General features: G+C 32.6%; 3 protein-coding genes and 2 non-coding genes across 5 annotated transcripts in view; 2 read left to right on the top strand and 3 right to left on the bottom strand.

Annotated features, from left to right (window-relative positions):
* Smp_131270 (hypothetical protein) overlaps positions 1 to 643 on the top strand; it is a gene marked incomplete at both ends in the record, with an annotated part of 1061 nt that extends 418 nt beyond the window's left edge. Inside the window, 2 exon segments of the mRNA XM_018798427.1 lie at positions 411 to 423; positions 428 to 643. Coding sequence (XP_018653370.1) covers positions 411 to 423; positions 428 to 643 — 229 coding nt within the window.
* Positions 644 to 763: 120 nt separating this feature from the next.
* Positions 764 to 13134, bottom strand: Smp_131260 (putative pangolin; the record flags this gene model as incomplete). Its single annotated transcript, XM_018798426.1, has 9 exons — positions 764 to 809; positions 842 to 899; positions 1521 to 1858; positions 2989 to 3091; positions 4889 to 5343; positions 9590 to 9832; positions 9971 to 10163; positions 11404 to 11670; positions 12786 to 13134. 9 exons carry the CDS (start codon positions 13132 to 13134, stop codon positions 764 to 766), a joined length of 2052 nt encoding a protein of 683 aa, XP_018653369.1.
* Positions 13135 to 28499: 15365 nt separating this feature from the next.
* Positions 28500 to 28573, bottom strand: Smp_tRNA_02241_Leu_CAA.1.1. Its single transcript has one exon. It is a non-coding gene (tRNA).
* Positions 28574 to 38605: 10032 nt separating this feature from the next.
* Smp_tRNA_02321_Pseudo_TTG.1.1 lies at positions 38606 to 38679 on the top strand. Its single transcript has one exon. It is a non-coding gene (tRNA).
* Positions 38680 to 69016: 30337 nt separating this feature from the next.
* Smp_161620 (hypothetical protein) overlaps positions 69017 to 72089 on the bottom strand; it is a gene marked incomplete at both ends in the record, with an annotated part of 4188 nt that continues 1115 nt past the window's right edge. The window contains one exon of the mRNA XM_018798425.1: positions 69017 to 69130. Coding sequence (XP_018653368.1) covers positions 69017 to 69130 — 114 coding nt within the window. The remainder of the gene's footprint in view (positions 69131 to 72089) is intronic.

The following is a 72089-nucleotide window of genomic DNA, read 5'->3' as shown; positions in this document are numbered from 1 at the left end:
AAAATACAATCAACATGGCTATCATCATCATAATCCATGTGGAATTCGTCCATGTGTGTGTGTGTATGTTGGTGTTGGTGTTGTTGTTGTTAATCGAACTGTTTTATTCATAGCCTAAGTTTACTTATTAACATATAATTACAAGGTAAAGGATAACTAAAGGCAATCATGACTGATGTTATCCACAACTGAAATAATATCAACATTATCATTATTATTGTCATTTAATCCCATAAAATCAGCTACACCGAATCGAACCGATTCTGTATATTTACAACTTGTTGTTGTGATAGTTTTAATAGTGGCAACGGAAGTAGTAGTCGTATTAGTCGTAGTAGTAGTAGTAGAATCGGATACAGAACTGTCTAAAGTATTTATATTAGTACAATTGATGATATCGTTATTCATAGAAACAAGTGGACTTGATACACAACACACTACAGATTCAACATTAGATGACTTCATTAAAGATACTGGTGAATTACAACAAATTCGTTTAGATGGCGGTGGTTCATTAAGATTCTTTTCTGAATATTCATCGGATATAGTTTTTATTGGTGATGATAAAGATAATACTGTAGATGGTAACGTTTTGGACAACGATGACGACGATGAGGAAGAAGAAGAAGATTCTAGTGAATGAGTACCAATAAACGAATTTATATTAATTGGCTTTGTATTGGATATTTCTAGATTTGAAGGGGTTACAGAGGAGGAGAGGGCAAATGACACTACATTAGAACAAGGCATTGAACAATTTGAATCATTTTGTAAATTGATCGGGTTTACTTTTGAAGAAATTGAATTGTCTGTTAGTGATGACAATGATTGATTAACAGACCGATTAGCTTCATTGGATGACAATTTAGATTGGTTTGAATTAAAATGATTTCTATTACCTGTGATACTAGTAGTAGTGGTAGTGGTATTAGTAGTATTAGTATTGATATTATATTTATCAGATTGATTTGATTCACGTAACTCATTATGATTATTTGATCGACTAGCGGAATCAATTAGATTGTGTGTATTCAACTGGGAACAAAGTGATGATGATGATGTTGTTATATTGATTGTTGAAACATTAACACATGATGATGTTGTAGATAACTTGAAAGCTGATGAATCTTGAGACCAATTAGGATAAAATGTATTCATACTATTAACATTATTATTATTCCACAAGTCCATTGAATTCAGTTTATTAAAAGTATATTCAGTATTGTTGTTATTGTTAGAGGTGGTCGGTATTCTAGATTCATTACAATTGGATAAACACTGACTAATGTTATATGAATTTAATCGAGAAGATGGTGAAAACAACATTGATGATGACGATGATAACGATGATGGTGTCCGTGGTGATGATGAAGATGTCAGCTTAAAATTTAACTCTTCAGTTATTGAATTATTCAAATGATGATATGAGTTTTTCAATGGAAACGATGATGTTGATAAATCTAACATTGGATGATTTGAACGAGATGAAAGTGAAGGACTGATAAATGCGGAAGATTTACCTGTATAACAGCCAGGGATTGCGTGATGTGGTTGGTTTAAGCGTAAACTGAAATCAGATAATGATGATGATGTTAATGTACGTTCATTTGTTACATTATTATTAGGATTTATTGATGGACATAAGAAGCTTGAAGGAAATGTATGAAATTTCGATGATTGGCCAGAAGTATTTGACTGAGATGAATGTCCAGGACGTATAAATGGATCTATAAAATTAGCTAATCTTTGCCTAGCAAGATGATGAGTTCCTGTTTGTGGTTGTTGTGATGCTGCTATTCCATTAGAAAATTCTTCTGGATCCGCTTCCGAAATAAAACGTATACACTTTTTCTTACGACTAAAAATAAACATACGGTAAAATGCTTAATACAGTACAATCAATTTTGATTGAATGAATGAAATACTTAGTGAATACAACTCGAATGCTTAAGCCAAAGTACCTAGAGCAAGATTTGAATCAATGACTTAGGATTTGAAAGTTAAATGTTCCAATCACTTAGTACTAATCGTTGGTGTATAATTCATTTAATAGTTTGTGTCAAAGTATGACAAACATGTGCAGCTTTGGGTTCATCGACAGTTCTTAAAAGAATATTATTAAGTTAATACGTCAAACCTGATAATATTTTTCAAAGGATGGCAAATCGATTGATGAAGTAGTGAAACTTCATCAGTTGAGATGGCTGGGACACGTGTTACGTATGCCCAACCACCGACTGCCTCGACGTGCAATGCTTTATGGTGTAGGAGTAGGTTGGAAGAAGACCAGGGGCGGCCAGACAAAAACGTAGCACAAATCCATGAAGTCACTGACAATTGGACTGAGCCATGTTGGTAGGTGTAGACTACCTGGTTGGAATTCGCGAGATGATAGCAATCGATGGTTAGAGACCTTGAATGATATGGCTCAAAATCGTTTGCAATGGCGAAGGTACATCCACTCTTTGTGTTCTACCAAATTCTAATCTTCTGAATCCTCCATGTCCCTTTCGTTTTTCTCTTTCTAAATTAACTTCACTGGATTATACTCCTTGAATAACATCTTCAAACCCTAATCTTTTCAATTACTGCTTATAATCTTACTAATTCTACCACTATGGGATGTACCTAGATCCGTGTTAATGTTTACCGTTTGCTTCAGATACCAGTACATTATCCACTTAGCTACTGAGTCCAGATAGTCTCTCGTTTGTGCAACGAGTATAAGTTTTATTTTAATTTGTAATGGTTTGGATTATCCCGTTATTGATATTTTGTGACTGAATTTCAATCCATCTTAATTACAGATACATCTAGCTGAGGAGTCCCAAATAGGATGGAACGTGAGTCTTAGATTCAACTGCTAGCCACATTTTATCCGTTTCATATAAATATATGTGGTGTTGAAAATTATTTGATTACCGAATGTATATGTTGAGCTTTACGAACAGAACAAAAATAGAACTGGATATAAAACAAAAAACCTACCGACATGGTTTACACCACATATTCTGATGTTCCAAACCAAATCTAGCACGACATTTTTTCAAATTCCCTCCGGACAGTTCACTTGCAGTCATAGCTACCGCTGCTGCAGCTGCAGCTACCGCCGCCACAGTAGTTGACACATTCGAATGAGATGAATGATTATTTTTTGTAACTGTTTTCACATGACTACCTGATGTCGATGATGATGGTAATAGATCAGTCATACATCTTGATGAATTATGATGTTTATTACCACCACCACCACCACCACCTCCATTAAAACTGAAAGTAGACATCAACTGTGAAGGTAATGAACCGGGAAAAGTTGGAAATTGATTAGAAGACATTGATGAATAAGGTAAATGATCTAAATGAGAAGAATATCTATAACCAGACTGATAACCAGTCGGCATTATTGAATGTGATGGATGTCTATTTTCATTGTCTACTGATGCCGATGATGATGATGATGATGATAAATTAATCATTCCAGTGAATCTAGGAGATAAAAATGAATGATTTTTAGAATGTATTGATTTGTTATCATGATGTATTGATGACAGTGAAGAAGGATAGAATACAGATGATGTGTCACGTTTAACATTTAGATCAGAATGTAAAAATGGATAACCTGTGGAATGTTGAAATAAATTTGATACATCATGATGATGATTACTATTATTATTAGTAGTAGTAGTATGATAAGTATATTCATTTGGGATTAAGTTCATAGATTCATTATATAATTTATTTAATTCATGATTTCGAGTATAGAATGTAGTTGTTGATGAAATAGACGATGTAGTATTGATGTTAGATGTGGTTACAACACTGGCAGTTAAAGATGTAATCATATTATTTGAATTGAAGTTAAGTTTAGATTTTTTATTCAAATCACGTATAGTTCGAAATTTATCTAATTCATCATTAGCACCACTAGTATTATTATTAGTAACTATGGGGACATGAGGGGATAGACGATAACCTATGTCAATATTGGAACGATCTTGATGATCATTATTATTGATTGTTGTCTTGGATTCATTGAAATCATCTTTTACACAATACTCAGTAACATATCGATTATTCTTAACATTATTATTATTATTATTATTATTATTATTATTTTCATCATTAACAACAGTATTCATAAATGTTTTATAATCGATAGAATTTACATTCATTGATTTTACATGTTGTCTTACTTCACCTAAGAAATTACAACCATCTTCTTCTTTTAAAGTTGCAATAGGATCTAGTTTAGTAAGATTAGAAGTAATTCGTTTAGGTAGTGTTAATGATGATGATGATGATGACAATGAAGACGATGAGGATGTCGTGGATGTCAATGATGATGATGTCGGTGATGAGATAGATGGTGCTGTTATAGTAAATGACTGATTTTGTTTTCTACATAATGATGAATTCGATGTCATAGGATTTTGCTGATGATTAGAAGAGAATTCTGAAATAGTAGTAACAGGAAATATAGATGGAGGATGTGGAGAAGAACATTTACTACCACTACTACTACTATGATGATGATGGCGATGATGATGATGATTAACAACATCATCTGATAAATGATCCATTTGTATTTTTGAACTATTTATTATCATTGAAGATAATGAATCATTTGAATGAGTCTTATTATTTAAAGAATGATCAGAAATACATGAATTATGTTTCTGTTGATTATTATCAATGTCTAATGGAAACGATTTATAACCATTCCATTTATCTAATGAAGTGTTTACTTTAGTTTTATCCATCATAACAGTTGAATCATTCAATAATAATAATGATGATTTGTCATATGAATGTGTATTAATTATTGACTTATTTATATGACGTGTTCCACGTATATGTAAACCATGTTTATGAAATAATTGTCGTCGACGTTTACGACGTCTAGCATGATATGCATAATTATCACGTGCTGACCAATTTGGATATAACTGTTGATGTAATTCTTTTTCATGTCTAGCCAATTCATAATATTTTGTTTGTTCTTCTCTAGTTAATTCATGCCATTTTTTACCTAATACTTGATTAATTGCAGCAGATTCTTTCAAAGTACATTCTTCTTGTACACGTGAACGCATTTCTTTCATAAATAGCATAAATGCATTTAATGGTTTCTTAATATGTATACCTTTTGATAAACATGTCGTTGATGTCGTTGATGATGATGAAATAAGATTGGTAGTCATTTTTTTCTTCAGGCTTTCTTTACAATTATCTAGAGATGATTCTTCATTAATCACTACATCACCATTATTATTGTTATTAATGCTATTAATCCCTGATTTTGTTAAGGCTTTTGCAAAATCAAAACTTCGACGATCACGAGATCTAAATAAATGGTAAAGTATTCGAAAGAAAAAAAGTAATACTACTATATTAGCTACCTTTCACATATTGTATACGCTTAAAATGAACAAACACGCTTGGTAAATTTACTTGTAATTTTTGAACTACTTACAAGTTATTAAAGTAGTAAACGTCTCAAACAGTTGATTTTTAGACTCACAAAATTTCGGAATAGTTACAGTTGGTAGGAAAGAGCAAAGGACTCTTTATTATGATGTTTGATATACGAATGAATATAAATGGAATACTGTATGATTTGAAATAAACAAACAACTGTTATATTAAGACGGTTTACGTTAAGGAGAGACTTCAACTAGATAAGCATGCAACAAAACAGTAGGATAACCGATGACTCCTTCCACTACGGCCGATTCCAGGACATCCAGGCCTCACAGAGAATATATTAGCTCGCACTTATTGAACTGAAAGAAAACATTCCGCATCTCGAACTTCAATTAATTCGCAACCTTCCCGTAATTAGAAGATATTAGGGGAATGAACTTAACATTTCATTTCTTCAATACTAAGTATAATATGATGTTGTAATAAGTCAGGTTGATTTTGATGTTTCAAACCAAAATTTTGACGGAATTGTCAAGGTTATCAGAGAATTAAATTTGACTAAAATTAACGATACAATATTGTCGAGCATAAAAGTGATTGAAAAATTTTATTCTGATACAGAGAGCAGTTGTTTAACAGTGACCATATTAAATAGTTAGGCAAATTTTGTCCTACAATAAATGTGATCATTCCAATGAATAGCCAGTATTTAAGTATCCAGTATAAGCATTTTAATAAAAAATGTTGATTGATCAAATTGTTGTCGACCATCGTTGAGCAATTGACTACTGAGATGACTCATATTGGTTCTTATCACATCACTGTCTAATGTTATCTCTTCGTATTTAAAGTATACAGCCCATACGAATTGTCTATACGAAAATTCCAAACAAAATACGATTTTGTGAGCTCAATTCTAAAATGAATTGGGGTTAGATAGTTGTTGATATGGATTAGATCAAATACTTTGTAAAACGATCAGGCAGCATTATTGTTATTATAGAGAAACTCTATGATATAACTTGAAGTCTTGACATATTGTCTTAGGAAGGTATCTCGTTTAAAACGAAAAACATTACATTCTGACGATAACACTGTAGCCTGAATATACACATTCATCGATGGAAATCCATTCACTTACATAAAGTAAACGAGTTACGGGTAAGAAACTACGGGTTCAAATCCAATCAATCAACTTTAATTTAAGTAACCAGGTATTTGTTAGCATTAGCCTCTTTCCAACACACAGACGCGCACACATAATTAGAGTAGTTCAGAGTGGACTACATAAACATGCCCTTAGCAGTGAACCAGTTTACTTCTATATGGTGACAGATATAATTTATGGACTGAAGTAATGGTACTATTAAGATCACGAACCAATCTACGTTAGACAACCATTTAAAACTTAGAAGCAGTGGAAGATCGTTTCGTTCTAGTATTGCGGGAAGCCTCAACAGTGCACATGAACGACCGAACGACTGAAAATCAAACCCGAAACTTTCAATGTTGCTTGAAAGCGAGCGTCCAGTGCTTTCAGGTTTTCAATGGTTGCTTAACTTAGGTTGGTTCGCGATCTTAATTAAATTCAACAATCTGCACAACTCTATACTGACAATTATAATAATAATAGAATAACTAATACTATCTCTCAGCCTAAGGTGTACATCTCTGTTAATGACATTTATAGTTAGGAGATAAATAAAGTCAAAACCGTTTGATTGTAATTCCTATAGCTGTCAACCAAACAACAACAACAATCAACACGCGTCACTTTCTACAGAGATGGTATTCAATCATTCCACATACACACACACAGATACAATAGACATAAATTATATTTATTATTTTAACACTGATAAATCAAGTTTTAGAAAATGAGAGGGATTTTATTTATTGACAGGCTATCAACCAAGCTGCTTTCAAACTTTCTATAATCATTATCATTTTGAAAACAAAACAATAACAATTACAATAAAAGATAACTGATCTTTCACTTTTTCGCCAGTTTCTTTTCACACACACACACACTTCCCCATTCTCTCTTTATCCCCCACCTCTCAATTGTTAAACTGAATGCTATCCATCAAATAATAAATTTGCCACCTGTCTCATCTCAATAATCTATTAATTCACTATTTACCAATCAGTTATGGTAATATATCACTCATGAGCCCCCTCACAAGCACACACAAACACACATTAGTCAGTTTCACAAATGAATGGATAAAACAAATGAATAAATTATAAAAAAAGAAATAATAAATTGGTAGAAAACGACAACGGTGACGGTAGGAACAGAATAACTTCTGTAAGATGACTGTCTTTAATGTCAAGCCTCATTAAATAGATTAGTCTATATGGTAGTATATAATTCTTGTATGTATATATACATATGGTAAGGAATAAACTATATGGCTCTCACAATGTACTTGTGTGTTTATGCGTGCAATAAATGAAGAAGGGGGAACAGTGAAAAGATTAAAAACAAAGAAAGTCTATGGAAATATTCCAAAGAGAAAAGAATGCATTGAAACAATAATGATAAATACATTTCAAATCTATGCTTAATTGAATGAACAAAAAAAAAAGAAATCGACTACGACAAACACAAACACATGTAGATATGTACATACACATACACAAACACACACACACACGCGCAAGTACGTGCATAGATATAAATAACGGAAATGAATAAGACATCTTGTCTAATTTAGATTATTAATTCATCAATTTCATAGTCACCATTATTTATTTTATTATGAAAATAATCTATTCGAAATTTGTCATGGAAACTTAAATCTATGAGCTAACCAATTCATCAGTAAAGTACACACACGCACACACACAAATATATGTGTATATATATATGTAAGATTTTTTCCGACTCGAAAACAAAAACATTCACTGTTTTCCTCTCCCTCGCCCCCCCTCTCTCTCTCCCTCGTGTACACACGAATTCCAAATTGAACATAATCAAGAGAAAAGACAGGGGGGAGATATTTGAAGAAAATAAAAATGATATAGAAAATTGAAATTAGAAATTTCAGAATTGGAATCAGTTCTCAATGAGAGTTAACATCATAGTGTAGTCAGTTTAGATGAATTGCCTTTTTGATCAAGTAAACATTTTTTTTAACAATATCATATTACTGAATAAGAAAGAAAGTAGTATGATATGGAAATTATTCCAGAGTATATCAATATATTTTATATAGTTAAGATCATGAGTCAATTGAAGCTAGACAACCATGGAAAACCCGGAAGCACTGGACGGCCGTCTCGTTCTATTGTGGGACTCCTCAGTAGTGCTCATCCATGAGGTACTTCCTGGAGTTCTAGTAAGAAGCAGTGACCAGTGGAGTTCAACTAGGTCTGTTGGGAGATATCAACTCACTGAAGATATTGGTGAATGGTTGCTCAATTTCGTGGATCGGTTGAAGTTAGACATTAACAGCGTTGGATGCCGGCCGGCTAAGTGGTCTATCGGTTAAGTGCTCTGGCGTGAGACTGGTAGGTCCTAGGTTCAAATCACGAGAGGCGGGATGGTGGATGAGCACTGCTGAGGAGTCCCAAAATAGGACGAAACGGCCGTCCAGTGCTTCCAGGTTTTCGATGGCGATCTAGCTTCAATTGACTCATGATCTCAGCTATATAAAATTACTGAAATCTCCACAAAACCCCTTCTGTAATATCAATATACGTTTAGATCGTAATTGACAGTGGAATGTAAGTCGTGTGTTTCACCCTAGTTTGGAATTGTCAGCTGAATGTGCTTGAAATTAGCTTTGTCTATGTTCATGTTAAGACTCAAGATCAGTGAGCATTGTTTCAAAAGTCAACATGTTATCCACAGTGGTTGATCAAAAAGAATTTAGTTCTGAATATCAGTTATAAGAAAACACAAATGTTCCCAAACACTAAAAAAGAGACCGTTCGCCCAAGTTTCTCACATCGAAACCATCTCATTAAATAAAAGTCTATCGTTCTTGACTTGTCAACTTTAATCAAAACTCCAAGTTAAACATCATCACCATACACTTGATAGCTCCATCATACATGATAAATGCTTCATTAAACAATGTTTTGTTACAGTGAATCAATAAATATTCATAATCAAACTGTAGAAGAATATAAAGATAACAATATAAGAACCTCTTACCTTGAACTAAACAGATGATTTCGACTGGACCATAGTCCGGGAGAATTAGTTCGATCTAATGTATTAAGTATATTAGTGTTTCTTCTTCTTCTTCCTACTCCCCCACGACCACTAACACCATCATTATCACCTCTGACAACAGCAGAAACAGATGATAATGTTGAAGATGTTGAATTACCAATCATAGCACTTGCAGCTACAGCGGCTACTACCGCTGCTGCAGTTTGTTGACGTCTCCAAAGACTGTTTGGTGTTGAATTATTATTATCATTACCATTATTATTACTGTTATTATCTCTATTTTGAATTGATGATAACGAAGATGTCGACAAAGAACCAAATTGTACAGTTGGTGATAAATCTGATAAAGAAATTACTGACGACGATGATGATGTTGATATTGATTTCATTTCTCTGATAGAATCTTCAAATGTGAACTCATTACTCAATGAAGTTGTTATACATGGTGTCGATGGAGCTGTATGTACTGAAGACGATGACGATGATGATGACAAATTTGAATTGAACGTAGCGGCAGCTGCTGCTGCAGATAATAACTGCATGTGTGCAGCGGCTGCGGCGGCAGCAAACATACTAAATTAATAAATAAATCAATGAATGAATAAAAAATGGGTATAAGTACTACAACCAATGACTTTTATATAATCTGTTATAATAAGAATAGAATAATAGTGGAAACCAATTCATTCTTTATTACAGAATTATCAAGACAAGTGTATCACTTATACTTTGAGAAAAGACAAGTTATTCCTAGTGGAATGAAAATAACCGATTATCAGCTAGATTGTATCATTTAACATGAGGTATTGATTACCCTAGGAGGATAACTGATAACAAGCTAATAGTTACCAAACCACGCAGTTATCTATTAGTACTTTCAACAAGTGGAATTGTTGTCAAGGTAATCTTTTGATGCTACAGATTTGAATATATATATTCAACCAGTATATTTTATGAAAGCTGATACAGATCATTTTGAATATGGTTTGAAATAAATGTTAATAATATAATTCTATTAGTATTAACTATCCTCGACTGTAGATGCTTCCTTTATAAAGTGGTTAGTCTATTGTGGTATTGTGGTGACCGCACAGAGCTATATTGGTTGGAATACTCGTTCTGTTCGTTCCTATTATCTCAAGAGAGTTGGTTAAAGAGGGTTAAGATCTGAAGAGTAATTAGCTAACACACCAAGAACTTATCACACAAAAGGAGTGTATGTGACCTGTCTCAAATAGTTTTTCCTTCGGATTTATAGTAACACTCATAGGTTATCAAGATCATCAGCTTTCTTTCCAAGTTCCTCAAGAAGAATAGTTTTTTTCCCACTATATCGGTAACCTAAAAGTGACAACCGCACTCATGCCTCTAACAGTATCCGACTGACTGAGCCTTAACTACCAATTGCAGACAGAGTCAACATCAATGAATAATTCATAGTTGCTTTTTTGTGATGCAGTCAGATATTCATTTCATACAACAAACACCAGTTATATTTAATGTTATTACTAACAAAATATAACTAACAGTTAAGACAGCATAAACATTAAATATGAAAAAACCTCACTTTAGCAAGAAAAGTAGGCTAAAACTTAGCTTTTCTCTGTTTCTCTTTTTCAACCTCATTATGAATACAACTTACCTAGGAGAATAAGGACTAGCAGCGGTAGAATTAGTTGAAGTAGACGCTCGACTACTACTGTGGTTATTATTATTACTCGTATTATTATTGTTATTTTCACATCTATGATATAATCCAGCTGGAGATAATGATGAAGTAGTTAGATTGCTACTATTTGCTTTCGGTGATGGTACCATGCCGCCAATACTATTTGGTGATTTCACCGATTGTAAATGATTGAAAAGAGCTGATCTATTAATTGATCCGGATGGACTTAATGGAAACAATGTATTATTATTATTACCAAGAGAAGGACATGGTGAACTTTGATGACTATTAGAGGATGTGAAATATTGCTGAGATTTATTGGATGTTTTTGGTGAACCTGTACCACTCCAAGATGCTACTGCTGCGGCTACAACTGCCGCCGCTGCACAGGCTGCAACAGCATAGAAATTAGACGATGTTGAAGGAGATGAATCATGTTGAATAGATCCATTAGGTAGTGATAATGATGGTGGTGGTGATGATGAAGATATTTGTCCAGATCCTTCTAATAAGCGACTAGCATGTAATGTATTTAAGAGTTTAGGTGGATCGATTGGATTGTCAAACGAATGATAACCTTTAATAATGTAAGGATAAAGTAAATAGATTGTAAGATTTGGATTTGAGAAAAAAAGGATCATATCAATTTATTTTCATTGAAATACCATTAGTTCATACCTGTTATCTACTAGAACGCTGGGATTCAGTAATATATACATAAAATTTCGAAATTACTTAATTGTTTAAATATATCATTGAGATAAAAGTCGTTATTATTATAAATAATAATAATAATAATTATTATTATTATTATCTGATCACATAAATATTGGTACAAAGGGGCACCGAATACATGTGCGTCACACAAGTCACTTGATTTATGTGTGAGCTATGATACTGCCCGGATTCACAGACCGAAGCAGGTGGTTTTCTTAGGAGGCCACACCCGGAGCCTTTGACCTAAAGATCTAATCCACAAGACAGTGGAGCAACGTAATGAGATGCAGTCCCATGGTAGTCGGTCACCAATCATTGGTTCGTACACCAAAATCAGTGGTTGGAAATGTTAACTGACATGGTTAAGAATTAATTACAATGGCTCAGATGTATTTACTTTCTATCTTCCTCTAGGTATTGAATTCCAAAATTTCTTCATAAGTGCCGTATCATTTCGTCTTTTCGAACCATATTCTCAATGTCGAATCCCTCTCTTTATCATTACCACCAAATTATTTCAGTCAAATTCCTTATTTATCTTCTGATTTACATCTCACCCTGCTAATATAATATGGCAACTTGGATCAATTCACATATGCGCGATGCTCTATGTTGATTGTGATAGACCGATGAAGCGAACATTTGACAGCTTACGACTTGGTAGTTGAAATTCAAGTAGATTAACTATTAGAGCCTAACTCGCCCACGCAACACTATCATGTTAAGAATATCAATACTGAATTACTTGAAAATGACCATAATGATAATAATAGTAATAAACACACTTACGAGATGTTGGCAATGGTGATCGACTATGTTCTCGTACTGAAAGTCCAACTGTTGATTCTATGTCACGTGGATAATTTAACATATTCATATTATTAGAGGTTAAATCTTTTGACTGACGAAGACATTGCTGATTATATGATAATGAAGGATGTGTCTGATAAGTATTTGTGTATAGTGATGATGATGATAATGATAGTTTATTGAATTTATTCTCATTTATACAAGTAGCGGTATTAACAGAAGTAGTAGAAACACCAGGTATATTAGTAGTACAGACATTATCATTCCTAGTTTCAATTGAGTTCATATAGTTTTTACAATTTTCTAAACTTAAATCAAAATTACCCATCGTAGTATAATTTCGACTGTTTGTTGGATATTTTGAACCAAACTTTAAAATGTCATCATCATGTTGAACTGTTGTTTCATGTGGAGATTTTTGAGAAAAAGCTGCTGCTGCGGCAGCGGCGGCGGCTGCCGCAGCAGCAGCCGCTGCACCACATCTGAATGAATCATAAAATGGTATAAATCCGAACGGATTAGGAACACATGATGGGAACTGAGTAGTCTGTAATCAATTAAAATAATAACAACAAATGATAAAATAAATAAAAAGGAAAAGAAAGAAAATGAGGAATTGAAATTTTAAATAACACAGGAGTTTTAAATCGTGGTAATTTCTGTTTACTTGTTAGTATAAATTATTCGTCACGTATTGGGTGACGGTTATATAACCTGGTCTCAAGTCACACTGTTTGTGTTAAAGTGAGTATCGCTACTATTACTATTATTATTATTACTAGTACTATATGCACTACTACTACTACTACTACTACTACTACTACTAATAATAATAATAATAATAATAATAATAATAATAGTAATATCAAGCTGTTAAAATTGAACTATGCACGGTTCAGCTTGAATACGAAATCTATTGGTTGGAAACCAAATAAGTAGCAGTTCTACTTCAGTTAAATGAGGTAAACAAACACATTCATGATTAACCACCATACTGATCTAATGGTTAGGTGCTGGTCGAGAAACTTGCAAGCTCTAGGCTCAATACACTGTGAACTGATGGGAGTGCACTGCTGAGAAGTTCCACCCTTGGAGGACACAACTGTCCAGTGTTTCGTGATTTCGAATGTCTATGATGTAAACTGCAAAAGTCAGAAATTTCTACAAAACCTCTATACTAAAAATACATAATTATTCTATAAGTAGGATTTAAATATGCACTGCAAAGGAAACAAACTTTCAAATCTGGTCGGTGGATGACACAAATATGATGAAGTCAAAAACATTACTGAATGGATAGAGTTAAATAAAAAAAAAAGCAAACTCATGGCAATAATATTGATAATAGCCACTTCATGTCATAAAATATATTTCCAGAAAACACAAAATTACAACATGTAAGAACCAAGAGTTGATTGAAACAGAGGTTGGGCGAATAAGAAGTGCTTGAAAGGATGATTTGTAAAAAAAAAAAAAAAGAAGACCAGGATATTAAGGAAATACAGATAACAATTATTAAGAAAATGAAACCAGTTGTAGTACGATTAAAAATATAAAGAATTACCAGATGGTTACTCTGCTAAGTTGAAACTTCAAATTATTTCAAGAAGTTTGTAGCCTTTGTTACATTTTATGATTTACAGTATGAACTCATCTTATTCAAGCAATTACTGAAAACTACGAAACACTGAAAAGCTGTTTCGTTCCAGTATAATATTCCTCGGAAACGTGTATAAACAACCCCAGGATTATAGAATCCATGTTTCATATCGAATGAGTAACCATTTGATCACTGAGTCATAATCCTGTGTTTTACATTTCTGACTTAGATTGATTAGTGATATCTTTCAATCCTATTGGGGTCCGCGTGACTGCCGTAACCAATGGTTGGAGACTTTAGGTGACATGGCTCAGAATCGATCACAATGGCGTAGGTGTATACACTCTCTGTCTTTCTTCCTGTACTGTATCCTTATATACAATCTTTCTTTTATATATTACCACCACTAAATCAACTACTTCAATTCAATGTTCATCTTATTGCGCTAATGAGGTATGGCAACTTGGACCGATGCATATATGCGCCTGGTCCTACGTTGTAGCTGACTGACTGACTCAATCCTATTGGTGAGTAACTACCACTCATACACGTTATGATTGAAACCAAATGATCAAGACTTTCCACTAGAACTTTGGGAGTTGTTCAACAGTCCAATGTTTCCTAATTTTCAATCACTATTTACGTAAGATCAGTTCATCATATAAGGTTTGCAGTCACAAAAACGGACACAATTCCTATTTTTAATCTCATATTATTTTATATAGAGTAAAAGTAATCAACAAATGAATTCTATGTATCCTATTTAACCTGTAGGTAATTAATTATATTAACCTGATGTATGATACCAAAAAGAGACAAGAGAATTTAGTTATCCATAAATTATGCCTCCTATATATATGATGAATATATAAAACCGAAAACAAGAAGCCAGTATTATCTCCGTGTGTGTGTGTCAGAGATTTATCATGTACAATTAACTGTAAATAACAATTACTATCATTTAGAAATAATTATCAAAAAATGATCAATTACTAATAAGATAAATATGCATTATCTACTTATCTATCTATCTATACTACTATTATTACTACTAGTAGTAGTAGTAGTACTAGTAGTACTGAACATCGACATCCATATCACCGTCAGAAGAGTTTCATAAAATGAAGAAAAAAAAAATAAACTGATTAAAATGTATCATATTCTGATTGTTAATTTCCCTTTTTTGCGGGAGGGGGGAGGGGTGGCGCGGGGTTGTATGTATAGAATTATGGTCAACAGAAAATAAGATAGAAACAACAAAATATCCTAATGTAATATAATTTTATCCTGAATGTATATCCATCAGGGTATTCACTAGATAACTGTATATATGTATATAAACATGCATTAAATAACATTGTAAAATGTTCATTGAGCATATACACATGTGTAATACCATTAGTAGTAATGCTACATGATTAACGATAGTAACGATAGAGTATAGGGGGGGAAATGAGATTGTATCTGATAAAAATTATAATTATGCACTTGATAAAACAAACTGACTCATATCTGTTTATATTTTTATTTACTAAATTATTTGTTTATTTATTTTTTGTTCTGTCTCTTCCTCCCTCCCTCTCTCTCTCTCTCGTGAGCGCGCACGAGCTTGCTCACTTGCTCATTCACTCATGTACTTGATCGCTTGCTTATTTTTTTTCTCCTTCTTTTCTCTCGGTAGGTTCATTAGTTCTATTTGCCTTATTCCTATTAATGTCATTTGTACATGTTGAATTTAACGTTGTTGTTGTTTTGTTTTTTTTACTGAATAATAGTAATCTTGACGATGGTATAACGATAGGATAACCGTTAGGATAGAAATGTTAATACACGGAGAGTAACCAAACAAAAAGAAACATAGAGTAGTTTTCTCCCTTTATAAAATCAAAGTAGAGATATGAGAAAAAACCAAGAGAGTAGAGGCAACAATGAAAGTTTGAAGAGGGATGAACAAAGGGAGTTGTAGAATTAAAAAATAAATAAACAAACCATCAACATTAATGAGAAAAAAAGAGGAACAATATCAAATAACAAACCAAATGAGCGCATAAGTCAATATAAAGAGGGCATTAAATGATAGGTATTCATTAATTAGGAAACATGATAACTGTACTATGATTATGATGACAATGATACAAAGTTAGATGATATCTGTTCTATCTGTTTGCTTGGTTGATTTTCTGTCTGTTATCTAAGCAAATGATTCCCATTGGCATTATCATACGTAAATGATATTCATTAATAACCTTAGTTGTAGTACAATTAGTAATAATAATAACATGCATAGTACTCATTCATCACAATGACATTAGCACGCCCTAGATATACATATACATGAGAAGGAATATCAGATCAACAGTAATTATCCTTTCTAAGTTGCATTATAATTCAAACTACACTATCAAAATAGACATTAAGCCATAATTCAAATAGAAGAATAAAAAAATGAATTAAAAAGCTATCTATCTATTCTTCTCTATCTCTATCTCTATACATATGTATACATGACTACATCATTGTGTAATGGAGTCATTTTAGACATGTGCAAATAAATAAAAAAACACATAGAAGAACACAATATAGGCTGCCATACATCTCTTTTCCTCTCTCTCTCTGTATCCAACTCCTATGTAAACAGATAAAAATAGACCCATAAACTAAAGATAGATATAGATAGATAAATAGATAAATGAACGAAGAGAGAGAGAGGGCGAGAAAGAGAAGAAAGAAAGAGGAAACAGATCGTAAAAGATTAATAATAAGAGGCAAAGTTAAATGGCAATGTTTTCATGTAAGTCTTAATGTGTGTGTATGTATGTATTTGACTGCTGTTAATTATCTATATATCCATATGCGTCTCATCTAGCATATTTAATGCTGATTAATGATGATAATGTTAATGACAGTATTGGCCACATTTATCAACTAGAAAAAAAATGTCGAAATTATGATTGTGTTAGAAGTTAGTAACCTCGGAATCACTATATCTTTTTTCAATGTGGGATTGTAGAGACTAGTAAATTTCATTGAAATCATGAACTGATTAGTGTTAGATAACCACTTAATGGTTGGTTCGTCCTAGTATGGGACGCCTCAGCATTGTGCTAATTGACTGAAGTCAAACTATTACACCACTGGATAGTGGTTCAGTTGTCTGTAAACTAAGTATTCGCGCGCGAGACCAAAAGTTCTTAGGTTCTATTCCTGCGTGAGCAGTCATAGATGTGCACTGCTGAAGAGTTCCATACTAGAACGAAACAGTCGTCCGATCCATCTAGGTTGTCAACGGTGGTCTGACATATACAGATTCATGGTGTCAATATAAATCATTTTTTGATAGAGTTTTGTTCTCTGAGCTGGATGGTTTTGTTGTGCAGCTTCCATCGTCCTTCTGAACGACATCATCAGCACAAACTTCGGGTAGAAGTGAAGTGTTCGAATTTATCCACATGTAGTTCACATCTTGTCCTGTATACCCCCTAGACCACTGATCCGGCCGACATCCAACGGTGTTAATGCCTAACTTCAACTAAAACACGAAGTTGAGCAACCGTTCACCATTGTCTTCAGTGAGTTACTATCTCACAACAGACGCGGTTGAACTCCTTTGGTTACTGCTTCTTACTAGAACTCCAATGAATACCTCTTGAAGCCAGTTACTATTGAGCATATGATTATCATCATAAAAGGGTTTTGTGGAGATTTTAGTAATTTTATGGTTGAATTCATGAGTTAATTGAAGCTAGACTATCACCGTGGATGAGTACTGCTGAGGAGTCCCACAATAGAACGAAACGGCCGTTTAGTGCTTCCAGGTTTTCCATGGTGATCTAGCTTCAATTGACTCATGAATTCAACTATGAAAATAACTAATATCTCCACAAAACCCCTTCTGATTATTGAGAATTCCAGAAAACTAACTAACTACAAAATCAACAGGATGATGATCCTTATGAACTGTATTCACCGATTACATGTGAACTAATAAATAATACTAACAGGGTATGTTTAAATTGAATAGGCTATTTACTCAATATTTAAACAGAGTTCGATAGTGATTAACAGTGGGGTCCAGGACGTGAGTTTTATTCTATTCAAAACTCATCAGTTGAATGTGGCTGGGACTCAGTGTTGATATTCATACAGCGACATGAACTTAGTATCTTTCGCTTTAAACATCTAAATTCCTATGCACTTAGCTACTGCGTTCAGATAGCTTCGAACTGATCGATTGCAGTCCTTTCACTTTAATAAAGAAAGATTGGAACAACCATTATATGAGTGAATTAATTAATTTAATAGTCGAGAATTAACAAAATTGATCTGAACTATCTATATTCAATGAATTCTTATCGTAATAGAATGAAATTTAACTTAATTTATAACAAGAATATTTACTTATTTACCATTGCTTAACATAAGTAAATCAAACACACACACACACAAAAAATCCGTTCACCATAAGAACAAACAAACTTTACATGTCGGAAATTAAGAAAAGAAAATCAACAGATTAAGACGTATTTACATTACTGTCACCAATTAATTTGAATGAATGTAGACAAATCGGGGAAAAAAAAGAGAAAACAATGAACATACCGTTATTTACAGGAACATACAAAAATGACTGAGTAGAAAACAATAAAGAACAAAACATGAAAAAGCAAAGATAGATCGTGGCTAGCAATGGAATCCAAGATGCGTGTTTCATCCTATTCAGGACTCGTCAGCTGGATTCAGCCGGGACTCAAACAAAGTAACGTTCTCTTTAAACGTTATTTCATCATCTACTGAGTTCAGATATCCCCTAGCTGGTGAAATGAGAAGTATCAAATAAACAATACAAAAATGAAACAAAACATGAATACAAACATACACACATACACATTCACAAAGGGAGAGATGAACATGTATAATAACAGGAAATAACCACAGAAAAAAGAAAAAGAAAAAGTAAATTATCATTTTGTTGAAAAACCCAAATAAATCAGTTAAAATACACTTGTTTCCCTAAGAAACAACAAATGAAAAAAATTTTAAAAAAAGAGAGTATAATAACTGCCAGTTGAATCAATCAAATCAGACTTAGTTTCTGGAATATTCTAGTCATTTCTATCTTAAACTTAAATAATTTCCTAAAAAAATTTCATGTTTCCCTTCAATTGTTCCTTGTTGTCATATAAAAAAATAAAAAAATTCTAAAAATGTCTACTGAATTTCAGTCTAAAACAACAAAAAAAGAGATTTTTTTACAATTTCCTACATGTATTGTATATATTTATTTAACTAAGAAAACAATATCAGAAGGGGGGGTTGGTGGAGATTTTAGTAATTTTATATAGTTGAAATCATGAATCAATTGACCGCAGCGATTAAGCTGAGGCACGTCTGTTCATCTTCCCGTTATATGAAGAATATGCCTATTAATAATTGGAAAAAGCCGAAAAAGAAAAATAAAAAAAAAAAAGAAAAAAAAATAATAAAAACAAAAAAAAACAAAAACAAAAAAGAACGAAAAAAGATAAAAAAAAAAAGTAAAAAAAAAACAAAAAAACAAAAAAAAAAAAAAAAAAAAAAAAAAAAAAAAAAAAAATCAAAAAAAAAATAAAAAAAAGAAAAAAACAAAATACCAAAAAAAAAAAGAGTGAAAAAGAAAAGGATAAAAAAAAAAAAATAAATAAAAAAAAAAGTAAAAAAAAAAAAAATTAAAAGCAAAAAAAAAAAAAAAAAAAAAAAAAAAAAGGAAAAAAAAACTCCTCTAGGTGAACATACCGTGTCCACCGACCCGGTTAGAGCGTCGGACATTCGCTTTTCGTTCTCTCAATTAGGTAAACAACAGTAGTGCCACGAGAAGGCAGTGAGTAGGACTTCTGTGGCAGAGGCTATATACGCGTGGCCATATGAGAGCATTTGGAGAGGGAGAGCGGACTCTCCCCACCCTCGGCCGTACCAGGGCATTTTGGATAACAAAAAAACGGAGTATCGTGTGCATTAACCCATTTTTGCTTACCCTTGGATTCATATATAGTAATAATAACGTATTGTGTCATTTATCCAAGTTAATACTAATCATTTATCAATATTTGTCTTATAAAAAGTTATTTTAACACTTGACTAAGTAATAACAACTAGTAGTTTGTCTTAAAACAAGTTAAGAAGTAGGCGGATAAGAAATGAATTTTCTCGTTTACGGTATTAATATTTATTTTAAAACCGGTTATATATACATAATCTCTTTTTTTCATCCCCCCCCCCTCTCTATAGATATACGGTTCTGCTCAACAGAACAAAAAGGGATTATTGAATACCTTTTTTTGCATATCAAAATGACAATATTATTGAACAGTAGTTATCTATAATGACAAATAATAAATACTATACCATTTCATTGCTTATTCCCATCAACATATCAACATCAAACAACAGTCATTTATTCAACAAGTATAAATAATAATGAAAGAAGGTGGAGCATAAAGAAGAACAAGAAAGTGTGTGACTAAAAAAGAAAAAGAACACAGATCAATACCGAAAGAAAGAAAAAAAACTACTACATAGAGATGAAAAGATGAAGAAAATGAAAGAAGCGAATAAAAACGTGTCAATGTCTTTAATAATTACTACTAGTAGTAATACATATATAATATGGCTATATATATATATATATATATGGGCAGGTAGAAGGAAGACATTACCAGAGAGAAAAAAAAACAGAAACAGAGAATAGGGAAGATAGACAGAAATCAATCCTGCCGAAGGTAGTGTTTATTTTGTCTTTATTGCATTAACTTGTTTTGCATTATAAACTAAACTAATTGCATAGTAAAGAAGATAAAAACGTGAAGTCATAGCAACAATATATATATACATATATGCATATTTGTTGACTGATTTTCACTTTATATGAAAATGTAATAACAGTATAACGTCGGAAAAGACGGAAAATAGATAGATAGATGGATGAATGAATGAAGAGTAGAACAGAAAGAAACGAAGTGAACAAATAGTGGAAAATAATAAAACAGCAAAGAAAGGAAAGAGATAGAATGAGTAAAATTCAATTGTATACACAATGATAACTTTGTAATATATAAAAATATGTGTATATAAGTTTTAAGATTTGCTTAAACTCCTTTATTTATCATGAAGCATGAGTATCAAAAAAAGGAAGGGTAACTATTTTATTGTATGAGAACATTGAGAGAGAAAGAGAAGGTGAGGGAAGGAGGGAGGGGGAGGGAGGTGGAATAAAGATAACAAAATAATCAACTAGAAACAAATAGACATTCATAAACGACGTAGAATCCTGTACAGTAATAAGTTAGTTGAAAGTGTCATTATGGGATAACGATATCCATATGTACAACAAGAATAAAGATAGTAAAATGAGCTATGAATGTAAAGTAAATATACAGGAAACCAAGAACAACAACAAAGAATAATCCACTTTCTTGGAATCATTGCACTTAAGATCTAGTATTTCCAATAATCAGTTTTCATTCTGATCACAAATGATACATTTTTTTTTGTAATTTTTCAAAATAAATGAGATCTATAATTTGATTTTCAAGATTTTTGTCGATAGTTTCCATCATTGATTGATAAGATTTATAGTACTATTAAAAACGATATGGTATGGGTCGGTTATTTTGTTACAGTATAAAAATCTTAAGTAAACTGTAGTGCCGTGTTTCGCTAATCGTTCACCTCGATTAACCGTTATAATACAAATCTTAACGGTGCATTAAAATCAGAAGGCAAAGAGAAGCGGCAACTACAGTTTTATTGACAAATGACGAAGGCCAGAAAGTTATAAGCACATGAGTAAATATCAGCGAGCGAAACATAGATGACATGCATTGGAGATGGTGGGTAAGTTAACTCACTGTAATCAAGCGTTAATCAATATTTATAGTCAGACAAGAATAAATGACAGACATGTGATGAATAGGATAAGAAGTGTACACACAACTACGCTCATATGAAAATGGCCAGGGTTAATAAGTGAATAATTAACGAAGTGAAAACACGGCTCATGATGGACAGGTGAATTGACTTGTCCAGAAGTCAGAATAAGGCACATGAGCTTAACATATCAACCAATACTACAAAACAAGCATTAATAACACTGAATGGTTGTTATACCGTCAACTAATCATTAATTGAATTTCCATTCAGTAATGTAAAAAAATAATACACTAGTTTAGAAAATCACTGATTCCAAGTTCTATACTTGGAAGAGATGTGGGAGTGCACATTGTTGAGCAATTCCGTAATGCTATGACGAAATAGTTTCCCATCGAGTTCAGATTTTCACTACTACTTGAAATGATATCAATCCGAAAATAAAACTATTTACAATATGCACATTTCTACACATTAATGAGTCCTACATTATGGACGTCATTTTACAACATAACATATGTAAACTGTTGTTATATGGATGAATAATGGTTACCATGAGAAATACATATAAAAGAAAACATACCTTTTCAACATGAAAACAGAACAATCATAATAATACCATTACTATTTCAGACAATGTAGCACAGATTAGGACAAATAAAAAGATTTCTAAAGAAAAATAGACAGAGATAAAGAAGAAGGAGGAAGAAGAGAGAGATGGTAGGTAGGTAGGTAAGTAAGTAAGTAAGAGACATACAGAAATCGGAAGGAATAGTGGACTAAGATAAAGAAGAAAAAAATAACTAAATACACAAATATGTAACATCAAAACTTACAATTAATTTCAAAACCTTAATGGAAACAATCAATGTATACCAACACATATGCATATATACATATATATGCCCACCATATGTATGACTTGTATACGTACAAATCAGTGTATGATGCATAGATAACCCAGTAAGTCAGTACTCATAAATCAATTCAACGATGGAATCAATAATGTGAAGTTTTCTCAGTAAATGGAACACTAAAGAGTACAATTATGGTATGGATGAAAAATGTGCAGATTGTAATTGTATCAGTTAACTATAGGTACTATATTAACAACATTAGCAGATGCAGACTACCTGGTTGGGGTCCGCGTGAATATCGTAACCAATGGTTGGAGACTGTAGGTGACATGGCTCAGAATTGATCACAATGACGTAGGTGTATACACTCTTTATCTTCCCTTAAACCTTAAGATTAAAATTGCTTCATAACGTTCTTCCTTCCTATACTATATCCTTATATACAAACTATCTTTTATATATTACCACCACTAAATCAACTACTTCTATGAATCCGGTGTTCATCTTGTTGTGCTAACAAGGTATGGCAACTTCCACCGATGCATATGTGTGCCTGGTCCTACGTTGTAGCTGACTGACTGACTGATATTAACAACAACTGTGATGACAACGACTGTAGAAATACTTGATCAATGATGGGATCCCTATATCATCGACAGAATGTGTTGAAATGAGGGAAACTGAATATAAGAACTGGTTCAAATTCACACTAACAATATTAATTTCGTTAAAAAGATAAAATAAAATAAAATGCTTTTGAAATACTCAATTAGATATATTTGGTATATATCTAACAGCGAAATCCAACATGAGCTTTTTGTCTTATTTGAGACTCGTCGGTTGTATGCAACTGAATCTGTGTTAGCGTCCACGGGGAGAATTAAACCTGTGACTATTTTTTAGAATGCCCAACATATTGTTTATTAGGCCGATGAGTTCAAGCATTCCAAATATGACGAAAGATGCGTCCTAGGTTCCATTAATAGCCAAGTAACAAATATAATAAGACTTGTTATATAACGTTCTATAAAGATAATCTACTGAGAATGTATATATAGCAGCAGACTGATAAATTGTAGTCATCAATGTAAATAGCAGAAAATTACAGACCGTTACTAATCAATTCAATAATTCACAATTATAAATTCAGCCAATTCGTCATAAATATATGATGATAGCATTGCTTTTCTCAACTCATTTACCAGATACTTGAGTAGGAGCCACACTCTGTTTGTGAAGGCTACTGTTACTATCCGGTTGTTTAAACCTATGTAGGGAAAGCGCAGTCTAAACTTGAGACTTAGTAGTCAAAATTCATTGCCTTAACCACTAAATCACTGATACCATGGTAAAGTAAACCAAGTAAGACAAAGTGAACATAATATAAAGCGTCATATACTGACTGTGTTACCCATAAACACATCTTGATAACATTTAAGGCAACAGCTATCAATGCTCCCTAGGAATAGCGATGGAAATAAGAATGTTTAATTTATCCTACACTTTTAAATCCGTATCATAATAGATAAATCCTAACTAAATAGGATAAAACAAGCACCATCGACTCCATAGCTAGCTACTATTTAAAATATATCGTCAAATCGTAATTAAAAAAGAGATTAGTTAGTCAGTCACAACATAGAACTTTGTACTTATGAACATCAGTTCAAGTTCCCATACTTCATCAGCACAGAGAAATAAAATTGTCAGGCCAAATCCATAAATAGTAAAGGTATTCACAATATTAATGGTTATTGTGAAAGATTAAGCATCGAAGATAACATTCAAGACGAAGACAATGAATAAATGTACTTTTGCCATTGTAAGAGATTTTGAGCCAAAGATTCTGACCACTAGTTACGATGCTAAAGAGTGTCACAATGCTAGAAGCGAGAAAATACTCTACATTTATTCCATAACTATTAAGAATGTATAATTAATTGTTTTCTTTTGCTTTGCTTTTTACATATCATTGAAATCATGAGTCAATTGAAGCTAGACCATCATGGAAAACCTGGAAGCACTGGATGATAGTTTCGTCCTATTGAGAGACTTCTCAACAGTGCGCATCCACGATCCCGCCTCGCGAGATTCAAACCCAGGACCTACCAGTCTCAATAATTACTAAGAAGTTAAGAATAAAAATGAAACAAATAGGCTAATTTATTTGCAGATTTTTTTTCATTAATCGAAATTCAAGTCATTTATGGTTGCTTATTGTTATATCTAGAGCTTTGATTCTTACTATGCCGCGTACTACTAGATTACTTGAACGATCGAACCCGCAACGTCACAAGAGAGAAAACAGAAAACTAGTAAGTAGGAAGTTTATTCCCCAAAACAATGTCAAAATATAGTACAGAAATCTCATGTATTTATAGTTTTTGACTGAGAGTAAATCATCATTTTGGACAATCAATAAGCACATAAGGGGTCATTCTTATCCATCCAATAAAGAAGCTACACGTTGACATTCTAGAATATCCCGCTAGTGGTGATTGGATGGAATGTCTTCAGCTCTTTCTGGGCTTATTGAGGGCTTCCTAGAGTTTACCAACGAGCCATCCTTACACTTATGACAGTATCATTAACATTATTATTATTATTATTATTATTATTAGTAGTAGTAGTAGTAGTAGTAGTAGTAGGAGGAGGAGGAGGAGTACTGTTACTATTATTCTTACTACTAATAATAGCAAATACCGAGATTTATGATCAACAATAAATTTAATGAATTATGAAAATCATTTCAGTCATTCAATCACTCATTCCCTATTTCCTTCTTTCATGAACATATTCCATTAGTTGTACTTTCTAAATAACCTATAATGATAGTGTAAACGTTGTTCAGTGTTTCAAATTTTTTTTGTTTTTAGAAAAAAAAAAGAGAAATCACCATCGACAACAACAACGACAGTAGTTTTGAAATGGAGAAAAGGAACTTAAAATTCTCTAAACATAGACTAGTTCCTGTTACAGAGAAATAAAGAGAGAGAGAGGACATGATTTGAATTTTATGGGGGAAAAAAGGAGAGAGAACTTTGTATACGCCCTCATTTCTTCATTATGATTATTACTATTATTAGTAGGATTACTGCCGTTGTTCCACTTTTTTTTCTCTTGGAAACTGTACTTATTCATTACTTTTTCCTACAGTTCATGAAAAAAAAAACAAACGATGTCTTTCATATACATATAAGATCAGTATTTATTCAATGAGACAATTTATTTTAAAGGTAATAGGCGTCATTTAATAGACATAGAGACATTTCATTCATATACATATATATATTTATCGATGAAATGAGTCCGAATCATTTTTTTTTAGAGTAAGGATTGTATAGTTTATGGAGAGAAATTAAAAGAAAAAAACAACAAACTGATTTTCAGACGTGAAATACTGAGAGGAAAAAAAGAGTTGTTGATTAATGAAATTATTAGAATGGGGGGGGGGTTTCAGGAGATTGTAGTGAGTTTATTGGTTGAATTCATAAGTTGATGTAAGCTAGACCACAATTGAAAACCTGAAAGCACTGGATGGCTGTATTTTTCCTAGGATGGGATTGTAGGTTTTCAATAGTAGTCTAGCTTACATCGACTCGTGAATTCAATGATTATTGAAATGTAAAACGAAGATGAAGATTTATGGATCAAAAGGAAAATTCAAAAGGTGTTTTAGGCTCTCTGAACTGAATGGTTTAGAAATAAAATGGATGAGATGACGATTTTTTTCAAAAAAATTTCGAAGAAATCATGCATATGAATAAAGATAGTGTTATATCTCAATACAAATAAAATTCAATATGTAAACCATAGAAGTGTACAACTCAACCATTTAAAAGTGTAGTATTTAATGCATTAAAGGTAAGATAGTTCTAGATTGGATCCACTTAAGGTTTTGATTTCATATTGACTAAATAACCTAGAATAGAATGAAAACACTAACCGATGATTTTATTGTTTTCAAACAGTTCTTAAACGTACATCAGTAATTCATGATGAAAATCATTCAAACATAAGTTGAAAAATTCTGTATAGATTCTAATACAAGAGTTGATCGATTCAAATCGTACCACTACTTATAATAACAAAGAATGACAAAACAACAATGAACTATAAGTATTAACATCTCGTTCCACCAACATAGTCTCCTTTATTTATTTCTCGTGGTGGGGGTGTTGTTTACGAGATTGAGAAGACGAAAAGCGAATGTCCGGAGCTTTAACCGGGTCGGTGGACACAAAAAGTCCACCTAGAGGAGTTGGAAAACCCTGATTTCTAACCAACGGTGCACATGGACTCTCGTATCCCGAGTGAACAAATGGCTTATGAATCAACTGTTCGCCACCGGCTACCATGGAACTGCATCTCCTCACGATGCTTCACTGCCTTGTGGACTAGACCTTAAGGTCAAAGGCTCTGGGTGTGGCCCCCTAAGAAAACCACCTGCTTCAGTTTGGGTACTCGGGCAGTATCACAACCCTGAAACAAATCAAATGAGATTTGTATGGCGCATATATACCTGGTGTCTCTTTGTACCAATATTTATGTGTTTACATAAAAAAATTAATAAGTCTCCTTTGGTACCAACTACTGATTATCGATTTATAGATGAATCCGACTTAGTAATATAACAAGTGCTAACATAGTTTAGATTAGAAATCGATAAGTTAATAGACAAGTAACGTATCAGATTTTGAAATAATATTGGAAAATTTTAAGCCCAGATGGATGTATTCCCCTAATTTTCACGTATTTCAACTGAACAGTTTAATTTCAAAACATCAATTACAAAATTTAATAAGTATCCAAATGATTTAAACAAATAGAGGTGAGATTGGCATTACATAGAGATAAATAAAACTTGAATGTATAACACATATATTCATCAACACAGTATTCAAAGTAACGTATTTTTTGACTAGAAGACCAGGATTTTACAAAAAAGAACACAGAGAGAAAGAGAGAGAAAACCAATGAAACAAAAAACAAACACAAATAATTAAGTAAATAAATGTACCAGAAAAACCATGGAAAAATCCTAATTGTAAACAACCGATTTCAATCATAAATGACACAATATTTATATTTATAAAAATGAGTAAAAGTTTAGGTGCTTACAATAAACAAAATCATAGTTACTGATTGGATAAAAGACGTTAAAAGACAAGATTTCACACAAATTATTAATTATCAATTTAGGGGATTTGTAGAGATTGTAGTATTTCTGTAGTTGAATTTATGAGCCAATCTAAGCTAGATCATCACTGAAAACCTGGAAGCATTGCATAACCGTTTCGTCTTATTATGGGACTCTTCAGCAGTGCGCACCCACAATTCTGCATGTGGGACTCGAACCCAGAACTTTCGGTCTTGCGCACGAACTCTTAACCTCTAGACCACTGAACTGGGACCCAATAGTGTTAATGTCAAACTTCGATCAATCTTTGATCTTGCGCAAACTTTCATTCATAGTCTGAGTTGTATAACTGTCTCACACTCGACTCGTGAACTCAACTTTGAAAATTATTAATCGTTGCAGAAATATGCGTGTTTACGGAAATTCTTAATCGAAGATTTTGAAGAAAATGAAGAGAAAAGAATATTTCATGTAATGACTAAAATGTTATTTACCATCACTATTGTATCATTATGAACGTAAAAAAGAAATTCATTCAGTATTGTTTGTTTGAATCTTCCCATCGATTTGTTAGGACTGCAACTGGTCAGTCTCTAATTGGCATATGTGCATACTGTGCGTATTGCCTCGATATAGCCTTAATTCACAAGCATGGTAAGCAGAGATGGATAGTGGCTAGCAGTGGAATCCAGTTTGACGCGAGTTTCGCCCTATTTAGGACTTGTCAGATGGATATATCTGCATCTGAGAGTTGATGTTCACTCTAGGACTCGAACCCAGTACCCTCGCTTCAAACGCCATCGCGTTATCCACTTGGCCACTGAGTCCTGATAGCCACTTGTTTGTGCGATAGGGTGAAGTTTAAATTCATTCAGTATTGTTTGTTTGAATATTCCCATCGATTTGTTAGGACTGCAATTGGTCAGTCTCTAAAGAAAAGAAAGTGTTTTTTAAGAACACAAAATAAAGATTGTACTAGTGTTGGTACTGATCAGCAGCCTATCATCCTCCTCCAATGAAAGGGACAAGGTGAAAGAGTAAACTTAAGTAAGTAACCTGTGTTATTTTACTAAAAAATAACAAATATCCGTTACCATTGTCGACTACATTACAGTACAATGAAATTCTCATTCAAATACATTTATTTGTACCAAATGATTGATATCTGGATTCGTCATCTGAGTTGAAACCTCATTATGAACATCAACGCTGGAAGCAAGTAGGTACATCTAACCGGGATAAGTTTCAAATAGGATACTACTACTGTCTATTATCTAGCAATATAATAATCAAATTAGTTGAGTAAGTTTACTGTTGTTATTGATAAATAACATCGAACAGAGTATTTTTATATTCTGTTTAGACATACCCTATGCTTATTCCGAATTAAAAACGATTCGGTGATTATTCTGATACGAAACAGGATGTAGGCAAACTTTGTGGACTAAACAACTAGTAAATGACACTTTAACAATAGTCTCCTCATATAGTCAAAGAATCTGGGGAGTCAGAAACTCACACAATACCAAATCTACATATAGTAGTAGGACCCTAAAAGGTTTCCCTGCAGTGTCTTTTCTACGTCCAGTAAGACGCAGACAGATACGTTCCCGCACGAATGTACATGTGCTCGAGAATCGAGCACCTCCATCGGTGGCTGATAGCGATATCCGTTACCATTGTCGACTACATTACTGTATAACAAAATTCTCATTCAAATACATTTACCAGTGGATTAGTTGAAGTTAGAGATTAACACCGTTGGATGCCGGCCGACTCAGTGGTCTATCGGTTAAGTGCTATGGCGCGAGACTGGTAGGTTCTGGGTTCGAATCTCATGAGTGCGGGATCGTGGATGCGCACTGCCGCTGAGGAGTCCCATGATAGGACGAAACGGCCGTCCAGTGCTTCCAAATTTTCCATGATGGTCTAGCATCAATTGACTCGTGATTTCAACAATGAAAATATAATTGATAAACAAACTGAACTATCACACACACATACATACATACATACATACATACAGATATACAGATTCAATAAAAGTTTTGTTTTTTTTCCGCCATTAAAAGTCAACACAATTATAATTGTGCATAGTAGTAATGAATAAATAAATAAATGAAACCAGTAAGTTGATTGAAGTCTATTTGTTTTTCATTCATTTGAATAAGAATGAAATGAAAACAAACCATGTGAACACTTATAATAATAGTCATACATTTAAGATTGTTGATGCTAATAAGGAAAGGTTACCTTATGCGTATATGTGTGTGTACTGTATTCATACTGCTAAATGACCGTAATGTTTGCCATATATATAATGAGAACGTCTATTTAGGATAATAAAGATGAGAAACACAAGTAATTATATTAAAACTATCTTATCAACACTATTTTATCATCAGTAAAACTTTCTTTTCCAGAAAAAAAAGAAAAAAAAATGGAAATAGATAGACAAACAAAAATAGATGATAAACGTATATATAAAAGGCTACAATAATAATATAGGGGGGGGTGGAGGCGAGGGTAAAATATTGTACTAAATTGATAAAAAGAATAAATTGTCACCTTAATTTAAAAAGATTGACATTTATGTATGTGTAACATTAATAATTATAAAAAGAAAAAAAATGAATGGATAAAGGAAAAAAAAGGACAGTTTCATTGCACATATGTAACTATGTATGGATGTATGTGTGTATGTATGTACACATATCTGATAAAAATCAAAAAATTATCAAACTGAATTCTTCCTTTTACTGGAACTAAGGATAAAAAAATGTATGAATGGTAGTTCATTGCATATAGAGTACACTATAAGTCTATAAGTATAAACATATGTGTTTGTATATATCTATCTATATATATGGAGATGGGTATCTTTCATAAGAAGATAAATGAAAATTTAATCTTAAGAAAAACTGATTAATTTTTTGAAAAAGAAAAAAAAACGATATTAAGATGGGTGGTTAGTTTTTTAAAAAAAAAACCAGATAAAGTACCACACACAAAGAGAAAGAGTGAGAGAGAGAGAGAGAGTAAGAGAACGATGGAAGAATCGTTAATAAATGAACTTTGAGGTGAGAAGGGAAAAAGGAAGGTTTTAAGTAAAAGTGACAGAGAGGGATAAACTATACCCCCCTAAATGTATATCTATGTATGTATGTATGTATGTATGTATGTATGTGTATGTGTTTACTTGAACATTCAAGTATATAAAAATAAAAAAAACAGCTTCAGAATAAATAACAGAAAGGATAAAAGATTGATATGTAACAATGTTTATTTTTCGCACTTCTGATTACTTCTTTTTGTTGTTGTTGTTGTTGGTGGTGGTGTTGTTGTTATCCTTATAGATACATAAATATTAATAAACATATAGAAAAAAAAATATCATACATACACATATACAAGCATACAGCTTTTAATCTGTTTTCAGTATTATATTGATAGAGAGAGAGAGAAAGAGGAGATGGAATCAAAAGGATTGCTGATACTTGTTTTTTTCTATCACTGAGGTAAAGATGATGATTCAATTAGAAGAGGAAACACTTTTGATCATAAGCATGGTAAGCAAAGATGGATAGTGGCTAGCAGTGGAATTCAGTGAATTTTACTTTTGATCATAGTTTCAAATGAGATGACTAAATTTCAATGCAATTTCAATAACAGATATGAGAGATTATACAAAAAGGAAAATATTCACCAACACATATATAGGCATGGATTGAATATATATATACCCTTATAAAGCATATACACAGAGACATAGAAAAACCTGGTCAACTAATTATGAACAGTTGGAAATATGAAATTTTAGTTCGACTTTGTTTTTTTGTTTTTTTTACCAACCAACTATTCTTCATTCTGTGTAAATACAATTCAAGTGTATTCTATGGATAGATGAATAGTAAAGTGTCTTCTTGTTAAATTTAGGCTATAAATATCTTTTACATATATATACAGGGTAAACACACATGTAGGTAAGTAGGTGGATTGGTAGGTAGATACTACTAATGTAAGTAGGAGCAGATGTCAGTCAAAAAGCTAATTTTCTTAAGTTTATACACACATGTACACATATATATATCTATACATTCATATCATTCGAACAAGAAAGAACTTTTCTTAGGTACAAAATATGCATGAATAGGCACTTTTTAAGAAAAAGTTCTACTAAGTTAAGAAGCTAACCGTTCCTTGTCAAAACTGTTCGTTTATTCACAAAAAAGAAGAAGTTCCCTAACCATCCAATTATAGTCATAACATTGTGGATATTTTGTCAGTATGGGATAAAAAACTAAAGACCATAATTTAACGCATTACGTTTAGTATAACTTCCGTTTTTAATTCAGTATGATAATTGATTAATGTGGTATTCTTTTTAATCCAATGTAATTTCGGCATTATTTTAATGTGAATTTCGTGTTCAGCAGTAACATAGAGCATGAGTTTGGCGGTAATTGTTGAGAAGTTGCAAAATATCTATGTAAACATGAGTATATTTGCCTAAAATGGTTGTAGTGTTTTTTGAGACGTGAAATAAATCTTGATTTAGAACCAGCCTTTCTATATTCTTGGTGCTATGAAAGAAATCGAGGTTTCATGTTCAAAGTACTGGTTTTCAGTGGTTATATTATCTGATTAGTTGTCAGTATAGCAAACCTAGATTCAGGAATTTCATGTCAACTATCTCCCACCACTTAATTTCACGACATAGTCCATATGTTAACAGATAACTTAGACTAGCGACTATGTCACAGTTTAATTGATACAATTAAATCACAAGACTAAGGACTTAAAAAAAACATGATATCAGTTGTTACTGATCTGTGAGCGATCAATATGAGTATTTATCAATCTATGAAACTAATCAATTCAAGAATAAGTTTTCTATGAGTAGATCTTAATATCTTATCTACTATCATCAAATATTAACGAACTGATAATTGTGGAAAGCCTGAAGATGAAGTTACTGAAAACAACATTCTATATTGTTATTGATATCATGAACCAATGAATGTTAGATCACCATCTGGAAGCCCTGAACGACCGTTTCTTCCTAGTATGAAATTCCTGAACAGTGCTCATTTGAGACTCCGCGTCCGGGTTCGAATCCAGATTTTTAATGATGGTCTAACATTAATCGATACCTGATCTTAATAAAAACTCAACAATCTCCACAACTTTATATCGATTCTTTATCATTTTGAAAGTAATTCGACTATGATATAACGTAAGAAGAACATTTTAAAAAGTTTAATCGCTTATTAAAACAATAATTGCTAAATTTATTAAGAAAACATAACAAGGTTTTGTTTACATTTATGAATTATCTGCATTTCTCTATTGTAAACATTGCATCGATTCAGTCTGTTTACAAATTTTATCCCCCAACATAGAAAGGTCCATAAATAAAACACTATATTTAAGTGTCAATTGTGGTTGTTCACGCAAAAAAGAGAATAGCAAAGTAAACAAACATTGTCTGAACAATGTTACTCTAGACACTAGTGATGAGCCTGATAAAATTGAGAAGTTCTTGTTTCAAACCAATAGGCACATAGGATGCAGAATTTCGAAGACAGAAATGCCACATAAACCTACTCTGGTCTCGAACTACCATAGAATTCAATTTATTGACTTTCATTTGTTCTATCTTCTGGATCACATTTTGAGTTTAAGACTTTGGGGAGTACTATTCTAAGAAAACCACCTATATCTGTTTTTGTGCCGCGAGAATATCACACTCCTTACACACAAAAAAATGATGTGCAGTTTTACTAAAGTCCTGATATGTTCAAATTTTTATGTGTTGCCAAACAAGCATCATAATCTATATAAACTTATTAAGTAACTTTCAGATAATTGAGTTTCATGATTATTATTTACTTTATCATATTGATAGATTTCTATAACCAAACAGTCTAGAAAAGGCATCTCAGCAAAGATAACAACTGACTTTGAAAGTCTAACCCGGTTAATTATCAGAGTTTCGAAGTTTTTAAACAGTGAAGACTAGTATATCAAGACTATATATTTCAGATCTGTTATGACTAAGGGTGATTCTTTGATAAAACTTTACTAATCATCATCACTAGTGAGATAATTAAAATAATGTACAATAGACAGAAAGTGACTAACAATAAAACCCAGTACTATTCAAGACTCATCAATTAAACGTATCTGAATTCCATTGATAATACACACACTAGATATTGAACTTCAATATTTTTTGTTCCAATTTGCCCAATGTGTTATTAATTGAATAACTGAATTCAGTTAGCCTCCAACATGTTTGACGGGTATAATATTGATATTGATTATTAGAAAAGAATCCCGACGTTGCTCCTAAATTGACGTGGTGGTCAGGCTTCCCTATCGTAAAGAACCAATCGAGCTATACTGGTTGGAACAATCGCCCTTCAAGGTCCTACCATGCCAGACAGGTCGGTTGAAGAGCGGTAAGATTAAAAGCAGAAAATCCAAGGTCCGAAGGCGAAGTCGTACTGTTGACTGTACAGAGGTGTGACGGCAGTAAGGTGTTTCCTTCAGACAACTAACATAACAGCGATGCTGCCTTCCCACAAGGGGGGAAGGGGTTAGAAAAGGTCGACCCTAAAAATGCACACCTCGCCTTATCCCACGGATATCCGTCTCCGGCGGTAAGGTCCTTTGAAGAACGGAGCTAACACGTCAAAAGTCCCCCACAAAAAGACCGGCTCCAAGCAGCTGTCCCTTGGGCACTGCGGTCACGCTCTCAGGTCATTAAGACCACTTCTAACCCAATTTCCTTTTCGAGTACCTCTAGAAGGACCCTTCCGTGGTGTGGGCGACCGGGAAGTGAAAACTGCCCTCATATATCTAACAGCACTCAAGATCACAATTAGAAAAAAATTAATTCATATCATTGTTAATGTAACTTATTCAAAAATAAAACTTTGTTACCACTAGTCATATGGAATGTGACAATTAAAATTACTTGAAACTGAAAACGAACATGAAAAAAAAACTATTAACAGTAACACAAATATAATCTGAACAAAAGAAAAAATAAATTCACTTAGTATTGTTTGTTTGTATCTTCCCATTGGTGTTTAATACTGCAACTGGGAAGATACAAACAAACCATACGAAGTGAATTTAAACTTCATCCCATTGCACAAACAAGTGGCTATCAGAACTCAGTAGCTAAGTGTATAACGCGATGGCGTTTGAAGCGAAAGGTACTGGGTTCGAGTCCTAGAGTGAACATCAACTCTCAGATGCAGATATATCCATCTGACAAGTCCTAAATAGGATGAAACGTGCGTCAAACTGGATTTCACTGCTAGCCACTATTCATCTTTGCTTATAAGAAGAGAAATAATTGTCTCATCACAAAATAATAATAATAATAATAAATAATAGAAAAATAAATAAATAAAGATCAATTGCCTTCTATCTCTTTGCTATATTGTTATACTCTCCTCCCTTTACTAAACAAAAAAATGAATCAGCAATTTGACAGGCTTGTGTTTATTTGTATGTAACCACTATTATTATTATTATTATTATTATTATTAATATTCGTTATTTCCTTATTTTCATAAATCAGAGGACTCATAAATTACAAAATCATGTAACAAATTTATTTATTTATTTTAACTACGTATGACATTTTGCTTGGGGTATATGTGTGTGTGTGTATACATGTGTATATCTATGCATGCATGTGTTCCTTAATGAACGAACACCTACACCTACACACACACATACAAGAACACCACTTTAATGTAACGTTATAAATTAGCTAATTTTCTCATCTCATTATAATTACTTTTCATATGTGGTAAATCTACTTGAAATCTACTTCTTCAATAATATAAACAAACTAACAGCAATGGAATTCATGAAAATCTTGACTATTCTGTATAAGTTTCCTTGGTGAAGTTTCAGATATCCTGTTACTGTACAGTGTATATTGTCTTATAAATCAAAAGCGAAATACGTGAATAAAGGAATTTACACATGAACGTATACACAAAATATGAAAAACATTGGAAGAGAGCAAGTATGTATATCTATATGTATGTATATTCAACAGACGCGCCAAAAAAAAAGAAGTGCTATTTCATTTAAACAAAGGGAATTGACATTATCACATTAAAACTGTCAATCAGAATGGATTATAAAATGTAACTATCATTGTTATTAGCTCTATATTAAATCATCCATCCATCCATAACCCTCTCTCTCTCTCTCTCTATCAATCTCTCTAACTGACTAGTTTAATACATAAAAATTAATTTTTCTCTATAGGTATGTGTGTGTGTTTGTGTGCAAAATGTAACATTTACTAAAATCATAATTACTTCAATCTCTTTATTTAGTTAGACATTTCTATTTCATAGAAAAGATCTTTTTTTTGTTGATTTCAAACGAACCCTATAAAGTCATAATAGAAAACATACATATAATATAATGTCATATTTGATAGACTACTTATTTTACTACTCATTTTATCTTTCAAAGAAACATAACAACAACGACAATAACATAACAGTGGAAAGTCGTGTATATTGCTGTTGCTGCTGCTGTTTGTTAGCTCCAACATTGAGTATTTGTATATTCTGACATAGAGTTAATCAAGCGAAAATCTATTTAAATATATTAACAATTATCATAACTCTATATACTCAAGTGTAAATATTACATAATATGTAAAAAGCTAATACACTTCAGGTAATTCATATAGAGATGAAAGGGAGGGGGGAGGGTGAAAAGGAAATTACAACATTGATGAAGTAACATTAAGATGACAATGATTATGTGATAAGGACAAGGTGGGTTATAAGAGAAAAATGTAAACAAAGAGACTAATATAAGGATAATGAGTATCAATGTTGGAGTTATACCAAGAGTAAGAAGGTAAATGGAAGAAAAAACAACAACAAATCATTTCATAAATAAATAACGACAACAACAAAAAAAAAGAGTCAAATGACATGACGTGGTAATCTGATCCACTTTTTTGAAAAGATTAAATTAAGTAGAAGGGAGGAGAAAAAAAGAAGAGAAAAGTAAATGACATAAGACACCTTTTTGTGCAGAAAAGAGTTTCCTTTTTTTTTCTTTTCTGAATTCACTTTATTATAATTAAGACTTTTTATTGTTACTTTAAAGTTAGGAGAAAAAAAAAGAACTTTGTAGAGGATAACTGAAGTTAAATCGAGCATAAAGTTGAAATCAAAGTCAAGTTAAATTATCAATGTTGTTGTGTCATCTATTGGTATAGTGCACCATAAAAAAAAACGAATCAATGTTAGACCAATTAGTGAAAACTTGGAAGCACTGCTAAGGAGTCTCATACCGGGAAAAACAACCGTCTAGTGCTTACAGATTTTCAATAGCGGTCTAATATTGATTCATTCATCATATTAATCTAAATTTAACAGTCTCAACAAGTCTATGCTGAATCTATATATATTCAAAAAGTTTGTTGTTTAGTGTACAATACATTGTTGATTTCTTGAGTTAGTAATATACCATGGTCTACTAAATCTTTATTGTACTTAATATATGGCTAGTAGCAGAACTGGGGATGTGTGTTTCGTCGTGGTTGGAACTCTTCAGGAAGATTAATCTGGATTCCAATGTTGATAAATACATTGAGACTTTAATCCAGTACCTTTCTCTTTAAAGGCTCAACACGTTTCTCACTAAGCTACTGAGTCTGGGTATGAATGTTTTACATTAAAGATTTCCCTTGGTCGGTATTCAGGATAGTAAATGGTCAATCTCTGTTGTCATATGTACATCGTGAGAGATCTTGGTATCTACATACCAAATATACGAAGATTAAAAACCCTTACTAATGAATCATCAAGTTATAATCAATTCAATTTGACTGCTTGACTTTGAAGCGACACTTTTTGTATGAAGACTAATGACACCAATCACCTGTTCACATAAAGGATAAAATTAGGTTAGAATCAGTTGGCTGATGATTTACACATCAAATTCTTGGTAATAATTGTACCTTAAACTACAAATCCAGATGCATAAATCTTGGTCTCAACACTTTGTGGAAGTGTAGACCTAAAATTAAATTAGTTCTTTTTCTTCAAAATACTAAACAGACTGTTTTTTACATACACTACTACAATCCAACATTCAATTGACTCATGATTTCAACTATATAAAATTACTAAAATCTCCACAAAACCCCCTTCACTTAGTATTGTTTGTTTGAATCTTCCCATTGATGTTTAGGACTGCAATTGATCAGTCTCTTATTGGCATATGTGCATACTGTGCGGATTGTTAGTAGCTAAGTGGATAACGCGATAACGTTTGAAGCGAATGGTACTGGGTTCGAGTCCCAGAGTGACCATCAACTCTCAGATGCAGGGACATCCAGCTGACCAGTCAAAAATAGGACGAAACACGCGTCCTCGATTTCATTGCTAGCCACTATCAATCTATGCTTATAATGCTTGGGAGTTGAGGCTAGATCGAAGCAATACACACAGTATGTACATATACCAATAAGAGACTAATCAATTACAGTCCTAAATATCAATGGGAAGATTCAACTAAACAATACCAAATTAATTTAAATTACTGAATGTCCTAAAGTCTACGTTTAATGTTAATATAGGATTACATTTTTCCACAAGAACATTAAACACTAGTAACAAATGAATCTTGAATAAGTGACAATCAGCTTGATGTTTGTATGTTAACAACTGATTGATTCCCTTCATCATCCTGAAGTGTTCAAATCGAATCTAAACCTCTGTGTATATAAAATCTTAAATTTGTTTAGTTCAATGAAATACATACAACCATATTTTACAGTAATAAGTAGTTATATAAGATACAGAGAGATGAAAATTCCATAATCCCTACTTCATTATGAACTGTTTCATAGTTATTTATCCGGAATATTCATCATCCTACTTACTGACTTACTTAATTACTTGTTCAATAATAAATAGACTACTTAACCAGCTGTTATCCATTTCCAAGACCTGGAACAATATGTGCACATGAAAATGCAGATGTAAATCTCTTTCTCTCTCAATCTCTCTGGGTTTATTCATAGAATAATAAGTTGGACAATTTATTCATTATTCATCTACATTATTAATACACTAAAATGTAAGTGTAGGCGATGTAAACAAATCCAAAAAAAGATATTTACACCAGATATATACATGCATGAATGACTATGAAATTTGTTTGAAATGTATCATCTATGTATACAGAAACAAACAGGTATAAACAAGTTCAGTAGTAGGAGGGATATACAAAGAGAGAGAGAGAGAGCAAGAAAAAATTAGGCTTACAAAATTGACTGAGTCATTGGAAAAAAAGAAACTACGGAAGAATATTGGATGGATGGATGGATGGATGGATACACTAGAGACAGAGATAATGAAGATTTTGGAATAAAAGTGAGAACAAGTGAAACTTAACAATAAATTTACATAGTTGCAAGCGTGAGTCAATTGAAGCTAGACCACCAAGGAAAACCTGGAAGCACTGGATGGTCGTTCCGTCCTATTGTGGGACTCCTCGGCAGTGCGCATATATACTTATATATATTATTTCAACAGCTGTTACAAAGAACTACCACTACTACTACTACTTCATGAATAAAAAGTACAATAATAATAACTATAATAATAAAAGGCATCTCTAGGAATGGACTGGCCATTAATGGTACAGAATATTTGCACAGTAACAATGATAGACAAGAAAGAAGGTGAACAACTTCACACAAACAATATAGTGTATGATAATAGCCATTAAAAGAGATAATTTGATTATTTTCAAATTAAAATATAAACTTTAGTAAATTATTATTACCCTTAACTACAGCTATTCCTCAAATGAACATTAGTATACCTTTACAAAATAGTCAAACCTTAAAGAGTATATACACTCCCTTCCTTATCATTACATTTTAATGATAGTGCAGTACTAAATTACTGATTGAAAACAATAAATTGACCTGTAAATCTTTTTAGAAACTATTTTATAATTAAAATGGACAGATCTAAGAGATTCTTTAACTTATGAAAATAAGTTTGTATTTTAGGGGACACTAGTTACTTGTACTTGTGGTTAAAGGAGGGATGGAGACGTTGAAACATGTACCTCTATAATTAAATAAGGCATCAAGTCAACAACTTCTGAGTTTCATGAAAAAGGGATTACACGTCATTTAAATATTGAATGAACATACAATCATGTCCTTCTTCTTTTTCATTAAAGACAACAATTTTCAATAGTTGAAATCATGAGTCAATTGAAGCTAGACCATCATGGAAAACCTGGAAGCACTGGACGGTCGTTTCGTTCTATTATGGAACTCCTCAGCAGTGCGCATCCACGATCCCGCCTCGCGAGACTCGAACCTACGACCCACCACTCTTGAGCCAGAGCACTTAACCACAACAATTTTCATTGAGATTGTGTTCTCCAAGTCGATGGTTTAATTGTGAAGTTCTCATTGTTTTCATTAGTATAAACTTCCGACAGAAGCTTTGATAAGTTCACCACAAAGAATTACTAATAGTATATTCTATCAACCTTGAGAGTTAGATTAGTTGTTATTTTCACTTTTACTCCGACAATCTCTACACATTTCTTTTGATTATCTTCCTCTTCAATCCGATTCATGACTTTGTGAACGTTAATGAATTATCTAATTTGTTGATAAATTGAGTGCGTCTAAAAAAATATGTTTATCGACTAGTGACTAACATAAGTGCCAAATTTCTCGAAATTCATTGGTCATTTTGGTGTTGTCAGGATTTCAACGCTTGCCCGTTCGAACGTTTCTCGTTAATTATTTATGTTCGATGATATACGTGGAGATATACAATGGTGTTTAACAGCTAACTCGTCTTCAAGAAGAAGAAGAGGGTGGTCACTGACATCATCTCAAAATGCAACAACCTTCCATTTACTGTTGGTCTACCATAAAAATCATTTTGAAATTATATAAATATCTATACATGCACACACACACACACCAACACTATTCAGTAAGATGATTAAAAGCTATTTTTCATGTTTGTAAGCAGAGAAAAACAGTTAGTGTCAAATCAAAGTGATAAATATCTACATGAAATGAGAGGATAAATCACAAATAAAGAAAGAAATCTACTTTAACAGTTTCATTATAACTCATAAAATTTTCAATATTTGACATTGGGGGGAAAAATGTAAACATAAATCTATCAAGTGGCTAATCAATTAATTAATTAAATCTTTTGAGAAAAAAAAATGAAACAGGCACCATGAAAACAAAACGCTCCGATTATTATTATTATCAGAAGGGATTTTGTAGATATTATAGTAATTTTAATAGTTGAAATCATGAATCAATTGAAGCTAGACAGCCATGGAAAACCTGGAAGCACTGTATAGCCAACTCGTCCTATTGTGGTACTCTTCAGCAGTGCACATCCACGATCCCACTTCGCAAGATTCTAACCCAGGACCTATCAGTTTCGCGCGTGAGCACTTAACCTCTAGACCACTGAGTCAGCCGACATCCAACGGTGTCAATGTCTAACTTCAACTAATCCACGAAATTGAGCGACACATTAACCAGTGTTTTCAGTGAGTTACTATTTCACAACAGACCCGGTTGAACTCCACTGGTCACTGCTTCTCACTAGAAGTCCAGGAAATATCTCTTGAAGTCAGTCACTAGGGAGCATATGTTGATTAATATCAGAAGAGGTTTTGTGGATATTATCCTAATTTTAATAGTTAAGATCATGAATCAATTGATGCTTTTATCATTATTGTCTGTTTACAGAAGGATAGAAACTGTATTTATTGAAATAGTGGAGAAGATTAGTAGCTCAAGTAAATGATTTATGTTGAATTTTATTCTATGAGCTGGATGGTCCTTCTTCTGAACAACATCATCAGCAAAAAACACTTCAAGCCTCAATTTATGTTAATGATGTTGTTCAGAAGAACAATAAAAGCTTCACGACCAATCAATCAAACTTAGAGAACAAAACTCCACCTGAATTTTTTTTGATATTTTCATAGTTGAAATCATGCGTCAATTGAAGCTAGACCACCATGGTAAGCTTGGAAGTACTGGATGGCCGTTTCGTCCTATTGTGAGACTCACGAGACGGGATCGTGGTTGTGCACTGCTCAGTCCCATAATAGGAAGAAACGGCCGTCCAGTGTTTCCAGGTTTTCCTTGGTGGTCTAGCTTCAATTGAACTTATGATTTCAACAATATAAAAAAATACTGAAATCTCCACAAACCCCCCCTTCTGATATTTTTAAAATAATTATATCATCAAATAAAAGAAAGAAACCCATGATAATTAGTTACTTGTTATTTTCGTTTAAAGAAGGAGGGAATAGTTTTGAGGAAAAAATAAAATAAAGGTCAATTATGTTTTTTTTTAAAATAAAAATCTCATTTATTTATTTTTTTTCAAAAATTTAATTAATTTCTTAAATTGACATTGTGTAATATACATTTTTCTTTTATTTAATTGTTAAGGGTTGTTTTAATTAAATGACCAAAAGAATAAAAGAATATGCAATTTATCCTTAGATAAAAATAATAATAACCATTGTACACTTGTATATAAGTATATACACAACATATCTATATTATTCCATAAAAAGAACAAGCACATCCACACATGTATATAGTTCTTTATATTCTAACATCTATAACCACTCCTTCTACTTGACTCTTTATTCAAAGCAACAAACACACTGTCCTAACAACAACAACCGCCCCCACCCCCACAACAACAACAATACTATCTAAGATTACCTATTTACTTCTTTAAAAACATTCATTGAATATGTTCACAATAAAAAAATATTATTATTGTTTGAAAAACAGTTTGTATCAATAACAAGCGATAAGAGAAACTAATTAATTAATTAATTAACTAATTAATTGGTTAATTAAAATAATCATTGACTAACCTACTTCTTTTTTTGAATTCTTTCCTTTTATACTATTAACATATGCTTACAATAATAACTATGAAATTTCACAGAATATTCTATTATTATTATTATGGTCATTATCGTAATTAGTATCATAGTAAGAAGGGAAACACCTTAGGCTATAGGGTGTATGGTTTTATTTTATTTAAACAATAATTACATTATTATTATTATTGTTATTATTAGCTGTGTAACTAGTTACTATTACAATTGAATTTACAAAAAAACTTAAACCTCAACAATTAATTCAGTGAATAAATATTTTAAAAACAAATGCCCTGGTACAGCCGAGAGTGGGGAGAGTTAGCTCTCCCTCTCGAAATACTCTCAAATGGCCACGCGTATATAGCCTCTGTCAGGGAAGTCCTAATTACTGCCTTCTCGTGACATTACTGTTGTTTACGAAATTGGGAGGACGAAAAGCGAATGTCCGGTGCTTTAAACGGGTTGGTGGACACGGGAAGTTCACCTATGGGAGTTGGAAAACCCTGATTCCAAACTAATGGTGCACATGGGCTCCAGGATCCTCAGGGAACTTATTCTTTTCTACTACTTTGATATTGTCTTTATAATTACATCACATGGTGCTTATTCGGTGTGTCAACTCAAACTGATACAAATATATGTCCAACATTCTATGTTGATTATGATCGACTGACTGATTAAGTACTGTAAGTGCAATAACGATGATGATAAACGTGAGAGTAGGTCATCATCATCATCATCAAAGTAACCTGATAACAAAAACGTTATTTAAAAAGACAATGAAAGAACTAAAAATTCCTACATTAGAAATGAATAGATAGAAGGGTATATTTTTTTGATAAATAATGAATCCAGCATTATCTTTATCAAATGAAAATTAATCATAGTAACCTAACAGTCGTAAATAAACACATAATAACAATAATAATAATAATAGGAAATCTAAATAAATAAACGCGCGAAAAGCAAAACAAAACAGAAAAGGAAACCATAGTGATGATCAGATCACGCCAATATACACCTATACATATACATGTATAACATCAAGAAGAATGATGCATTGAAATAAAGAAGGAAAAAAAAGAGAGAGAGAGCGAGAATACAATACATGTAAGTAAATTAATTGGATGGCATTGTCTCTCTCACATACTACTATCATTAAAATTATCATTACTTCCAGTCATGTTAAAACAAAATAGTATCTCTTTTTGTATGTGACTTAAAACTACTTGTCCAATTTCACACTTCCACACAATAAAAATAGTAGTAAAAAAACCCGAGGGAAAGCAAGAATATGAACCAGAAGGAGAAGAAATATGAAAAGCTGGTGGAATTCAAAAATATCATAATGATGGGCGGTATCTTCATAAAAACTCACTGAATGAATATAAAAGTATAGAAAAAAAACGAACCTAAATGTATGAATGAAACCAAATGAGTAAGATTAGTCGATTCATTTCAGAAAATCTAAGGGATAGGTAAAACAAAATTTTTATTTTTTTTAAAAAAAAAGGTGTTAACATAGTTGTATATAAGTATGCAAGAGAATCATACACAAACACACACACACACAGAGTCGATAGAATGAAAAAAGACAAAGGTTCATTTGAAGAAAAAAACATTGACGATGTCGTCTCGTTTTGATTGTGATCTGTAACATTCTGGTGATTCAGATAAATATGCAAAACATAATTGAACTTAAACAAAGATGGATAGCGGCTAGCAGTGGAATCCAGGACGCGCGTTTCGTCCTATCTGGGACTCGTCAGCTGGATCGAACTTATACAAAATTATACCTATTTATATAATTTCTAAAACCGTCAATTTCTAACTAAAATGTAAAGTTGGGAGTGATTTATTTCTCTTTCCCCTCCATTCCCTCCTCTTAGCCGACTCTATTTACTCAAGCTAAATTGATTGTTTGAAAGAGTATGAAACATTTGGATAACAGTATAAAACCTAAATAGTATTTAATTTCATTTTAAAAAGTAATTTTGGCGAAGCTATAATTTATGGACGAACTAATCACATTTAAGATAACAGTTCATGAATTTGGGTCCTAAATTCATCCACTGATTTTGGCTAAATAGCGTTTCGGTATTTTAGCTGATGTCAGTTCATGATGAAAACCCCAAACTGTAAATTATACTTCTTTTGCCTCACACTGATTTATAAAATACATTTAGCCCTAGTGAGTCGGTAAACGTTCTCGAAAATACTTCAGTGTCGCTCAAAGGTCGTCCGTAAATTATATTCTCACCGGAATTTTCTATACATCTTAAATTATGTCAATTTAATATAGACATAATGAAAGATGAGTGAGCAACTGACTAACTGGACATATAAAGTAGCTAATTGAGTACATAAGACGGTGAACGAGAGATGCATGCAAAAGAAAACGTTATCATTGACTTCTAATACAACTATCAAACTTACTACATATTATATTATTTATTATTATTTATTTAAACATAAATATTGGTACAAAGGGGTACCAGATATATATGCGCCACACAAATCTCATTTGATTTGTGTGAGGGCTGTGATACTACCAAGGTGCCCAGAGTGAAACAGGTGGTTTTCTTAGAGGGACACATCGGAGCCTTTAACCTAAAGGTCTGATCCACAAAGCAGTGGAGCATCGTAAGGAGACGCAATCCCATGGTAGACGGTGACCGATGATTGATTCATACGCCATTTGTTCACTCAGGATCCTGGAGCCCATGTGCATCATTGGTTTGGAATCAGGGTTTTCCAACTCCCATAGGTGAACGTACTGTGTCCACCAACCCGGTTAGAGCGCCGGACATTCGCTTTTCGTCCTCTCAATTCCGTAAACAACGGTGATGTTATGACGATGCAGTGAATAGGACTTCCCTGGTAGACGCTTTATACGCGTGGCCATGTGAGAGCATTTGGAGAGGGTGAGCGGACTCTCCCCACTCTTTACCGTACCTTAATGACATATATATATCGAATAGTAAACAATATAGTAATATATTTAATCTTATGATTCACCCATCGTTTATCAATAGCAATAAGAGATCATTATTCTCTTGTTTTTTAAAGAAAAAAGGAAGGTTTTAATAATAATAAATTGACAGTTGAAAAAAACGTACTAAAAGAACCCAAGTTGTTTGATGCATAACAACATGATACACTATAGAGTAGCATTGATAGTAGTATTATAATTTACTATGATAATTATTATCAAGTCAGAATGATATAAAGTTGTGATCATGAAATCGAACTGGATGAAAAGGAAATTTTCAGAGTTGAAATCATGAGTGAATTGAAGCTAGACCACTATGGAAAACCTGGAAGCACTGGACGGCCGTTTCTTCCTATTGAGGGGCTCCTCAGCAGTACGCATCCACGATCCCGTCTCGCGAGATCCAAACCCGGGAACTATCAGTCTCGCGCGTGAGACAGAACAAATATGTCACTAAATTATAGAAACTAGAATCACTGACTGAATTTTTTAAGTATAAAAAATGTGGAGTTCAACCACGTCTGTTGTGAGATATCAACTCACTGAAGACAATTGGTGTTCGGTTGCTCAAACTTCGTGGATTGGTTGAAGTTAGACATTAACACCGTTGGATGCCGACCGGCTCAGTGGTCTATCGGTTAAGTGCTTTGGCACGACACTGATAGATCCAGGGTTTGGATCTCGCGAGGCGGGATCGTGGATGCGCACTGTTGAGGAGTCCCATAGTAGGACGAAACGGCCGTCCAGTGATTCCAGGTTTTCTAGCTCCAATTGACTCATGATTTCAACTATGAAAAAGAAATTATTGATAGAAAGTATAGAAAAAGCGTCGAAAAACTAAGTTTTTTTACGCTATCAAGTTTTCATTTATCTTCTGAGTAATTCTCATATCCAACACTCTCATCTCACTTACACACATAAACATACATGTATAGATATTTCTCTAATATTCGAATTTTTTTGGATATAATGCACTGATACACATACAGAAACACACAGATACATGCACATATACAGATATAAGATAGACACCAAAATTTAGTACACTGTATAGTATTGTAACTTCTTGAACTATGGTAACCTTCAATGTTCAAGAGAAAATTGAAGAACAAAATAAGTAGTATATATATATATATATATATATTAAAAACCGTTTCGGGAAATATAAAATGACTGACATTGAATATATATATACTTAAATAATGTGTGACAATCATGCAATCAGTTTGACATTTCATTTTTTTTTTTTGCTCTCAAGTTTTTTTATATACATACATACATAGAAACAAATAAGCTAATAAATAATCATCTATCCAATTCGAATGAAACAATCTAACTGGACTAACTGAGAAAAATGAATTCATGACAATGGTTCTGTGTTATATGTATATATTATGAATGAGTTGGATACAATTTAACACTGGGTAACATGTGTGTAAGTATATATGTATGCATGTATGTATGTATGTATGTATGTATGTATGTGTATATATATATATAGATACATATTGGACAAGGAAAAAGAAAAAGATTATGCGTGACAAGAGAGGAAACGAAAAAAATTTTCTGTTGAATATTTAAACAAAATTTCACCTTCTCTGATGTATCACATTTTCTCCTTCTATTCCTTTGTATGCTCTTGTCTGAATATACCTAACTACCTACTTATAAATGTAGATATATATACATAATCATTACATTGCATTCTATTGCATGTATCCCATCTTATTAACTAATATAAACATATTTGTATGTATTTGTATATGGACATAATCTCTATGTACTTTCGTGTGTATGAATGACTGACTGACCATAAAACAACTGAATAAGTGTGACATAAATCTAAATTGAACAGAAGCTTTATAAAACAGAAAAAGAATCTAATATGCGGCTTGACGCATCTGACAAGTAATGAATCAAAACTATTCACACTATTCACAGATATATTTTAATACTTTCATACACATACATATAATCCAAACAATATAAAACATATATCATCAAAATGTACAATAAATATGAAGGGTGAAAAAAACACACACCACACCATTAATGGAGGGAACACATTTGAAGAAGAAGAAGAAGAAGAAGAAGAAGAAATATGAATTTGATGGTCAAAAATCTTAGAACAATGATTTGTGGCTGCTGTTGTATTACCCCCAAAAAAACTACAATGGTATTGCAATGTCATATAGCCAGAAATGCATATTATTATTATTATTATTATCATTATTATCATTATTATTACCAATGTTAAGAATCTGTATATTCTTATAGTAAAACATTAATTTTTTAAAGAAAGAAAAAAAGAAACCCAATAAATTCATACTCAAGAATAAGCAGTAAGAGGGAGGGAGAGAGGGGGGGTGGGGAAAACCAAAAGAATGGTGAAGGAAGACAAAGTATACACAAACATACATATACATATACATATGGGTATATTAATAGACATTGTAGGGGAAAACTGTATAAGACATTTGAAATGTGACAGAATTCCAATGGACCAGAACGCATTACTTACATTTCTTTTTTTTTATAGAAATATATTTTATCTATATTCTGTCATTATTGGCATTATGCCGTTCCATTACGGCAACGTTTTTTTTTTCTATCTTACAGAATATTAATTCATTTTAATTTCTTATAATAATAGAACAAAGTAGAAGACTATTATATGAAGCATACAAAATGAGTGTGTGTGTGTGTATGTATGTATATGTACGCGTTACTTTAAAACATTAAGTAGACATATGAGCAGTAATAAATAAGCAGATAGTAACAAATAGATAACCAGGTGAAATTTACAAGTCATTGGGAGAAAATAAATAACTGTTTTATAATTGATAATACTAATACTACTAATAATACTAATACTACTACTAATAATAATAGTAACGATCATAAATATATTGCGAATAAACCCCCTAAAAGATGTGTACATTCACTGAATATTGACACCTACACACACACGCACACCTAAAGAAACACAAACAATGAGGATATTTCCAATGTCCTATTCATTTTTACAAAAAAATTCCAATTAATAATGATAATAACAATAGTCAATAAATAATGTGATAAATCTGATCTGAAATGAATTGTGAATCGGTAAAATGGTAGCAATTAATGTTATATATATTGAGCCAACGATTAGCTTCATATTAATCATGATGAAGTAGAAGTAGAAGAAGAAGAAGAAGAAGAAGAAGAAGAAGAAAGAGGGTGACACTGGAAGATGAAAGAAATTTTATGAAGATTGAATAATAGTACAAAAGAGAATGAAACTAAATTCCTTATGAAATAAACAATGAAGCATGTGTATACAGACCAATTGGTTAAGTTGAAGATAACAACAATAGTACTACTATTATTAATACTACTATTAAACGTAGGTAATAATTTACAATCCAGTTGTTAACAAGGAATGTAAAAAACTAGATAAGATGATTGGGTCACAGGCGTGCCTACGGTAATTGCTTAATAACGAACGATTGAGATTATTCTACTGCAAACTTTAATTCAGGACAACGAATATGTAATTATAAGCAAAGATGGATAGCGGCTAGCAGTGGAATCCAGTTTGACGCGCGTTTCGTCCTACTTCGGACTCGTCAGCTGGATTTACCTACATCTCAGAGTTGATGTTCAATCTGGGACTCGAACCCAGTACCTGACTGACCAGTTACAGTCCTAAATATCAATGAAAAGATTCAAACAAACAATACTAAGTGAATATATAATTATTTTTGTTAGAATCGATGAAAATGAATAATTTTTCCGAGTACTAAACGTTACATTAAATTTTTGGTAAATCGAAATATAAAAAGAGACTGCGTAATTTTTCACTCCTCACTTCTTTTTTTTAAATTCCATCTATTGCTACATAAACTGTTATGTCAGTTACCTTATTAAATTAACCGATTATAATTCATCATATCAGTATGGATTTATGTGTTGATCGGGTACATTGAACAATATACTTTCTATATTAAGAGATCCGCTTAAATAATCCTTTGTCGTGAAAAAAAAAAAAATGATATTGATGTATGGAATGTTTATTTTATATCATATCATACGTTAATACAACTCCACCTGTAGCTCTTCTAGGGTTACTGCTGGTCCCAAGCTCAGGTAAGGAAGGAGGGTTGGTCGTGAGGTCAGAAACCACATCCTGTAGAAAACGACCTTGCTAAAAAACGCTAACCAGAATAAACAATCCGGGAATATATATATACCCAAAGAAAATCAACTCATCAACAATTTAGCTTTAGGGATAATTCACAATTGTACTATGAATATAACTACTATTTCATGAGAGGTTTAACAGAAGCGTATGAATAAACAATCACATAAACACACACAGGATTCCACTGCTAGCTATCATCCATCTTTGCTTATAATCCTTATGACTGAAGGTAATATCGAGGCAACCCGCACAGGATGCATATATGCCAATAAGTGATTGATTAATTGCAGTCTTAAACATCAGTGGATTGATTCAAATAACCAAGATACAAAAGTGAAGTAATCATTTATAATATAGAAATAAAGAGATAGCCAAAGATGATCGAGTAGATTTCTATCTGAAGCCAAACTATTTACATAGATTATTTTCCCTGAATTGAACAGTTTATTCGTGAAGTCGTCGTTTTACTTTTAGACAAAATTATCAGCACATACTTTGAAAAATTAACATCAGTTTATCCTGTTCACATGAAATCTGATTAGTTATTGCTTGTAATTTTACTATCATCACTGTTTGTACATGATCACACCTAAGAAATGAACACAATAACTAGTTTATAAAGGGTCTACTGAATGTAATTTAAGTAATCAAACTATATCATTTCATTTTATTTTAGACAAATATGAATAGATTAAGTTTTAATGATTAATTAGCTAAACAAAAACCATCATTTTTATAGAGTTGAGATCATGATTCAATTGAAGCTAGATCACCATGGAAAACCTGCAAGCACTGGACGGCCGTTTCGTCCTATTATGGGACTCCTTAGCAGTGCGCATCCACGATCCCGCCTCGCCATCATTAATGAAAGTTTCACTATGAGTTACAATCATTTATGATATGATGTATATATAATACAGTTTAAACATAAAAGATTAGTTATTGTGTATGATAAGATACCAAGTAATTATTTTCATAAAAACAACTGAGAAAATTCATTTACTCTATTATTGGATATAAGCCGTCTCTTTTCTTTTCTTTTATAGAGAGATATCTATGTATTGGTGTACAGTGAAAGTATTTAAGAAGAAAAATCCAGTGAAATATAATGTGAAAATAACTTAGATTTCATTTTGAAAATGACTCGTATATGTATGTCACTGAGTTTTATGTAACGTAGAGCCTGGTGTATAAGTAAATCAGTCCCACTTGTAACAACCCACTAATAAGACGAAGTGAAGTTATCGAGACAAATTCAAGAGTAACAGAGGGGATAACAGTATCGGTAGCAGTAGAATGGATTAAGTATAAGAAAAAAGTGTTAGAAGATTTCGGCACTCAAGATCTAAATCATTATGAATGTCACTGAACATCCCCAACCCCTGGTAACAATAATCACGAGGATCACAACCAAGTAGTCTGTACCTACCTAAATAGTTCAGTCCAACAGTCGATTTTTTCATTGATTAAAGTCATGTCATGGTTTGGCTGTCCGTAGCTCTCCACTCATATATTTCTACACCGACAAATATCGTGTGTCGAGGTAGGGGGTGGATGGGAATAAGTAATAGATGTCCCAACCACATCAGCCGATGAAGATTCACTACTTCATCAATCAATTTCCTATGATTAAAAAGTATCTTATCCTTCACCTTATTATTTATAACTCAATGATCCCAACATACACGAATAATACTTCAAAGATGCCAATGATCGGATACTAGCAACCTATGAATATACTCTGTTCTAAAAGGTCATGTTTTAAATCCATAAAATAGTAGAGAGTGAACTGTTGAGCAGTAAGCTCGTCCTTTGGTTGATAGACGGATATCTCACCTACGCCACAGGTGATAAGAGTGTGGTCAACAATTTGTAGACTCCAGAATTTATCCCGATATCTCTTCAAACATTAACTTACCAGAGCTGATAAGACTTTCAAAATAAATGAAATGATTGACTAGTAATTCTTATCATCAGTCTACGAAGCAAATATCTACTTATTGGTCTAACGTTTCAAACTCTTGCACCATCTTGTACACATTTCAATTAGAATAGCCCAGATCACTATCAATGGCATTTACATAAAAGAATAAATTCAGAGAGGAAGTTTACATAATCTTTTACTTAATAGATAAACAAATTTTTGATTATTTTTTGAAAAATAATTTCAGTGTAAGATGTATTACTAATATGGTATGGGTTACTGATATCCATATAAGTAGTATATTACGATGGTCGGGCATTGAATGTATTTCAGTAGGAGATCGATAAGGAGAGAATGGGAACGGCACACAATTGGTACGAAAATGCATGAACAATTATAATCGGAGACTATAGACGGATATTTGCAGAAGAAACAGGTCAAATTGAGACAATTGATCGTTATTTTGCAAATTAACTGTTCACTATATGGTTCTCATATTTTAATGAGATATTCTATAACGTTATGCTAAAATACATTCGTTTGTCCCCACTCGTGTTCTTGTTCACTACACTAACACTGTGACGTGATGACCACTAAACAACGGAAACGACTTACTAACACTGTAACTATATATAAAAATTTATAAGTATACTTTGATCATTATCATCATAGTTGAAAGCATGAGTCAATTGAAGATAGACCACCATGGAAAACTTGGAAGCACTGGACGGCCGTTTCGTCCTGACGTGGGACTCCTCAGCTGTGCTCATCCACGACCTCGCCCCGCAAGATTCGAACTCATGACCTACCAGTCTCGCGCCAGAACACTTACCCTCCCCAGCCAAAATCGTTGATCCGCACTACTGAGGAGTCCCTGGATAGTCCGAAACGGCCGTCCAGTGCTTTCAGGTTTTCTATGGTGGTCTACCTTCAATCGACTCATGCTTTCAACTATGCAAATACTAATTCTCCACAAAAAACCCATTATCATCATGTTATAAGTAGTAATAGTAATAATAGTAATAAATTATTGAATAAATTCATTCATTAACTGGAATACTCATAGTAATCAAACGATTTTAAGTGATCTATTTTCAATTAGTTGTGCTGATCAACTCAATCAAACAAAAGTCTGGAAATAAATTTTGAAATAAGTGTAATGAGTTACTTATCATTTAAACAACAAGTGACGTATAAAGATGGAGAGAGAGGGGGGAAATGATTGTACCTTCAATGATTTAATAATTAATTAATTCATTCATTTATAAATTAGTACAATTGAAAGGGGAGCGAGAGAGGGGGGAGAAAGAAAGAACGAGAGGTAAAAATGAAATAAATTAAAGCAGGCAAACAAACAAACAAACAAAAAATACACATAAATATACATTAAAACAGAAAAAAAATATCATAATTTTGCTGATTGTACTTTCGTAGTTTATATCTGTCTTTCTATCTCACACACATACACACACACACATAAACACCCAAGGAGGTATTAATACAAAGTCTGGACCACCTGAAATACTAATTATTATGAAATAGTAGTTAATTCATATTTCGGATGTCCAAGATTCAATATGCGAAAAATTTTGAAGTTGTTTCATCACTTTGAACTTTCAAGTTACTAAGTTGTTTTGTTAATGTAAATGTAAACTTATGAAAATTGAATGTAATGAGTAGGTATTTATGATTTTGTGATGCTTGAGTCAACACATGAAAGTAAGGTTTAACATAATTAGAAATGCATTTCATTTAAATACAGAAGCAATGAAGTAAGACATAAATGAGAATAGATAATAATCTCTCACAATATGACAAATGGTGAAATGTTGTTCTTTCACAGGAAAGTGACTATAGAGAGAGAGGAAGTAAGCGATCATGTATAAACTATAACACCGATTCATTTCCAGTTTTTCACAGATGCATGAGCAAATAAATAGTCACATAAAAATATATACATATACAAACATACATACATGAATAAAAAAATGGATAACATGTCAATATCTTCATGGTACATAATTTGTTTTTTTTTACAGTTGAATTCATGAGTTGATTTAAGCTAGACTACCGCTGAATATGTGAAAGCACTGAATGGACACTTCGTCCCAGTATGGGACTCCTCAGCATTGTGCATTCATGATATCAAAGTTGGGAGCTTCGATCTCGCGCGCGAACGCTTAAACTCTGGACCGGTGAACCAGAATCCAACAGTGTTAATGTCAAACTTAGATCGACCTTTCACCTATTGCCTGAAGTAGAACTCCAGGAGTTACATACTGAAGCTAGTCAGTAGTGAGCACATGATTATTATCAGTATGAGGACTTGTGGAGATTGTAGTAGTATCATAGTTGAATTCACGAGTCCTACATAAAGGTTAAGAGTTCACGTGCGAGACTGAAAGTCCCGGGTTCGAATCTCGCGAGTGCGGGATCGTGGATACACACTGCTGAGGAATCCCATACTAGGAAGAAACGACCATCCAGTGCTTTCAGGTTTTCAATAGTGGTCCAGCTTAGATCAACTCATGAATTCAGCTGTCGAAATAGTACAATCTCCACAAATTCCCATATTGATAGAATCTTTTTCCTTTATTTTTTCCGTTTTAAATTAAATTGGTAAAAATAATAAAAATTCAACCATAACATGTTAATAAAACAGAATTCTAAATAGAATTTTCACTGATTTCAGTTATTTAAATAAACTAATTACCAGGTACACAATCCAAAAACTATACAGTAAGAATATAGTTGAACTACACATTGTTGTAAAGCATAGAGAGAGGATATGGAAATATATAGACCGTGTATATAATATATAATAATCAAACAACCTAAACATATAATAGTTAATTAATAATCACTACTATTCAAGTATTGATAAAGAATAATGACAGATTTTTTTATACGAGATACCAAATGAGATATACTATCAAGTTGGACTTCCTTGAGCAATAATAGTAGTAACATTTCAATGTTCATTAGTGACATATTTCTACAAATGAATGGCATAGACCTTCTCGTATATAATGTAAAGTTATTTAAATTTGGAGTGAGAACAAATGATGATCAGTCAGTCAGGCAGCTACAACGTAGGATCAGGCACATATATACATCGGTCCAAGTTGTAATACCTCATTGGCACAACAAGATGAACATCGAATTCATAGAAGTAGTTAATTTAGTGGTGGTAGTATATAAAAGAAAGATTCTATATAAGGATTGGTTGAAGTTAGATATTAACACCGTTGGATGTCAGTCGGCTCAGTGGTCTATCGGTTAAGCGCTCACGCGCGAGACCGATAGGTCCTGGGTTCGAATCTCGCGAGGCGGGATCGTGGATGCGCACTGTTGAGGAGTCCCACAATAGGACGAAGCGGCCATCCAGTGCTTCTAGGTTTTCCATGGTGGTCTAGCTTCAATTGACTCATGATTTCAACTATATAGTAACAAAACGTTTTGTAATGAACAATCACTGAACTATTTCTAATGAAGTACTTATTTTCATTGAATGAAATTTCAAATCAATAAATCATCGAAGTACATACAAAGGTAAATACATGAAATGAGAAAGTAGTTAAAGAATATTCAAGTATAATGCTTATGTCAGTATGTTTAGTTGTTTCCCTTATGAACAATGCTGACAAATTAAATATTGATTCACATACACACACATCATAGGGTGAATTTACTTTGCAAACCACTAAAAATCAAAGAACATTGGATATCAGTCTCGTCTTAGTATTGAACTCGCCAACATACACTCATAATCCTAACAGAGATCGAACTCAAACTATTCAGGCCTCATCATAAGAGTCTTACCTTTAAATTGTGAAGTTAGCATCCAGTATACTTCATGATTGCAACTTCAAGTAATTCACAATATCGTGAGATCAGTATCCATTACTATCATCTACATAAACATATTTGATTTCATTTCTAAATTAGAGAATGAAGATACTAACCAATAGGGAAAAATAGAATAAGATGATGTTAAATGATAAGCGACCAAAAAAAGAGAGAATAGATTGTTGAATAGGAAACTATATTGTGTTATTTTATTATTATTATTATTATTATGAAAGATATTTGACCTATGATAATAGAAGGAAAGAATAGAGAGACAGAGAAAACACTTTGTAAATGAAAATAAATGTTTTTTTTTCTTCTTCTTCTTCAAGTTCCCCCCCTCTCTCTCTCCCTCTCTCAAACACAGACAATCTTTTGTACAGGTGACAAAATGCATACATAAATACACACACACACACACGTACATCTAAGAAGGGAACATATGTTTTACAAATTTTATGACAATCAAATCTAACTGAGTAAACTGTCAAAATGAATGATAGATAAATTGCATGCAACTTTCGCCACCTTCAAAAGTAGTAAAAACATAATAATTATTTGCAACTACAATGACTATTACTACTATCATGACTATTCATCATTGAATATACTCATTTTTAAACCGTTACATTCATCTAGCTACCCCCCCTCATTCTTTCTCTAATTCATTTTCTTGTTATATACGACTACATTTACCTACCTAACTTAATCTAGCTTAACGAATAATAAGTTTTATTGAATATATAGAATTGGCCATGTGGACAAAGTGTTAAAAATAGTGAAATAAGAGTTTTACAAAAAGTCATTCACAAAAGATATGGGTGTATTGACATAGTTAACTAAGCGCCAAGCCTCAAGTAAGAAAAGAGTCACGAAAACGTTTTTTTTTTTTTAAAGTTCACTACTATTTGTCATAATTGCTTCCAGTATAACATACATAAACATATGTAACAAAAGAGTTAGATCATAAATGATAAATAATTATATTTTTCTGGATTTTTTTTGGGGATTTTTCTTTTGTCAAGAATAATTGTGTTAGATATCTGGTGTCTTGTTGTCATTTTGGAGAAATGATAAAATAAATGAACAATTTCTTTGTAACCAAGACTAAACTATACAAATAGAAACGGAAGGAATAATAACAGCTAACATATGGGATAACATTGTATTACAAGGATGAGTGTTCAAAGAAGGAAATCAACATGCAACATCACGTACTGTCAGTTAGTCAGTCAGTCACAACGTAGAACTTCGTACGTACATACATCAGTTCAAGTTGCCATACCACATTAGCACAGATATGCAGTTGTCAATTCAAATCCCATAGTGGTAGAAGTAATAAGAGTATAAGCATTATGTGAAAGATTAGGGTTTGAAGATGTTATTGAAGGAGTATAATACGTACTGTACACAAATGAACACACACAAAAATACATTAAGTGTATCAGTAATATTTCTACATTATCATAATTTTAACAGAATAAATCAAATAGTTGTTAAAGAACAGATATAATAGAAAATGTTCCTGGGTTCGAGTCCCGAGTGTAGGATCGTGAGTGTGCATTGTTGAATAGTCTCATACTAGGACAAAACAGCTGTCTAGTGCGTCCAGGTTTTTAATGGTGATCTAACATTGATCGGTTCATGATCTCAATTGAAATGATCAATAATTCAGATTTCAAACATGTGACAACGTTTTTACGAAAAAAATCCTCAAATCTATTCCAAATGTTTCAATGAATGGATATCAGCTTAAAATTGTGAAATGACCGTGTCAAAATTCAGCTTTTTTTTACCTTGAATGGTTTCCTCTCTCTCTCTCTCTCTGATATATAGATTATTTGCATGAAACATTTATTCAGTCCTCCTCCGTGAAATGTTCTCTACTGTCTATAGACAGGGTGATGTATTCCAAATCTAATATTTTATAACTGAAAAACAGATAGTTGGATTTGAAAATCTCTATTGTCATTCATTAGATAGTGAGAAAATAGTGTGGAGTAATCAGTTTTCGGTATTTTGATAAAAAAAAATCTTTTTACTTCTATCCTAAATAATATTTAGACTATACATGACAGTGATGATTATTAATTGATTATTTAGTGTAAACATTATAGTTTTACAAGAGTTCTACTCAATGGTGACATCTTTGAATGAGATGTGGATTCGAACCAAAAAAACCGGGAGAATCAGTTGCTTAAAGAGTGGAGATATAGATTATTGATAAGTAATAACTTGAAAGAAATGTAGATTCAAAAGTTTCGGTTCAAATCACTATACTATATCAGTACAATAAGATGAAGTTATTATTAAGACAAGTGACAGAGTAATAAGAGCAGCAACAGTATCAACATTCATAAGTATAGTTTCTGGAAATTGAGACCATGAACCTATCAATGTTAGACCATCATTAAAAACCTGGAAGCACAGTGCCACCATTTTTTCCTAGTATGGGACTTCCCCTCAGTGGGCGTACACGACACCGCAGAAAGGAATAGAACCCTGAAATTTCGGTCTCGGGCACGGAAAGATCAAACATTAAACAGTACAATACAAGAGGAACGAGTGAATTATCAAATTTAAACTCAAGATCTAAGGAAAAGACAAATAGTGGATGTTTTATACACTAAAACAATCAATTCTAGATAATATCATCCAACTTCTATAATCACTGATTACAATAATCTTGTATACTCTAACGAAACAGGTGGTATCTACTAAAAAAACACCTGAGTCCATAACATTGTTCATCTAATGAATCAATTACTTTCTGCATTAAATATTTTTAACTTTTCTCACTTTCATAACAGATACAAATTGATTCAATCATGATGAGTATAGAGAAAAAAGGAGAAAGAAAGAAGGAAAGAACACTAAGTAGGAATTTTTTTTCAAATCTTATTTATCCAACTTTATCAGAAGGGGGTTTTGTGGAGATTTTAGTAATTTTATATAGTTGAGATCATAATTCAATTGAATCTAAACTACCATGGAAAACCCAGAAGCACTGGACGGCCGTTTCATCCTATTGTGGGACTCCTCAGCAATGCGCATCCACGATCTCGCCTCGCGAGATTCGGACCCAGGACCTATCAGTCTCGCGCGCGAGACCTTTATTTAAAAATAAATGTAACTGGTAAAATTAACATAAATTCATTATTTAAATAGGCCTATGTGATTTGTAACGGGTGTATTTACCAGATAATAATATGTTTAAAATATAGAAAATAAAACTGACAAACAATCAATGGGGGGGAAACATAACAGTCATCTGTCCAGTTTTACATTTTCACCCATTTCTACAAAAAAAAATTAGTGAAATTAGGCTATTTTCAATCTTTTTCTTACACCCTTTAAATATACAATAAGTAAAGAAAGAGAGAGAGGGAGATAGAAGGAAGGGTGAGCAATAGAGATAATAAATGTCGATAAAATTAAAAGGAGAAACAGAAGAAAGTTATCTAATTCTGTTGTAAACTAGTTTCTATTGTGTAAACATTAAGTGCTTATATCATTTTTACTACTACTATTATTACTACCAATACCAGTAAGAGGTAATAATGGTGAGTACCATTGCTACTCCATAATAATTTCCGATTTGTAACAAACCACAAATTTTCTTAAATTATTTATAAATCATGCATATAGAGAAAACTAATTTTCATTCATACTATATCAACACTCCAAAATAATATATATATATATATATCAAAGACAATGTTTATACCTGTGAATGTAGATACATACACAAGGGAATAGGGCGGAAAAGATATAGTAACGGCTGGACAGGTGTTCTAATGAATGACAAGTTCAATCATATATAGAATATGCTCTTTTATCCTCCTTATACCAGCCATTAATTCACGCACTTTGTTTTTACCTTACTCACTAACCCCCATCTTCTTGTACTACTGGACAAAAAAAAAAATAACCCAATAGTCAAAATTCATTGAGATTAAAGGAAAGGAATGTATGAATAACAAGTAGTAAATAGTAAGTGTACATATGAATGAAATAGAAACACACATAGAGAGAGAGAATAGGCAAATGAAATAAAGGAAATCTTGTCTTCAACCCGTATACATATAAATATATATACATGCAGCCAACAAATCCTAAGTGCTACCTACTATTATTATCACTATCACGGCTACCAATTAACATCTTAAAAGAACACACTATGAAAAAAAAACAGAGAAAAGAAAGGAAAGAAAAAAGTATACAACGGAAATTGGCGGTCATAAGACGAGAAACAATAACAAATCCGGTTACCATGGTTGATTTTAGTATAAACAATTAAAATCCACTTTTATACATATCTATACAGATATATATATATACACTAGGGTACAAAAGCATTATACCTAAGGTAAATTGTAACTTAATATACACAAGAAAGTACTCCATTAATTATGCATGCATCTATTTCTCTCTATTTGTAGATCATATAATACTAATAAGTAACTGGTGAAATAATAATACTCCAAGAATAACTTATATGAGACAATGAGAACAAGTAAATAAATGAGGCAAAAGAAAGAAGAAGAAGAAGAAGAACAAAAAAAGAAAAGTCGATGATGATGAGGAGGAGGATGAACAAAAAAGCAACACAAAGCAAAAGAAAAGAAAATAACAGATCCAAAAAAAGAAAACAGAAAACAAACACAAAAGATTTGAATGTATAGAAAGTAGAAAATTCAAAGTTCAATATTATAAGCACATAGAATGGTAGTTAAAAGATGAAACTTACGATTGCCAATGTAGGCGTACACTGTTAGTTTTCTACGAACAATGAACAAATAAACAAAGGTACTATTACTCCTACCACTACTACTAACTATGATTATCATTATGGATTTCATTCAAGGAAGCAAACTTAACAACACACACAGACACATACTGATGAAGCACATCATTAATTTTCAATAATGTCTCATAGAAAATGAAACATTTACAAAGCGGAGATAGAGATAGAAAGTATTCTTGATTTTTAATAATTGAAACTGTAAAATAATAATAATAATAATCTCAAATTCTTTGATAATATTATCTATTAATCTATCGGATATTAGATGGTTGAGAGGGTAACATGACATCGAATTCAATTTGTGAACAATGAATTCCTGTCAACATTATAAATACACTTTCTTAAACATAGTAGGTATGATGTTAAATTGATAAAGAAATTTGATTATCGTTATTGGTCAAACAAATATAAGATGCCCTGGTACGGCTGAGAGTGGAGAGATTCCGTACTTCCTCTCAAATCGTCTTCTCATGGCTACGCGTATATATTCAGTTCCATGAAAGTCCTACTCACTTCCTTTATCTTTCGATGAATAAGAATTTCAGCTTGAAATATCGTCTTATTACTATTATTATTATATCTACACAAAGAAATACAACGAAAATAACTTTTTCACAGCTTACTCAAGAAGAATAAATTCACCTAGAATGGTTTGTTTGAATCTTCCCAACTGGTCAGTCTCTTATTGACATATGTGCATACTGTGCGTATTGCCTCGATACTGCCTTCATTCACAAGCATTATAAGCAAAAATGGATGGGGGCTAACAGTGGAATCCAGGACGCACGTTTCGTCCTATTTGGGATTCGTTAGCTGGACCAGCTGACCAGTTGCAGTCCTAAACATCAATGGAAAGATTCAAACGAAGCATATTAAGTGAATTTAAACTTCACCCCATTGCACAAGCAAGTGGCTATCAGAACTCAGTAACTAAGTGGATAACGCGATGGCGTTTGAAGCGAAAGGTACTGAGTTCGAGTTCCAGAGTGAACATCAACTCTGGGATTCAGGTACATCCAGCTGACGAGTCTCAGATAGGACGAAACGCGCATCCTGGATTTCACTGCTAGCCGCTATCCATCTACTCAAGAAGAGTTGGTGAAAAATGATATAAATTAGACTTTAAAAAAGGGAACAAGCATATTTTCAAGTGAAAAGTGGTGTTAGATTGTATTGAATATATATATTTGTGAATATATTATCAAGTAATCTTTATCTTAACACTTATAATAATAATAATATCCTCTATCATCACCACAGTTTAAGTGATCCATTATTTATCTACTACAATCATCTGTTTTGTTACACATCAGTAGATACATATTTATCTAGATGTATACTCTTCTTCCACTCACTATTTTTCTTCATTTTTTTTAGATGTATAGATGACATTGTCTGATGGATAGGTGACTTATTTTGTCTTTACTGATGGTCATTTAGTGATATGTATACGGAAAAGGAACGAAGAAAGACAAAAAGGAACGAAGAAAAGATAAATGAGAAGATACATAAAAAGGAGAAGAAGAAGAACAGAAAGAAACAATGAAAAAAAAGTTATTTATTTAAACAAAAGCGTTTATTAATCCAAAAACTACGACATTAAACAAACGCCAGAGAAAACAAACAATAATTTAACAATATAAGGGGATAAACAACAATGGGTGAAAAAAACAAAAAGACAATTAAGATAAGTTAAGATATAGTATAGGAGAAAACAAGCCAAAAATAAGGGATAACGTGAGTAGGTTTCTAAAGAAAAATTTAGATGAATAAGTATATATGTCTATATATTAGATAAATGATAAATGAGCATGAATGAGTAGTAGTAGTAGTAGTAGGTGAGTGAATAAAATAAATGGATTGAACAATAGTAATGAAAAGTGTTAAATTAACATACAGTCGCCAATCAAGATTTACTCTTTTGGAATATATATATATATATACATACACACATATATATACAATTATTTCTTAGCGTTATACCCCCCCCCAAAAAAAACATGTTTGTGCATAGATACAAAGTGATAATTACGATTAATGCTATAATAGCGTAACATTTTAACTTATTAAAAGAGACAAATGTATAAATAAAGAAAGAGGGGGGGTGTATATGTGTAGGAGAAGAGAAAGCTGACGGTATACACAGAAGAGGAAAAAGTAATATTCCACTGATAAAAACAGATGATATAGTAGTATTACTATTATGAATAATAATAATGTGGTGGTATTAGTAGTATATACTAAAGTCAAGTTTTTGTTATACAGCCCTTAAATAAATATACAAAGGAATGAAACATATATATTGGTAGATTTATGAGAACAAAAAATAAATTAGGTTAACAGCTTCTAAGATATTCCTACTATCAATGTAACATCCTTATCGACAATACTATTAATAGATAATGATAAACAGTATCTGTGACTGAACTCCATAGAAAGAAAGTATTCTTCTTCTATCTAATAATAACAGTAATAATAGTAATAGTAAGCAGAAGTACCGATATATGCATTCTTAAATTTAACTTCCATTCTTCGTATACTCCCCTCTCTCTCTCTCTCTTTCCTTCTTTACACTTACATTTTTCACTTTATTCAACGACTTAACGTTAATTACAACAACTCTAGTAATATACTCAAAAAAAATTATGTATATAAAATTAATAGAGAATAATAGACATTAGTGATAAGTAGAAAAAAAAGGGGACAATGACAAATTAGAAAGAAAAAAACACACAACTGGAATCACTTTGTAAAACGAGGGGGGGAGAAGAGATGATGCGAAGATGCTTAAAAGTATAATACAAACATAATAATAATAAGGATATATATTATTAACAACTAATGAAAAATCATAGAATATTAGCGCAAAAGGTAACGTGTTACTTGTGAATATACCCAAATATGAATGAATGAATGAATGAAGAGAAGCATAACTAAAGAACAAAAAAACAAACAAACAGACGAACAAACAAACATATTTGTTTATTGTAATTAGACATTGAAATATAAAAGACAAAAAAAAGATGAAAAAAGGCGATAAAAAATTTTTTCTCATTTTTTTCTTTCTTTAATAAAAGCCAACTCAAGAGAGAAACACCCATTATACCCATCGCATTATAAATATATATGTATACATCTAACAAAGTCTATTTGATAAGCAGAGATGGATAGTGGCTAGCAGTGGAATCCAGGATGCGCGTCCAGTCCTATTTGGGACTCGTCAGATGGATGTACCTGCCACATCTCAGAGTTGATGTTCACTCTGGGACTCGAACCCAGTACCCTCGCTTCAAACGCCATCGCGTTATGCATCCGGCCACTGAGTCCTGATAGCCACTTGCTTGTGCAATGGGGTGAAGTTTAAATTCATTCATTGTTGTTTGTTTGAATCTTCCCATCGATTTGTTAGGACTGCAACTGGTCAGTCTCTAATTGGCATATATGCATACTGTGCGTATTGCCTCGATGTAGCCTTAATTCACAAGCATGGTAAGCAGAGATGGATAGTGGCTATTTGACTTTAGTGTTTTAGTATTTTTTTTTTAGAAAAAAAGACGAAGAGAGAAATGACTATGGAATTGGACAACAATCGTTCGTCACAATGGATTGATCACTGGGTGATGATCTATGTCATGCGTATCAAGTCCTTCTTAGCGCAATGTAGCCACTAGTCTAGGTGGCTCGACACTGCGTGTACTATGTTGAGATAAGATGGTGGTTCGTTCGTCGACATATACTCATTAACAAAAAGAAAATAGTCTTGATAAAGTTATTTCCAAATCTTCTAAGAATAAATAGTAACAGTAAGATATTTTATTGTGTTACAACTTTTAGCAAGAAATATACAATAAGCGAATAGAAAATTAATCAGTTTACTGATTATCTGATGGTAGACAATGTCATGTGGTCTATTGTTCTAATGAGGATCCCAGATATTCTCAATCAAAATTTAAGAATTGTGGAAATGTTTACTAGGTGTATCAGGATGTCGATTTAGAGTCATGTTATTTATGAGATCTAATCATAGATTAAAATTATGTTGAGGACCGTAAGCAAGACTTTCATATTTGGTGACACAGTTCCATTGAGCAGTAAAAGGCTTCATGAATATATCCTGGATTACACGCCTCTAACCTCCTTATCCAGTATAGGGGGTCCGTTACGCGGAGAAGGTTTATCAATCTCGAGTATGAGGACGATACTGCAATCAACATTAAATAATTTGGTAATCAACGTACGTGGGTGAGACATGTACTTCACATCCTACAGAACTGACAGGAGCCTTTACATGTACACACTCTGAGTGGTGGGTCAATAGAAGTAGTCAACAAATTTGTGTATCTGAGTAGCTGCATGAGTATTGATGGTAGCGTGATAGATCAGATAAATCAATGCTTAATGGAAGCCAGAGCGGTTTATGCCAATCTGGCTCATCTTAGGTGGAGTCTTGAAGTCAGTCTGGCTGTAAAAACTTGAATCTACAATGCAACAGTGTGAGTACTTCTGCTCTGCACTCGTGAAACCTTGCCTCTCCTAGTCGTGGATGTTAGGCAAATCTCCATGTTCAGTTACAGTTATCTCCAAAGAATCGCTAACATTCAGTGATATCACCCTGTTACTAATGCGGAGGTTCAATAATATGTGATCAAGCAGCCACGATGACTCAGTTAGCTCAACTATGTTGAAACACTAGCTTCAGTAGTGTGAATATGCACCACGAATGCTATTCCAGCGAATTCCACATTGTCTATTTGTTTGCCGATGCTGAGGTTGGTTGGAAAAAGCTAGAACTTGGTCAGTTTATGAGATGGAAAGGGGGCATAAAAGAAGGCTGAATGAGACTGAAATCTGTTCGTCCATTACAACTACCTGACTAAGATCCGCAAGATAGTGCAACTCAGTAGACTGAAATCTTTTCGTACATGGATCAGAATAAAAACCAGTGGTGTTCCTGTAGTAATTTTTTCTTTATGATATTCGCCCTTATTCATGAATATCTTCACAATATTTATTTTGGTACCCATTCATATCAATATTTTTACTCACATAAATAATGAGTAAATAAAATAAGATGAATTATGGTAAATACTGTTTAGGTAGGTGTCATACAACTTCAAATTATCTAAGCTGACGACATATAAGAACTTTCGTCTAAATTAGAGTGAATAGTTTCACAGTATTTGAGCGCCGAGTTGATGTAAGACATTAAATAGGAAGAATATGTATTTGTAAAATCTCAGTGAATGAATTTGAAGTAAATCCAACGTTTCGTCTGGTAATCTGGTCCAAGCTTTTTTCAAGGAATTATCTATAATATCCAATAATAAGCTGACGATAGTTCTTTGTCTCATCTACTTAATGACCTATATAGATATATATATAACCTCAAAATAACAGATTCCATAGCTCCTATTTATAGTCAAACAATGATTCCAAGATATATGTGACCCTTTATATCCCTTGTATATTTAAAGATCATGTTTCATAGAAATAAATTAATCTATTATTCAAGAATATCATTTCATATAAACTAAATTTGTAAAGTAACACGTGATAACATGCCCCGCTTAGTAAAGTAGAAGTATGGTACGCACATCCCACTTAAATATAAATAAACAATATACAATGCGCACGCATGTATACAAAAAAGAAGGGGTTATGAACACTTAACTTGCACAATTGAGAAATGATGAATACCAATGACATGATATGATCTAACTAATTATAAACATGGATCATTTAAGAATAATAATGATATGATGGTCAATATCATTATTGTTACCATCATTCTAAAAATAAACTTGAATGGTTGTTGATTGGAGGAAAAGTCATCAAAAATTATAAAGTAGAATATGAATAGGCGCCAAGACCATTTTATATATGATGAAAAAAGAAAACGTTAGTAATAATAATCATACAGTACACAATGTGTAGTCAGTCCCGTTAAATTCTCTATTTTTTTTTATTTTTTGATATTTGTAACATTCTATTTATCATAATAGACAACATCAATCAACCTGTTTATAAATATAGATATGATACACACAGAGATACATACCTACCTATCAACACACACACACACACACGCATACGTATGTGTATACAAGAGATATAAACAGTTATTATTATCTTTTGGTAAACGGAAGAAACATGATTCTATAAAATAGGGATTGACCAAAGTAACAAACAACACATATATACATAGATAGATAGATAGACTTTATACAATAATACAATTTCAATGAATGAATGAATGAGAAATTGACGTGATTAGACAGAGAGTAATGATTGACAGTTGGTCTTAGTCTCTTAAGTCTGACATTGCTTAATAATGATAATGATAATAATAATAATACACTTATTGACACAGGTGATGGAGACCATAAAAATAAGTGAAATAAAATAATAACAGTTAGAAAAGATGATGATGATGATGATGATGATGATGATGATAAGCTAACTGAAAGGAGTAGACATATAACAAGCCATTATTATTATTACTACCAATTTTGTTGGATTAATATTTTCAACAAAGGTAATGTCAACCAGTTACTAAGATATAATGTATATAGGTTTTTTGATTGAGATCATGACTGGATCAATATTAGACCATCATGGAAAACCTGGAAGCACTGGATGGCGGTTTCGTCTCAGTATAGGACTCCTCAGAGGTACGTACCCACGATGCTGCACGTGGGATTCGAACCTAAGACCTTCGGTCATTATCATCATCATTAATATTATTACTTTGAATTAACTGGGAAGTTAAACACACATATACATCGTAAGAAACAGTTGAATATAGGCGTGAAACGTGTGCATAAAATAGGCAGTTGGTAATATTAACCATAAAAGTTGCAAGAAGTTTATTTCGCATCAGTTCTCTTCAGCGTTTAGTTTTCCAGAATCTTGCTTCAAAGGCTGTGTCGAAATCTACTAATGACGTTAACTGAAAAAAACTTTTATATGGTAGTGTCGAACATCATTTGGTTTCTTAAAATCAATAAACTAAAGGATATATAATTTTCATATTCACATGTTCGAATTCCACTGAACGTATTTGTTCGGTACAGATTGGAACTACACCTAAATGATTAATGAAAATTAGTGCAAAATATAGATTCAGAACTTTTTCGTTCTAACTGTCACTAAAGAAAACTAAGAACATCGAAATATGTTACGCACAAAGTCATATCACTCAGAGCATAAAAACCACACGAACAGAGGATACTTTTAGGTTACTAGTATTCGATTATAAGTGTCTACAACACATATGCCCAACCACCGCGTACCTTGACGACCGATGGAAGAGGCAACCATCAACACTCCCTGAAAAAGTGTTTATGCTTATATGTGTCAGTAAGTGCAGGAGTGAAATTCTTTGTATATTCAATATCTTAGATTTTCACTTAGAATAACAATACAAACGACAACCAGTAAGTAACACTTACATTTCAACTGTAACAATATCAATGTCGTGAATTGATTGAAGTCAGATATTAAAGCTGTTAGATGCCATCTTATTGGTCTAAAAACTTAGCATTTGTGCACGAGGTCAAAAGTCCTTGATTCGATTGTAGATACACACTGATGAGAAATCCTGTATTAGGACAGAACAATCATCCAATGCTTTCAGGTTTCCAATGATTACCCAACTTAGTTTATTTCATGATTTCAATGAAATAACTTATAAGTCCCTACATTATAAAATTAATTCAAATAAAGATACCTACTGTGTATACATATCCTCACAGTATTGTTCCCTTTTCAAAATCTGCATTTCGGAATCTTTTTTTGTTTTTCCCACCTTTCTTTTATTCAAATCAAACAATAATAAATAAATAAGGAGAAGGGGAGGAAAAAAAGAAGGCGGGGTCACTATGTCAAGTTGGTGTATGCGCATGTATTATTTAATTTGAAAGAATAGTAAACTAATGACTATTCCTATTCCGTAGTTATTATTTATTCTTATTCTTTATTGTTGATATTGCTACTACTTCTTTTATTTTTCAAAAGACGATGAAGAAAAAGAAAGAATACTCCAATTGTATTTACATGCTTTATAGAATGATATAAAGTCATCTATAAATAATAAGTAGTATAGATTATTCTTTAATAAATATGAATATAATAAGATTATTGAGTACTCGCGCAATAATAATAATAATAATAATAGTAAGTTGGGTGTGTAAAGTATAAGACGACCATATATGATGATATATTTGCATGTGGTAAAATAATAGTAAGTTCGAATTGAATCAAATCATCTTGAGGTTTCTATTGATTAAACTTGTTTCATATAAAATATGGACAGGACAATAAAAGAAAGAAATACGCCGATAAATATCGTTAGAATGGAGAAGAAAGAAGGGTTTGATGAGATTAAATTCTACTTTATACATATATATACTAAGATTATATAGTTCACATCATGAGTCAATTGAAGCTAGACCACTATGGAAAACCTGGAAGTACTGGACGGCTGTTTCGTCCTATAGGACGTCCAGTAGGACGAAATCTCCGCAAAGCCCCTTCTGATGTATAATCATATGCTCACTAGTGACTGACTTCAAGAAATATTTCCTTGAGTTCTAGTGGGAAGCAGTGACCAGTGGAGTTCTACCAAGTCTGTTGTAGAAATATCAACTCACTGAAAAAAATTGGTGAACGGTTGCTCAAACATCGTGGATTGGTTGAAGTTAGACATTAACACCGTTGGATGCCAGCTGGCTCAGTGGTCTATCGGTTAGGTGCTCGCGCGCGAGACTGGTAGGTCCTGAATTCAAATCTCGCGAGGTGGGATCGTGGATGCGCACTGCTGAAGAGTCCCACAATGGGACGAAGCAGTTGTCCAGTGCTTCCAAGTTTTCCATGGTAGTCTAGCTTCAATTGACTCATGATTTCAACTATATAAAATTACTAAAATCTCCATAAAACCCCTTTCTGATATATACTAAGAGTTTGCTTGAATGTTTGTTTACTAATCTGACACTTTTTTGTGACTGTATCGAGAACACCTATAAACTTAGTATTATTATTACTATTATTGGTAATGTAACCTGTTTTGTCGTTCTAACATCTTTTCCTCCATGTTTATGGGTTAACAAGTTTTATTTTGTTGGATTCAACGAAGTGATAATACTAATAATAGTAATGATATCTAGTTCCAAATGACTTCAAATATATTACACACAGAATAAATACAATAATGAATAGATTGAAATAGACTGAATAATTGAATTCAACAAGAAAGAACTTGTACTTCATATGCGTTACATTAATTTTCCTAACGAAGGGAAAAACAGGTGTCAACATGAAATCCAAGCAACTATGACAATCATTAAGAGTAACATAAAGAGTAAATAAAAGGAAGAAAAAAAGGAGCACCATTTAGTAGTCTACACATTCATTCAAAGAACAAAACTACATTCAGATGGGAGTGTGAAATTCCAATAATAGTACAAATTTTATCTTCTATCATACCATTATCGTTAGTATTATTGTTATTATCAACAATTGTGGTGTATAAATATCCTTCATCTTTTCTGGAATAAAACATACTTGCAAATATCATAGCATGCATGGAGAAGAAAGAAGGGTTTGATGAGATTAAGTTCTACTTTATACATATACTAAGATTATATAGTTCAGATTATGAGTCAATTGAAGCTAGACTACCATGGAAAACCTGGAAATAGTGGACGGCCGTTTCGTCCTATTGTGGGACTCCTCAACAGTGCGCGTCCACGATTCCGCCTAGCGAGATTCCAATCCAGGACTTACCAGTCTCACGCCAGAGCACTTAACTGATAGACCACTGAACCGGCCGGCATCCAATGGTGTTAATGTCTAACTTCAACCAATCCACGAAGTTTGAGCAACCATTCACCAATTGCCTTCAGTGAGTTGTTATCTCACAACAGACGTGGTTGAACTCCACTGATGATTGCTTCCCACTAGAACTCCAGTGCTTCCAGGTTTTCCGTGGTGATCTAACTTCAATTGACTCATGATTTCAACTATGCAAATACTGAAATCTCCACAAAAACCCTTTCTGATTCCAAGCAATATCTACTTCTGCATATGTTAAGATTTTTTTAATATTCATTTAGTGAATGATAATCGTGTTATATAGCACGAATGGATAGAAGTTGGAAATATATGAGAATATACTAAGTTCATCCTTATTTGGTGCCTTAAAACATATCATCTTCTGAATTGGAATTTTTGTGAAATAATGGAATACGTACACTGTTACAAAGTGGTTTCAGGCTTTTAATAGTTCTGTCTGTCGATGTCGATCTATGATCAAAACTAACTTTACATTTGAAAATCTCCATCTTTTAATTCTGTAATTCTATAAGTTGAATGAATGAATATCAGAACGAGGGGGAAAATGATAAGTATTGGCAATTATGATAACATTTCATGCTTATTGAGTTGACATATTGGGAACATACCTAACCACATTTATTTATTTATTTATTTGAACACATAAATATTGGTACAAAGGGGCATCGAATAATTATGAGCCGCACAAATCTCATTTGATTTGTGTGAGGGCTGTGATACTGCCCAGGTGCCCAAACCGAAGCAGCTGGTTTTCTCAGGAGGGCCACACCCCGAGCCTTTGACCTAAAGGTCTGATCCACAAGGCAGTGGAGCATCGTGAGGAGATGCATTCTCATGGTAGCCACCTAACCACAAGAGAAGTAGATATATAAAAATTGTAAGAGTAATGGTTTTTATCAAATGATCTTATCGGTAATACCTATGCTACTGAAAAAGCGATCAATGAAACATTCTTGATTCTGATTATTCAGCCTTATAAGCGTACGATAAGTGAAGTAATATGAAAACTTGTAAAGTAATAAACGGAATGTATACTAGGTTTCAGACAATTTTTATACAATTGCTAGTAACCCTACCTGATTTGAAGTAGTTTCTTTTACAGAAAAAAAAACTTCGTTTCATTGAACTTCATAGCAACTAAGAACAATATTAACTGTAGAATTCTTCTAATAATGCTATCAAAAGTATG

This window comes from Schistosoma mansoni, chromosome 6 (assembly GCF_000237925.1).
Source record: "Schistosoma mansoni strain Puerto Rico chromosome 6, complete genome".
NCBI lineage: Eukaryota > Metazoa > Platyhelminthes > Trematoda > Strigeidida > Schistosomatidae > Schistosoma > Schistosoma mansoni.
Note: the sequence above shows the minus strand (reverse complement) of the source record. Positions and strands in the feature narration are given on the sequence as shown.